This window comes from Channa argus, chromosome 18 (assembly GCF_033026475.1).
Source record: "Channa argus isolate prfri chromosome 18, Channa argus male v1.0, whole genome shotgun sequence".
Taxonomy (NCBI): Eukaryota; Metazoa; Chordata; class Actinopteri; order Anabantiformes; family Channidae; genus Channa; species Channa argus.
The window spans coordinates 5,303,849-5,361,385 of record NC_090214.1 but is presented as its reverse complement, the minus strand read 5'-3'; the positions used below and the strand labels follow the sequence as shown (position 1 = coordinate 5,361,385).

Below are 57,537 nucleotides of genomic sequence, written 5' to 3'. Positions count from 1 at the left end.
TACAAATGACTATTTTATCCATTTAAAATTAAGTTCACAACAAAGTGTGCAGAAAGTGAAGATGTTTGAGTAGTTTCTCGTTTTATTGCTACATATTGTAAAATAATTGTAACCTTTAAACTGGAGAACAATCTTTCGACACAGTGGCACAGTGATAACATACTTATTATAGTCTAGCGCAAAAGCCATTGGTTATGCAATGAGTGAGCAAGGATTGCAGCACTTGAGTGATTGTTCAAGCGGAATGAAACTGCCTCCATAGGATTCTTTTTATGACCAAACAAATATGACCTGACTTTTCCTCTGGTTAATTCCATTACGTGTATCCAAATTATTTTCTCTTGTACCAACAAAGCGTGATAATGTTTAAGCTCATCTAAAACCCCAACCGCAGCTGCTCCATTCAAGCTGGCTGCATGCACATAAAAAAGGTGAGCCTGACCTGTTATCCCAAAGTATTTTGAATTAACAAACAGAGATACCAGATGCTAAAGGTCAGGATAGGGGCATGACCATAGGATCACAATGACCCAGCAGGCAGGGACCGAAAAACAGCTAGTTTTTATCTATCTGGCCTTTAAAGATCAGTCTGAGTGACTGAGCGTTACAGCTCAATACTGGTAGCTCTCCAGCAATGTTAGAAGCCCTTACAGTTTGGAACCTGAGCTCGAGCAATTGTAAGTGAGAAAACTAAGCCACAATCCTTTATCTCTTGTCATGAGATACTGCCTGATAATCATTTCTGGGGCTAGAACCATTCAAAAGTAGCCAGTCACTTTAGTGACAGATACTATGCATCTACTACGCATTCGGGAAAAGTACAATATTACATTGAAGTCTAAGCATGGTTTGTGTACATGTACCAGCTTGTTCTGGCACTGTTTACACAGAAGCACTCCAAGCCATACCTCCATGATTTTGCAGAGGTCTTTGAGACTGTAGCAGGCTAAAATGTCTGATTTCACGACAGCTTTTCTGAAAAACAAATTGTGAAGTTAGGTCGCACAGGGCTTAGTTAAATTAATTGGCGCAATTGGCACATTGCAAATTCTTGGAGGTGCTGTCTAAGTAAACACTAAAGCATGCTGTTAACCTATGAACATTTCTGAACACATTCTGACTGTCTATGACGAACAGCTCTGTCTTGGATGAATCACTAAGCTCATTTTGCCAGGGCTTGCCAGGGTCTGACCCTTATTCAGTTGCTTTGTCATAGTCAACAAGTCCAGATAACCTTTGAGCTAACAGAACAGTATACTGGTGCAACATGACACCACCATCATGGCTAATGTGACTGTGAAACAGTTACTCCTAGGGCACTGAGGCTGTAAGGTGTGCTGGTACAACTGACAGGCCTTCTTCTGTCAGTAGATCCAGGGCCAAGTGAGGCTGAATTGAGAATGGGTCTACTCAGTAACCCTACCATAATCAGGTTGAACCCACCATCTGACATCCGTTTCTTCAAGGTAATTACTGGAATGCAGGTCGATGTGTCCAGCAATCCATCCTCACCAACTACATTTACCCACAACAACAAAAGTCCAAGACCAGTGGATGCTGGAACAATAAGCGTACTACATTTCTGTTCTGATGTTAGTCAGTGTGTGCGTTTGTGTTAAGGATGACACAACTTATTACCTTTATACAATCTGCCCCTAACGTATACATATATACAAGACACTGTTTACCACAATGTAACTAGCACCAACTCTGATCTCAAGAACTGAATCCTTCATTCATGCATTTGGAACAATCACTGAACAGTCAAAGCTTCATAAAGATGTGGTTTGTTCAAAGTGCACTGTGCTGGACTGGACACATGTGACTTACACCAGAACACTGACAACTCAGTTATTAAACACAAGCCTTGACAGTGATTAACCCACGTTACAAATAGTCTTGATCAGTCTTGATTTAAGCACTGAACATGAACGTACATGTTAATGTTAGCTTCTTGTTAACACGTTTCCACTGCCAGTTTGTCAAGGAGGCTAAAGTTAGCCTATAGCCGGGCGTTATGTATTTAAATGTATGTTTTCCGGGAAAAATCGATAGACTACATGCTCGCCAAGGTTGCAGTGATTTTAACACAACTCTTCGCTCCAATAAAGTTGCTAACGCTGCAAACAACCCTTATGTGCAAATTAGCAACGACTGCTGCAGCTAGCCAGCCAAGCTAACGTGGGCTAGCGGTATTTGCAAGCGACATATTTTTACGCAAACTCACCTCATGTTTTCAACATCTCTGCCTCCGCTTTTCAGTATACACAGGGGGATCGTAAACAGGGCCAGGACCATCATCCAAGCGACGTAAAAGAACTTTTTGAAATAAAAAACAAAGGTGCTGCTAGTCCACATCAGGAGTGGAAACAGCAGCAGCGGGATCATCCACAGCACATCCATAACGAGCCCGACAGCAGCAGCTGTGCCACCAAAAACACACGCGGTTTGGACGAGGAACCTGCTAAAACACGGAGCCAGCTACGGTGCAGGAGAAAAGCGATGCACCGAGACCCTGGCAAACATTACACAGTCGGGAGTTTTCCTTTGGGCAAACCCTGACAACAGCAACGCTGCTCGAAATGAACAAGAAACGCTGTTCATCTGTTGCTAAAAAGCCTCACGAGGTGGAGCCAAGGCGCCCGTGGTGCTTTTTTTTTTCTATTTCCGGTTACTGGACCACTGTGTTTGGTTCACATGGTCAAATGATACCAACCAGCCTATTTTGGAGTTTGCATTAAATTAAAAAAAACATCAGAACAAATTGTCCAAACATTACTAGAGTTCTTGCTGGAGGCTTTTTAAAATAGCCTAGGTTAAATTAGACAATTAAAATTAGACAATTTGGACAGACGATTACAGGGCAACACATTGTAATTGGATTAACTAGTGATAATCCACTTGCTAGCCATAGTTAATCTGACACTGTCCAGTAACCTTCACTGTGAAGTTTTAGCATGTTGAAGAGCTTTACTTGACTTGGAAGATTAGGATCGATCAGTCATTAATCCTGGTTTAATATGTGCTGTGATCCTAATTATTGGCTGATCCTAAACTTGGCATCAGCAGTTTGCTCATGCAGAAGCAGTGAGGAGACTAAGATGCAATTTGTAAGATGCAAGTTATGATGTTGGCTGTGAATATTATGTGATGGGGAGAAAAGAAAACCTTAGATTGGTTATAGATTGGTTATTGCCACATGTATACTTGTTTGTCTTTAGAAAGGAATACAGAACGGTGGACATTAGGACTACTTTGTTAATCTGCAGCACAAAATTCTTATTTGGCACCAGCATTATGCTCCTAAGATACAGTTAAAGTTAGAAAATACAGTAAATGAAAAAAATAGTAATACACTCGGGATTGGTAACACCATGCGATGCATTTGTATACATTTGTCAAATGTGATTTTGTTTTACATCTGAAATGTTCATCAAATGTATTATTGTATTAATTCAAGTTTAACATGTTTAATATGGGGTCTCTGGACTCAAAAATTAAATGACTTAACTGAGTTCCCCTCTCATGCAATAACCGTTCTACGGAAATTTGTCCACAGCCTTGACTGCGTCATACCAATAAAAACCCCGCTGCACAAATGCTCCTCCATTAATCAGGAGTAGATCATCATCAAGTTGGGGAAGTTTGCCTTTGAACTGGTATGGCATGATATTGTTCAAGGTGGAGTTTAAGTTAACAAAGCTGAGTCATGGGTGGTGAAATATAACAGCTCCTGGTTTAATTTTTTCTTGACCTGGTACATTTAGTGCTTGTAGCAAATGTATGAGAAGTGTTAATACAAAGTTGTTAAAAAAAAGCTCATCTTTGCATCCTAACACAAGTATGATTTAAAAATGAGCATTATTTAAGAATGATTGTGTTTATTCAATTACAAAAAGTATTTTTAGACACAAAATAAATACATTATGAGATGATAAAGCTATTATTTTGGTTTTAAGTGATTTGCTGTAGTTTTTTCATAGGACTTTGACTTAATTATGCCCAAACAATACTGTTTACTCTATAACTCAAGTGTTATGTCAGGATGTGATGTGATGCACCTCCTTTAACATTTGCATGTTTGTCTTACTGCTAGAGAAAAATGTGATTTTTAAATAGTGATCATGTCTATGGTTGTGGGTTGCGGGGTCCTCTTGACCCTTATGCTGTTTATGTTTATGTGAATTTAAGAGGATTATTGGAATTCTGTTTTTTTTTAAATGAGAATGAGCTTGTCCAAATGAAGCTGATGGATTATTAAAAAAAAAAAAAAAACATTCATGTTTCTTTTCTCTTCCAAAATGCAACTTGTTGTCACACTGTTTTACTTCTGTACAGTACAAAAGTGTACAAAAGCAAAAGTTAAAGACTTCCCCTGGAAACAAGCCTCTCGGGTAATGTTTCCTGTGCAAATTAAGGTGATATTTCTTAGATTACTGTTAACACTACATTTGGTAATGATTATATTAGAGTTAATTAATGAATAATATTAATTAAATTAAACCTGGTTAAACTGAAATCCCTTTCAACTTAAGCTACATCTTTCTGTCATTCATACACTCCTGGGAGCCAGTTAGCAAAACTTAATGTGCCTTGCTTTGTAGATATTTACGTTCTTGCAAGCCCTTGCTTGAATAAGCTACTTGATTTAGGAGAGTAGTTATTAAGCCCCAAACATCAAACAAGGTGAAATGGGTGCACAATGTTTGCTGGGAAACTCTAGTGTAAAAATAAAATGGAGCCACTGGGAGGGTAAGCATTCAGCTCTTGGTTGGGTCTAAACCTAGGCTCTGTTGCCTCTACGATAAAACGCTTCCATCTGGAGGTTTATCGTGATTATCTGTGTGACTCATGAATTGTTCAGACTGAACATCACACTGAAATTGATGTGGATGTGGAAATGCATATGGATTTCAAGCCTGAGAATGAGTTGTATTATCAGACGTGTACATTTGGAGGTGGATGTGTCACCATCAGATCATGTGCTGGATCAGAGATAAAGGGAGGGTAATGATATCATCTTAAAAACTGCAAGCAGGGGGGAAAAGCTGTTGATACGATGCAGTGCATTTCAAGTGGCTACAATCACTCCCTTGTAAAACTGAGCCAGGAAAACTTCAGAATCAAGTGACAGCTCTTAAAACAAGAGGAGTCCCCCAAAAGTGGCTTGTGACCTCAAAGCTGAAGCTTTCATTAGTTATTGATTGTTGTGCATGTGTGCCAAATCAGTATCTGACAGCCACTGGGATGGTCCTTGTGCACCCCCTGTTGGTAAAACTAATGGTTTGAAGGATGTCATCAGTGTTTTATGCTGCCACGAGGTGGCTCTTAAACTTGTAGCTGAACAGCGTACAGCATATGTAAAACCTTTTCTGAATATGTTTATTGAACTAGTTATCTTTTTATAAAAACTGTAAAACATGTTGAGTTCAAACTTTATATCAAGTAAAGAAATGCATCACAAAGATCACTGTCTAGACCACTTTGAAAAGTCGGTTGTGCATCACTACACACCAGTAATGTTCACTGTGATAAATTGCATTAATAGCAAGTTTAAAGTCTCTCCCCGGAAACAAAGGGCTGCCTGGAAGCACGCTACAAGAAATCTCACAATGTATAGGCCACTTTGAGAAGTGGTCAGCAGGAATGTTAAATAACCAGGGTTTGATTTTAATAGGCCGAAATATGTTGAAAAACAGCATCTTTAATAAAGTGTAATAATGTGTAACTTAACAAGGACACCCAGTGGTTTGAGTTACAGCTTGATTTGAAATACATTTCTGTAACATTCCGCTTGCATGTTTATTTTGAATTGTGTAGTAGCTGTCAAATTTTAAAAGTGGTTTATACATACTTTTGTGTACTAAGGTGTGTATGAAAATTCTGACTAACAGCTGACACTTATATTTATCACAGCACGAGTTTTGTGGCTCAGTACACTGTTGAGGATCTGGCCCACCTGAAAAGTACACAGCATTATCAATAAGTAATGTCATTTACCAAACCTGTCTTACGCAAGTAAACATGTTTGCCGTAATAACAGATGATTAAGCAGAGTGCAGCTCATGCAGTTACTCATTGTCACGATGATGCAACATTTTGAGCAATTTTTCATCTCAACGTTTTGTCTGTTTGCAGCCACTAGATGGAAGTGTTGTTGTAGTAATACTGGCCAACTACATTAGCCTTTTTAAGAAAATAGTATGATATAAGTATAATAAGTAAGAAGTATAATAGGATAATAATGAGGATAATAATTGCAGATAGGGAGAATGTTTCATGCTTGGATTACATGTCAGTTATTTAGATGGAGTATATTGAGGTGTCTGACTTAATACACAATATTCATAGCAGACATTTAGGATTGAATAGGCACAAGCGTGACCAATGGCACAAGCGCAGTTCATTTAATTATTATTTCTTATTGATGCTTATTTATAGGACAGCATGTGTGTTTCTGTGACATGCTTAAAAGTCTTGTGTACAAAAAGGCATTTTTGCCATGTTATATGAATCTATTGAATATCTACAGCCCAAATCAATATTTAAATATGCATCACTTGGTCATAACCTGCATTCTCAATCGTTGTGGGATGTTCCTAATGGAAACAAGATGGAGTAACATAAAGAGGTTTGTTATTTAAAAAAATTTAAAATGCAACTACTAGTTTCAATTAAGATTAACTGTGGAAAGGATCTGATTGCAGCTCACATTTGGTGATAACTATCTAAACAACCAGTAGCTCGGTGGGACAAGCGGAAGTCACCAGATGAGTTTCTATTAGAAGTCTTTAACAAACCTAAGCTTGGGTGCAGTGATACTGTGATGCTCTCAGCTCTTGATTCTTGGTGCTTTGAATGTTTCTAAACTCTGCACCTTCAGCGCAACATCCTGTGTGCAAAGTGGAAGCTCGCTGCTAATGTGGGGTAAGTATAAGTGTGCTACCAGTGCCAAGCACGATTGCCTTAGGTATAAAATTAAATGGAAAGAGACTGAAAAAAGAAAGTTAGGGTCAGCTGCCCTGAAGTTGGTGTTAAAGACTTTGGGGTGTTCAATCAAACATCTGCCATGGATGGTGACCTTTTGAACCTCCCATCACTGCCCTGTGTTCCTCTGCCATTCAAATAACATTTCCAAACGCTCAAAGGGGTGTGAATGAGCAGAGAGATATCGGTAAAGGCTTTGCTGCCCTGCAGTGACAGCCCCCCACCCCACCTACCCTGCCCTCGTCGCCAACGCCAACCTTTTCTTTCCTTTTGGCCGTGCGCGCGCAAGAGCAGCTGTCATTGTTGAAGCGGGTGCCCGCGGTGCGCAGCATATAGGGAGTCTATCCTGTGTGAGGATTATGCTGCAGTTTCTGGCCATCTTGTATCAAGACAGGATGAGTCTTTGAAAAAAAAAAAAAAAACTACGAGCGAAGGAGCGTCTTTTTTTTTTTCCAGCTTACGCTCGCTGACAGGCGAACACCACAAAGGCGCAAATCACGTCCGCCGCGGTGTGTGTTGAAAACACCTCGTACGAGTTGTGGATTGTTCCGAGGACATCGTACTGAAACCATGAGCTGGGGGACAGAGCTATGGGTGAGTGTCGGTGCACGTTTACCTCTTTGCGAAAGGGTTTTACGATGCTACGGAGCGTGTGTTGACCTAACGGTTCTCAGATGAAATATACACGCATGTGACGATGCGCTGCGGCTCCATCTTTGCCTGCACAAAACGACGTGTTGTGTACGCAGCTTTAGCCGACGGTGGGGCTAATTCGGAGCGGTGATCACTAAAGCTTATGCGTTTTGGCTGTAATTTTGAGATTTCCACTGAGTATCCGCGCAGCATGCTGCTGTTAGCGAAGAGGAGATCAGTGCAGATCTACATGCATTTTGGTTTATATCGGAGCATTTCACACCACGCTTTGCGCACACCCCCTCACTCTGTCCCACAGATACTACTCCTACGGTGCCAAGTTGTTGAGGTTGTGTGTTCATCTTGGGGGAGACACATAGTCCTCAGTAATTATATATATATATATATATATATGTGTGTGTATATATATACACATATATATATATATGCAATTCACACGCTGATGATCTGTGTCAGTTGAGGAAGTGCAGGACGGTGCAGGTTTAGTTCCCTTATTTCTCTGCACATACAAGGGCACTGGTGCACTGCTGTTAAATTACAAACTGTTGTGAAAGTTATTGGTTAACTCGGTAGTTTTTCATCTGTAGTAATACTTAAACAATGACACTATCGCTAAGAAAAACGAGATGTTTGTGCTGCAAACAGTTCTGTGTTTTTACCCTTATTCACATCCACCAGGTATCGGGGCGAATAAACTGTTTTATAAATCTAAATGTAAATGGCAGCTATGGTGGCTTTGTCATAGATTTGATCACACATTTGAGCAGGAAAGCAGAAGTTCTAGATTTTAGCCAATCTTCCAAAAACCTAGGATGACATTACATCTTTTAATAATTACTTTGGTTCATTGCCTTTGTGAGTAACAATAGTACAAAGTAGAAGCCCACTGAACTTACTCCCAATAAATTCCTGGCTTATGATGTCACTTTTCATCCCACATAACTCCACTTTTAAGGACCTTATTACAACTTGCCAGCCACAGTATCAGTGCTATTTCCCCAAATTAAAAGAAATGCTCACACATTTATGGCCAAGAGTTGTAAGCATGCTAATGACATAGATTACAGCGTTGTGTCAAACTGTTGTTACGACTTGATAATAAGCAAGCTGTGCACAGTGGAATTCCTGTTGTGAGGCCTTTGTATCAGTGTTGTTTTGTTGTGGAAATGATCCACTGGAACAGCAGTCATTCTGCTGTCTGTGCACGGTAGGAGCACTGGCTTGTTGTAATCAGTGTTGGTGTTTGTTTCAGTAGGCTGTGTGTGTGTTTGGGTGTCAGCACAAGCATGCATGAGTGTACGTGTTCTTGCAAGTTACTACATGGACTTGGCGTTGGAACCAGCAGAAAGGTCAAACTTTAATGAGTTAAAACTGTATTGCACCACTTTTACTGTAACTACATGGCAACCGACAACCTTTTTTTTAATTTTGCTTTTATAAACCTTGTTCAATTCAGTGAATATCTTAGTTTTATCAACCGGGTGAGTTGGCAAATGCTTCTGCACACCTGTATTTACAATATATTACACATTTTCTCAGATAAAACTGTGGCCTAAGTCAATATTATGAGATACATTTTTTCCCCTCTCTACCAAGCAGCAAATGGGTCTGGAGCAAATTACATTAGGCATGTGTTTTCTTTCCTAAGAAAAAAATGGAGTTGGGGGGGGGGGTACATGCACTCCCCTGAATTCTCCAGTAATTTACCTGGTCCAAAGTTCACAGAGACAACCACCAGCACAACACATTCTTTGCATTTCCCCAGTGATGTCTGTGTATTTTTGACTTCACTTTTACTTCAATGCTTGACCGACAAGCAGTCATGCTAAGTGAACATAGCCCAAAGGTACTTTACAGGCTTTCATGTGTACCTTAACTCTGAAAAACGTTTCCAAGCTTTTTAAACAGAGACTGAGCTTTTACACAGAATAGTGGATTACAACCAGATGGGTTGAATGAAGTTCAGGCACTTGTTTCTTCTTATTCCCTTCAGCGTTGTATCAGACTGAGAGCAGCAATGCTCTACAGGTGCCTGTTGCCACTGGAGAATGCACAGAGCTTGTTTTATAGTCGCCCCAAAACAGTTGAAACACAGCAAGATTCAGACATAGATGCAGAGCAAGGGCAGGATGTTGTGGGTTGGGTTGGAGTTACGGTAAGTACCTTTAGCACTCACAACCAGCTCCTAAGTTTGTAATTATTTTTAAGACTGCATAATTAGGACAGCGGTTGTAATTATTAGTAGAATTTTTTTTGGTGTCAGTAATCCTACGTTTATTCGTTCTAGAAAAGTGCAACGGGCGTAGTTAGTAGTATACACTAATATAAAACACGGATAAGCAGCCAATCCATAGTCATTGCTAACTGAAATTTCTGCTGATTGTACATCAATTAATCATTGCTGCCAATTCTAAATGACCCTGCAGCTCAATCTTGTATAAGCTATTCTGTATTCCTATAATGGGATGTTGAAGGTGAGATCCTGGACATTTTGGACCAAAAATATCATATTTGAAAAGTGTTTGTGGTCCCTGTCTTCTAGGCTAGTTAAATGGTGCAATGTGACAGGTGAAGGATGAGGCACCACACGCTTCACAGATTTTATCATACTGATCCTGTTCCAACCCCGCATGATATCTCAGGTAGTTAAATATCTCAACCTCAATGAACGTGACTACAACCAGGCCTTGCTGTGATATTCTCCCTGATTACTGGTTCATAAAGTAAACAGCCTTGGATTTGGAACTGTATAACGAGTTACTGTAGGACTGGACTGGCTTAAATTGAGGTGGTCTGAATCCAATTACTTATATTGATCAAGCAGTTAACTCGAATGGATGTTGTGAATTTGGAGCAGAGTGTGGCCAGAAAGAGAACTTTCATGCAACAAGAAATAAATAAATAGAAACGAGTGCGGTGGACCTCTATTGTTTGGGATTGTGAGTCATAATGAGCAGGGTCCGTTGATAGACTCCGAAATGTTGAATGCCTATGGTGCAACATCATAGCACTGATTATAGTCTTTACTGAGCTCTACAAGACAGACTGGGAATGTTTGCTACAATGAAAATTATGAACCTCACTGTCCTTGTCCTTGTATCGTTCCTAACAAGGTGCCGACGGAATTGCTATGAAAACAAAATTTGGGACAGCTGTGCGTTATTAAATCCAGACAGGGTCCACCTCACATTGACCTGCTAATGCTGAGACAGAGCTGTGTCTCGACAGAGCTGAAGTGTTCTGGAGTTTCAGTCAGATTCTTAGAATGCCTCCTGTTGTCATTTTTGTGCTCGCAGAAACTGCAAAGGACCACATGCATTCACAGCACAGACCCCAGGCTTCTTTCAAAACAGGCATAAAGCATGAATTCAATCAAGGAAGTAGGAAGTCAAATGTAATAAAACAAATGAGGGTTTGAAAAAACAACAACTCAAAAACGACTTTTTATAGAGACACGGCACTCTCAGCAATATAACCATTCTAAATCAGGTTACGTGTGCTTGATGTGTTGTAAGTAGGCTAAAAAAAGGAAGGCCACAGCACCTGTGTTTCTGCGCTAGAACCGGCACCCTGAGCAGCGGCGGTGCCAATAACCAAGCCAAATTTAATTTGTGGAGGAAAGGCGACGGCCATTTTCCATCTACCTACAATGAAATAAGAAGTAAAAAGGTCATCCTCTGGATTTCCGTTAAACAAAGTGACCATTACACCACTACTTTTCACTATGATGCACCCTGCATGTTTCACTTCTATTGTGTGGTTTACTTGGTAACTGGATGTGAGCAGCTTTTTTCACACTTCCAGTGAATAGTATAGTGAGTGGAAGGTGAAAGGGTCTCCTCTTTCCACAACCTGTTTTTATAATGAGATAACATGGACAAGATTGAAAATCATTTTAAAGAACAGCAGCTAAAGGTGAGTTGAACTGCACATGGTCCATTTGTGTACCATCTCATTAGGAGCAACTTTCCAGACAAGATCCCTTTTTTAATGGTAGGCACATACCTGTCGGTTGCCTATCCGCCTCAGTGTAATTGAGAAGGACTTGCATTATTGTGGTAGGAGGCCTTTTAAGCGTCGCTTGTTTTCTTTTATGCTGTTAAGTGGTGCTCCAGACTTTGCCCGGAGAAGCACAGAGCGAAAAGGTCCAATCAAAACTTCATGCTCCTGTTTGTGTGGAGTTCAATCAGGCATTCATGGCAGTGAGATTTCAAGTGATTTCTGCCGATGTATCCCCCCCTCCCCCGGGAACAAGCCTTGTCCCCCTGCTGCTCACTTAACATTCAGGGAACTTCCAGGGCTAGTTTGTTGCCTCGTGTCTCAGTGTGGAGTCAGTGGGGGTCAGAGACCGAAACCTTTATCTGAGAAGACAAATATTCCTGCACCCACTACGTTAAATCTTATACTCATTGCCACCCACCTGCTTGACTCAGTGATACCACCCCAAGACTACTTTTCTCTTCAACCCCTGTGAGGGCATAGTGATGAACAGATCCACATCTGACCTGAAGGCCCCAAACTGCACCCCAGGGAGTGAAAGCTGAAATGAAGGAGGAAGAGGGGGCAGGTGAAGGGATATTCTAACTGAGTAGCAGTAGAGTTTGTTTTGTCTGGGTAGTTGCTATTTGGCAACACTTTTATATTAATCCCTTAATCGTTAAAATCATCTGTAAAAATGGCAAAAAATGTCAGTTATAGCTTCTTAAATGTGAAGAGTGATGATTTTTATTGTCTCGACATTTTAGTACATTGAATATAATTGAGTCTTTTGGGCAACACAAGATATGTGAAGATGCCTCTTTGGGTTTGAAAGGTATTTGTCACATTTTTTTTTTAAACTTTATGTAGCAAATTATTAATTTGTATGTTCTGTCCTGGGCGTTTTCTGACCACAAGCATCGTCTTTCTACTTCCTGAAAATTGAAAGGAAGAGGTTTAAGCCATTTTAAAAAATCTTGTCACAATGAAAAGATGACTTAATCCTTCCTCTGATCTTTAATCCCTGCCTCTTCTGGTATTTTGTGAAGTCAGCGTCTAATCGTTGCCGCAAAAGTGAAAATTATTGCCCTATAGGGCCATAGTCACATGTCCTCTTACATTGTGTCACCTTAGCCTCACAGTCGACCTAATTACTGCTGTATTGTCCTACATACTGTAAGTGTCACGTGTTCCTCAGGATGGGACAGTTTGGACTTTTACTTAGCAGATCAACACTAATAAGTTACACTAATAAAAAGTTTGTCATGTTACTATATGCTTGGCTGTTTTATGGCTATTAAAGGCAGAGGATGGTGATAAAAGGGGCTCCACTGAAATTAGTATTACTGTAAAGCAACAACAGACAATATCTGTCTACCGTCTAGCCATTAAAAAATGTGTAGTATTTTAAATATTCTTCATGGCTCAGGCTCTGCATAATATACATTGCAACCAGCACAAATTTCAAATTTTCTGCATGAGCATGTTCATCTCTACAGGTAGCAAATGACAAATAAGCAGGAAACATCGCGGTGTGATTAAGGACATGACACAATCTCTAACTTAGCGTTCAGACTGAAAGAAAAGAGAAGTTGTCCTTTTCTCTTGCTGATTGTTATGGAGGGTTTTTGCAGCCTGTGTTTATTATCCTCAAAGAGCAATTGGATGTGGCAGCACAGATCAAACACAACTATTGGCTGCTTGTGTCCTACAGTGCTAAAGATGCTAGTGTAAATTTTGATTGGCGCCGTTATCTCAGTTCTCCATCTGTCCTCTTCTGTGATCATAAAGTCAGGGATGTTTCTGAGCCCTGTGAACAGTCGGTTTGCAGCTTGTGCGACAGTGATGGTTGGTCGTTTTGCTTCCTGAAAAAGGATACCAGATGTGGTCAGTGGACACGGTCAGTATCACGGGAACCTTTTGAAGTAGTTAGTTCATGGGTGCTTAGTTTGAAATGATTCAAAGCCATAATGAAAACCGGTTCGTGCAGCAATGCAGTTTCCACACATTTGTCTCCCACTGGTATGAAAATATAACACCCCGTGTCTCCTTCAGCCAGTGCACGATTTTCTGATTTTCTTTTCTTCTCGCTTCATTGTGTAGGTTTACTACCTTGTTTGTGCTGGTGAAAATTAAACTGAAGCTTTTTTTTGCATAAAGATGGTTGTTTTATGCTTCTGCCCTTAGGATTTTCCTGAACAGTTGAAGAATTGTTCTCATTTTTGTCATTATTGAGAGACTCCTGGCAGAACACTACATGTTGCAGTTTGGAGGCATATGGAAATGTATCAATGGGGCAGGTGCCAGGCAGAAAGGGTGGAGGTTCTTAATTGTATTAAGAAATAATTTTGACAGTTAATGCCACTGAAATTATATCCATCAGTTCCTCTTCTGTGCTCCGGCTTTATTCCATTTCAAATGCAGCTTTGCTTGCCTCCCCTGAGTTGGAGTGAACCCTCAGCAGAAAAAAGACTGCATTGCTTACCAGTGGGGCTGGACGGATATAAAATTAATTAAATCAATTTGAATTTTAGATTTGCCCGTTGCCCTACACAACATTAAAGTGCACTAAACACATTAAGATCCAAGTCTCTCCAAGGTGAGTAACTTGTCATGTCAGGCTGCCTCTTAAAAAGCAGCATCTTTACTCACATCCTGAAATGAGACGTGCAGGGTGGAGTGAGAGCGCTGCCACACAATTCAGAGACTGAAAAACTGTTAATGCTGCCAGCATAAAACCACCACCCAAGGACTTCGAGCTCATTTTCATGAGACAGTAAAAGTATTTGTGCTTTCCCAGTGCTTTGAGGCCTTAAATGCGCCCCCCCCCTCCCCCTTCTCCACCAAAAAAGAATATAAATGTAGCAACATCAGCATAAAGCTTTTGTTGTTTGCAAGAGAGAATAGAGCTTTTCTCTCAAAGTGCTTGTGGGCTGTTAGCAGGTTAAAGTGTCGACTTTTCATCCATTACAATAACAGCGTCTAAGGAGTTGCGAAGCCAACTCAAAATGTGTGTGGTGTAAGTAGAGGAGACTTGTTTGAGATGTCTAGTCTCTTGAGCATCTCTGTACCTTTGTGTACTGTAAAAGCTAAATGAGCTAAATGAACGCAAAGAGCACCACACTCTCGCAATGCAATAAAGGGTGTCCCACTATGGCACGACTCAAGAGAGTGTTTTGACTCTGTTCGTCTGAAGCTAAGTTACATATTAAGCTGTAGCAGTAGTGAGTAAAGAGGCAATGCAAGAAGAGAAGCCTAACATGACACCGGCAGGAAAAGCATCAGACTGATCTATTTATGAACTGCAACTCGAAGCAAGTCACACAGCTCGGTGCAAGTGTGAAACACTTTAAATACAAATATGTTTAATCTAGTCTCTCATTTGCTACCAACATGATTGCCAGCAGACTTAATTATAAGCTACGCTGTATGTTTATGTTGTTTTTCTCACATTCCACTAGATCCGTGGCAGCCATCATTAAATTTCCGGACTGACACCTATTGGCAAGGTACATTTTATTGACCTACTGTCATGTCAGCACATAGATTGAGCTGCACCTTGTACATTGTAGCATCTGTACGAGCAGACAACTGAGGACAGGTGTCACCGTCCGTTGAGTTTGTTAAGTAGTTACATAATTAAGTGTATAATGTGTCACTGTGGTTCTTATATTTGGCTTCCAATTAGGCTCCAAATGCCCCTTAAGTCCAGAGAATGTGTTATATAAGAATTACAGAACTTTATCCTCCAAGGAGCATGAAAACAGCTCAACAGGAACAATAGCTAATGTGTCTGCTGGCCTAGTAGGATTAATCCACAGAACAGCTTATTGGGGCGGTGAGGGCATTTGCAAGGGAGCTATAGTAATCAGATTAATAACAATATAATTTAACCAAGGTTGCAACATTTCTGTTGCCTGTCGTTGTACGTTATGCTCTTTGTGGGTTCGGATATGTTTTTGGTTTAGGCATTATGAGCATATAGGATGTGTGTGGACCCAGTCCTAAAACCAAAACCTATTCCTCCAGCGTGTTTTGTCGATCTCCAACGGATTAACTTCATTCCCCGGCCCTTTTTTCTACTTTCCTGTTTCAAGAACAACCATGACCACGTTGCGCAGGAAAAGTGAGTTTTTGTTTTTCCTGGACGGCATTCGTTCTGTGAAAGCAGAAAAGGAACAGCACCAGCTCAGCCCTTGTGAAGAGTGTATGCAGGTGCTGCTGCAGATGAAGATGACCAGTGCTGTAAGTGAGCAGTGAGGGGGAATAGACGCGGTGTGTAAAGAAAAGAGTTTCCATTATTTTGAGGGCAGGGTCCAAAAATGCAGCCGTGACAGCCGTGACAGTTTCTCAATATCCATGTAAAGAAAAGAGTTTCCATTGTTTTGAGGGCAGGGTCTGAAAATGCAGCCGTGACAGTTTCTCAATATCCATGAATGAGTTGACCAGCCTTCCAGTGAATGTGACTCACAACTGAGAGGCAGCTATTTCCTGTTGCTTAACCACTGTAAAGAAGCGGTGGTGGAGTATTGTCTTATTGAGTGAATTGCGACCATTAAGTGACATGAACAAAGTGAGAGTGACCAGTATTGGGCAGAGGCAGGGACAAGACAAGAAACCCAGAAGCATGACACGTGTGTGCAGACAGCGACACACATTCTGAAATTTCAGACTGGCTGAAGTGTTGTTTCTATAAATATCTACATGGCATGCAAACAAGAGCTACTACTGATAAGGTCAACTATTGGCTCAAACCGCTGCTCATAACTTGCAAAAATGTGTTTGTGTGTGAGAGTCTGTGTGAGTATTTGGTTTTTTCATAGAAATGTTTTGCATATACTGAAACTATAACCGATTCTACACAGTGATAGTGAAAAGACGTGGGGCCAATAAGTCCATCTCGACATTTAATACCCAGTAGCGAAATGGTTCTGTTCAGCGGGCCAGCACATGATCATCCGTCTTCATTTATGTGTGATCACGTGGACTTTTTTGTGTGGGATGCTACTGTCCTTTTGCCTGTGGATTGTCTATGGCAGCCAGCCCACACTTTGCTATGGCGGCATTGTTCCGCCTCGCTTCCTTGGACAAAGCTCAGTGTGTGTTCGATCGAGGGTTTGGCATCCCCACCCCAAATATTTGTTCTTGCCGCTGGACGCCCACTGTCGTGAGACACTTTGGTATGATGCACGACTCATGGACAACCATGGATTTCAGTAGTCCTGCTTCACAGTAGTTCGGAGTCGTGTCTCTGGTGAGTCCTACTAATCACCTAGAGAACAACTTCAAAACATTTTCCAGTTTAACATGAGCCCTTTCATTTATTCAGTGAGACGTGGCTGCGGTTTTGCTTGAACAGTCAGGGTGTCTGTCTGTTATCTGACCCTCACAGCTTAACAAATAGCACCTTATAAATTCATTCTTGGCCTTGTTCTTTTTAAAATGCCTGAAGTGATTTATTCATCTTTGCTATAAAGATTCTAATAGACAAGAACTTAAAAACCACACTGACACCACCTTCTCTCAGATTAAAGAGAAGAGATTGAACTGAAGAGGCGTAGCCCTGGGTGTGACGGTACTTTCATCATAGTTTATGACACATCTCTCTCTTTTTTTTTTTTTTCATTTTACAGTTTATGGACCAGAAGAATTGAAAGTGAGCTTATTCAGGAGCTAAATGTTTTTAGCACAAGCTTGAACCATCCCCCCTTAAACAAATCTACTTTCTTTGCTAAAATAAAAGCAACTATCAGTCCCTTGTCCCATTGTCCTTCCTCCAGCAGAACAAGTGTCTCTTCAGCCTCCGTCTATAATCCCCCTACTCTTCTGTTTCTTTAACTTGGCCTGAAACTGATTTTAGTGTGTATGAAACTTGGTTACGAGGGCTTGAAGACAAGTTTGTTTAAGATTAAAGGTACATCTTCATTGTTAGAAGACATTTACAGCCGCAATGAAACACATAATATTTACTTGTAGGTTCAAAATGTCGTTGTGGCTGATTTCTCTTGGATATTGTGAATCCCATTTCTTTTTTCAGGCAACGCAGAATCATTATGTCTCCATTGGTTTGGTGGGACTCTTGGTGAATTTCATCTGAAATCTGTTCACTGTTGCACAACCAGTTAAATCAATTGGAAACTCTACTTTTTTTAAAAAAAAAGGAAACGAAGGAAATCACATGTTCTTGTAATATTGTTGCAGTCACTTGTGTTGGCATATTGGTTAATTACATCTGCATCTAACATCTTTTTAGCACATTAGTCAGCTTTGTACTTTCCCCGGTGTCTGTTCTTGTCATTCAGTCGACAGAGAAATTGCTCAAGTCTTCTCTTGTTTCTTTAATGAGCTATTAATTTTTGTGTTAGGACTCTAATAAAACCAGAAATGCCCCCTGGAGCGCTTGTTCAGAGGTTTTAAAAACAGTATTAGCGACCTTATCTTCGAGTTGCTCTGCCCACTGAATCTTTGAATCTTTGTCAGGAAAACCTAACAATTGATCTCTTTGAACGTTCTTCATAATCTTAATTTCTTGCCCTTATCTTGTTCGAAAATATATTTTTGTCTACAATACATAATTTTCTTAAATCCAAATAATAATTATATCCTCTTATTGAAAAAAATCCGGCATTTAGTATTTAATATTTTACTAGTTTCTATTTAATTTCCAATATCTCCGTTTTTTAATAAAGACTAAAAGCTGAACACAGAAACCTGTACAGTAATTTATATTTATACTTAATAATAGGAATAAAAGAATTTTAAACATTGGATAATCTTCCTACTGCAATACAAAAAAAAAGCCTTAATGCATATTAAATGAATTTGCTTTTGTGAACGTGACACACATAGATATGTAGAAATATCCATAAATGTAGACTTGTCATAAAGAGAATGTGGAATTTCTCCGCTCTTAAATCAAACTAATACCGCAGAATCACAGTTAATCATTTTAAAAGTGTACTGGCATAATTCTCTTACTCCCTTTGCAACAATTAAAAATGATCTGCCGAAGAAAAAGAATGTCTTGTATTGATATACAGTCCCATTTGGCAGTAACCACAGTCACAAACAAACACATTTTTTAGGGCTGCTTCACAATAAAAGCCATAATGCTTTTATTGTGAAGCAGTGGCATCAGGATACAGGATATTGTGATGGCATTAGCAGTAACTTTACACAGCTCTGATAGTGTAAAGAGAGTGATTTTCAGTTTGGAACATTTGATTTTAATGTGATTAAAGATGGATTTATGAAATTTTTTGTCGTATGCTCACTGCAGAATTTTCAGATGCCCTACACTTTTATTGTTCTCAGTGATCAGGAAGTGTTTTTAGATCCAAGCAGCAGCTCAGTTGGATAGTGAATGGGAGAACCCTTATCCAGGTCATTAACTGTAATTGAAAGGGGGCAGAAATGACCCCAACAAGGAATTAATATGAGGCAATGTCTGCCTGCACCAGGCTCACCTCTGCCCTCTAACTGTCCAACCTTGTGTCTCTCCAATGCTGATCAAAGAGTAAAGAGGACAAACCAATATTGTTGAAATCAAAAGACCTGATCTGGCAAAGTAGCTAAATAATGCGCATTATTTCCAATCCACTAAACTGCAGCCTAATCCCCCTCTGCAGTTGGGAAGGGTTGGAGGTCAGGGGGCTGATCCTTAAACAATCATAAATCTGTTTTCTTACAGCACATAGGCACAACTTACAGGAATCGTAGTTTTTGTTCTATTTTTGAAACAGTTTCCCAGTTCCTGGATAATAAAAACAATATTTAGCTATGCAGTTCTATTTCTTTTGATTCAAGTACTACCACAATAGTACATGCATCACAGTGAGTTGGATGGGGTCCTGAAATAACAAGCAGAGTAGGGCTGGTTCGTTCCTGAAGGGATCCTCCTCTGTTCCCTCCTGTGGGAACGAGGTCAGGTGTCAGAGGCCACAGATGACAGAATGGAAGTCCAGAGCAGGAGCTGGAGTTATACACAAAGAAATCCTGTGCATGGACAGAACACCTGAAACTGTATAATTTGCATGCAGTGCACATACTGTAGACTTAGCAGTTGCAAAGTGGAGTCATTTTACACTGTTGCTAAATGACCATTTTCTTGCTGTGAATATTTTCTGTGAATATCAAGCATCGTGCCTGTTTATAATTTTCATTACAGAGGGAAAAAAAAAGGTAGGGGCCTAGAATAAAAGGAAGAAAAAAAATCTTTATCTTGCTCTTTGGATTTAGAAACAATTGTAAGAGAAGCAGAAATAAAAATCTTAAAAATGTAAGAGTATCTTCGCGTCTGACACACTTTCCCGCAATGTGTTGTTTTTCTTGATATTTCTCCTCCTCTGGATCATAAATTATAAATCTGTGCTCTCTCTTAATGCTGGGGAATTGTGTTGTCAATGAATTTTCCATTTCACCCGAGCAGCTGTTTCTTCTATCTGATGTTAGCAGAGATTCAATAGCTGACAGTGACTCATCCTATTTGTTATCATAGTCTTTATGCTATTGTGTTATTACAGATAGATTTTTACAGTAGACCAAAGTGAGGTGGGGGGACAGGAAAGCCCCTGCAGCATAAACTAGCCCCCCCCTCCCCAATTTAATCCCCACCCATGTAATCCTGCACTTTTTTCAAACTCCCTCCCTCTGTTTTTCCTCTCTCTCTCTCTCTCTCTCTCTCTCTCCCTCTACTACCCTCCCCTCCCATCCCACTTATTCCACCTTACGCCTGATGGAGCATTAAGCCTGAATGCTGTGAGCAGCCTTGACCCCAGATTCACAGTGAGGGTTTAGATGAGCGAGTGCTGCATCGGTTCCTCCCCTGCTCTATGGGACTCTTGCTGCTTCCAGACAATCTGGAATTACTTGCTACAGTCCTGCACTTTCTTTGTTAATTGTGCTCGACAGGGGTCAGCGGATATTGTTTCCAACCCAGAGACATCTTCTGCTTATTTCGCTTTGAACACCTGGGAAATGGTCTTGTGGGTGGCTTCTCTAACCTAATATCAGCCTTTCTGTTGTGCTGTTTGGATGGACGTTTTCTGGATTTGGCGTCTCATTACTGGCTAAGATGCTGCCCTTGCAGAGAAAGGTAATCTTGAGTTATGTGTGTGGAGGAGTGAGCGCTAGAATGAGGAGGGTTTAATCCGTGTGATGTGGCTGCAGTGACGTGTGCCGATTCTTCTGTGTGTCTGGTTAGAATGAGATAAAAGCTGTCACTTTAGCAACTTTAATAGGTGCCTGGTTCTAGGAGTGCTTTTGGACATTAGAAGGAAAGGGAAGCTTGTTGGTGCAACAAGAAAAACAACAAAGAGGTGTCTGAAATCAAAGACAAATAAAGATGAGAAGTGACGAGGTTGAGTAATTATGTCATTATAGCAGGAAAACATCTAATTGTTTGGTTTTATCTTGTCATTCTTTTGTTGAGTGGGTTGTTGATGAGTGATTCCTCATTGAAACTGACTAACAATGCACAGTGGAACCCCCTCCCCCCACCCCCCAACACCCACTCTAAACTCTATTGTTTTACTGAAGCGTTTAATTAGTGAATGCTGTTTGTTGGTGTCCAAAAGATTTAGGTTATGAAATAATGTGGTTTCAGTAAAGCTGCAGCACAATTTTATTCTATGATTAAGCTACACTTACCTTTAGGTGCTGCAGTGACTATGTAAGGTTAGTTTCAGTTTCAAGCTTTTCCTCACCACAACCATTTCCTGTGCCGTCGATGTAAAAATGTTTTTTTGCAAAGGTGCTTAAAGCAGCCGTAGTGTATGTTGCATGGTTTGCTCAGACAATAGCTAGAACCGTTTTGCTTTGACACCTCACATGCTCAAGCGTGTCGTGCCAGAGAGGAGCTGTACTCAGGAACAATCCAGACATGATAGAGGAGAGAATGGGAGACTGTTGGAGCCACACCAAGGTTGTTGTTGTTGTTGTTGTTTTGGTTTTTTTTGTACTTCATCTTAAAGATTATACCAACACTGTTGCAGGATGCTCATTTGGATTCTATTAGCTGTGGTATGTCTGTGAGTTAATTGATATTTCAGATGAAGTGCTCTCTTTTCTCAGCTGATATTTTTCAACATGTGACCTCAGCCAACTAAAGGCTCAGTTTTTCCTCACAAGTCATGAACAAATGAATAATGAGTTCAGTGGAACAGCTGTGGTTGGTTATCAGTAGTGCAGGCTGCCGGAGTCTCTGTGTTGGACCTCACTTTACAAGGATATTAAGAATATGTCGAGAAAGCTCCTCACAGCTTGTGATGGCCATGTCTTAGGGCCAACCTTTGTAATATGTACATTGTAAGGTGGACCTGGAAACACTGACTGACATGTATATCACTTGAGTACAGGGTTGTTTAGGTGCTCAATATTCCCATAGAAAATGAAGTACAAGGCTGAGTAGGGGCTGAACTTTTAATAAGTGATCAGGAAAAGTATGAATTAGATGTAATAGATGTAATATGTGATGTCAGTTTGCGTAAGCTGTTCTTTCTGTGTTGCTAATGATGATTGACTACTGTCTTCCTTCAGTGATTTAATCATTACTTATTTTTCTTCATCTGCAGGATCAGTTTGAAAACTTGGAGAAGCATACACAGTGGGGGATCGAATACGTGGAGAAGTACTCCAAATTTGTCAAAGAGAGATCGGAGATTGAAATTAACTATGCAAAACAAATTAGGTGAGTACTCAAGCTGACTTGCTTGACTGCTGGGCTCCTTTGCATCCAGATGAATTAGGAAAAGAAACCCCCACCCCCTCTCTTTGCAGCAGGATTTGACCGACTGAATTGTCCTTGAAAGAAGAGACTGACCCTGACCTCTGACCTTCCTGTGGAGGGAGGAAACAGAAACATGAATTCTCATATGACAAGCAGTAAATTAGCAGTGATACTGTACATTGCTCTGCCAAAAACAAACAAACAAAAACCACCATTATTTTGTCCGTGTTGCTTCTCTGCAAGAAATCAGAATTGCTTCATGCATGTGCAACTCTACAAAAACCACTCAAAGAGGATGTCTCTTCACTCTCCATCCTTTTCATTTTTTTGTCTGTCTACCTCTCTCTCACTGTCTCTCCCACATGCATGCTTTCTGTTGATGGTGCTGGCTTCACCTTTAGGCAAGAGGAAGTCAGAGTGTGTGTGTGCCTGCATGTGTGTGTGTGGAGGGGGGAGGGGGGGGGATCTTGTGTTTCCATGGAGACCAGGAGGTATCAGCCTTATCAACCCTAGGTCTGACCTAGATTTTTTTTTCCCCCCTCCACTCACTATTGTTGGCCCCGCCCCCTCCAGTTCACTCCACACACACTGTTTTGGTGCAGCCAGGGATTTTTAAAGATAGTGATGAGAGCATGAGCAGTCCTGTAGGGAGATGACCTATCTCCTGAGGCCTCCTGCATCCCAACAGAGTGGGATATACTCAACAAATCCATAAGCCTCATCTTTAAAGAGGTCCAGCATTATGGCTAATGCTCTAAGTATTGACGTAACCCCCCCCCATTTCATAGGGACTAGCCAATACCAATTCAGAATTCACCTAGCAACCCCCTGAAGTAGATCCTCCACAGACCATACCACTCCTCTTTCCGAGAATTAAATCAGCTTGAGATAATAGGACTAGCTGTCTGTGTTTACATGCATGCATTACTCACACACCCCTACACACACATGAACTTTTCACTCTTTAACACAAACTCATAGAAAACTGACCTATGCATTTTTTTCCCACTCAGACGTTAAATTTAGAATTTAGAATCGTATCTGCTCTTTCTCTTTTTAAGCACTGGAGTCAGGAGAAACACTATCAGGTTTATTAAAAGCAAATTAACTGTCAACAGAAAGAATTTAAAAGCAGTCGAAACTCTTTTACCACAGCAGTTTTCATTTGTTTATGTGTGCAACTTCTGGATTTTCTTCAACAAATATTATGGGGAAGACTCTTCTTGAAATTTAGGCTCCCACAGATAGTGCGGATGTTTTATCTAGTCTACACACACACACACACAGACACCCACACACACACACACACACTCATAGGTCTACATTGTTTCTCTTGTCAGAAGAGGCTAAAAATACAAAATGAGGATGCACAGACTGGATTGCTTGAGTCATACAGTTTTCCCGTGTTTTCCAACACACCCTGCCCCTCTATTGTGGTTCTCCTGGGCCATACCTAAGCACTAATTATCCTATTTAATCAACTTAGGTCATGCAGGTTTAATCTAACAAGTGAACCAAAAGGAACGCGTGGCAGTTAGATCTAATACACTAATGGAATTGACCCTTTGGTCTCTCGTCTGTGTTGCTGTGGAGGTTTTTCCCTTCTTTTCTTCTTCTTCTCTTGTCCTGTTTTAACCTGTCATAACAAGTAAAGCAAAGGTGTAATTAATATCATTAATGATGGGTGTTGCTTACCCGTTTAAGTTCCCTCGTGCGAAAATGCCATGTATGGCTATTATACTACCATTTCTGTCACCATACCAGCCACACTCCCCACTAATCTAATCCACGAATAATCCTCTTCCATTGCATTGGTGTAAACATGCACAATGCCTCAGTCTAGTCATTGCAGGGCAATATATTAATACCTATGCGTCCTCCTCCTCCCCTACGTTTCAGTCTGCCATAATCCATAACAAGCAGCAGTAACATCCTGGTAGACTATTTTATCAAATAGTGTGTAAAGACATGTTCATCCAGTAAGCATCCAGTCAGACTGGGAGTCATTACCTGGACGTGTACACAAACATGCGCTTACAGTAACAGCACTTTATTGCGCAGCGTAGCATTTAATCCTGCACTAGTTTTGACACGTTCCCTAAATATGTTATTAAGGTGAGCGGGTGCATAAAGTGACACATGACGACTGGAAAACTCAGGCAAGGAGAGAGAGAGAGAGAGAGAGAGAGAGAAAGAGATCTGCCTAGCAACAGAGCAAGTGCATCACCAGGGAGGAGAAGACAAGCGTGGGGGATGTGGGCAGAGTGCTGGATGGAGTGCAGACACATATGTCTATGTTTTTTTTTTTTTTTTTACACAAATTACATTATTAATTTCGACAGGAATTAAGTATAAGGTTTTACAAGATGTATAACAAAATCATTTAGATTCTGTCAGTGAGTAAAGTGCCCCTGACTGTTATCAGCCATTCCAAAGCAGTTCACTGTTATTATTACAATCATCATTTTGGTGCAGATTTGACATGTGGAGAGGGGTAGTGTTTTTTTTTTTTAATATGAACTAATATTTGTTTCAAGATGTCATGACATTTATTGTAGCATTTATCAGTGGACTGGACATTTACAGTATGACTCACTATTAGTCACAGTCTCAGTATATTATTTTCCCATTTCCTCTAAATCAAGTGAACCAAACATGGCTCTTAATTTTTGTGCCAATCTGTTTATTGGGCCACTTGGTTTTTCAGCTTTAACTTGACAACAGTGCTCTTTAATTAGACAAAGTCCACAATGTTTCCCCCCCAAATTCATCCGAGCACAGCCCGTGTTATTATGTTTTGCTGACAGACGGACATTTGGGTGGTGAGTGTGTCACACCGTAGTGTTGAAACAAATGTGAGAAGATGTCCTGTAGCTTGTGAACAACAGCACAGGTCCTAGGGGGAAAGAAGGGGATTAAAAGCCTGTTGTAACCACAAAGATGGTTGACATATTTTTATTCATCCTATGTCTTACGTTTTCCTTCTCCTCCTGTCCTTTCTCCGGCTCTCATCTTGTGCCACTAGCATTCAGTCAGTGTCAAAGAAAGGCCAATGGTAGCATAAGAAAAGCATGCGTGTGTCTCTATGACTGGCTCTGCATGCATACTCCTGGGGGCAATGATTTATGACCTAAAGAGAAAGGAAGGGGATGTAGTAGCAGCAGGAGAAAGCACTCTGCTGAATTGAATGGTGTACTGGATGATCCTCTGGCAGCTCCATCAGGGCAGTGTCAGAGAGATATAATGGGAATGGTGCACTTCTCGTCTGAAGACTGGGCTCTTTGTAAAGATGCAGTAAGAAATGTCTGACAATGCTTAACTATTTGTCCTCACAGGAATTTATCAAAGAAGTATCAACCCAAGAAGAACTCACGAGAAGAGGAGGAGAGCAAGTGAGTTAAAGGACCCTAACACATAAAATTTAAAGAAGTCATGATATAACACCTATATGATTGATGTATTTCCTGGATCTGAGCAGCCACGTAAAACACAAATGATGTAACAACATAGTAAGCCATTTTGAATCTGCTGGTGCAGATGAGGTATTGATTTCCTCGTGTACGCCTCAGCCAGAACTCCCACAGCAGTTCCCCTCTGACATCGCTTCCCGTGTTTCGTCAGGTACACCTTCTGTCGAGCCTTCGTGACGGCGCTTAACGAGTTAAACGACTACGCGGGTCAGCACGAAGTTATAGCGGAGAACTTGACATCTCAAATCATCACTGAGCTTTCACGCTTCCTGCAGGACCTCAAGGGCGAGAGAAAATCGGTGAGACAAGTTTTTATATTCACGCTGACTTTTTTTTTTTAGCTATTTATTTAAAATGTGTCCACATAATCCTGTCAGTAGTCCTATGCCTGGTCCTTGGACACTAGCACATAGACTCTTTAAAGGGAAACAGCCATACTGGTGTAGAAGAAAGGAAGCAGCCCATTCCTCAGCATTCTCTGTTCTCTGTGAACTGATACTGAATATATATATGCATCCAAAGGCTCATCAGAACTGCAGAACGTGACTGAGGGCTTTTAATTGAACAAAGTCATCTCAGTAAACTACATTACATCATTATAAATGTAATTGTCTTTCTTTAAAACCCCATAGTAAAAGTTGGTGCACTAAAAAGCTTTCTAGTATGCCATTGGGGACGTCAGTGTTGCTGCACCCTACCTAAATACGGGAAGTCCTGCTTCCCATTATTATTGGTTTTCAACTCTGTTTTAGCGGCAGCAAATGCAGAAGGGACGGGAATTTCCACCAGTTCCCAAAAGCAAATTCAGCAGACCCTCAAGGCCTGGTTTGATTTGGCAAACATCTCTAATGTCCAGATTTGTCTCTGAACCCCTGCTTCCCTGAGACTGCACGATGTCACTCCTCTTCCTTATCGCGTCGCTGCACTTTTCCTTTTATTTATCCAAATCTCACTTCTTTACCCTTCTCTCCATCCCTTTATCTCCCCGACCATGTCGCCCTCACAAACTTTGCATCCGATCTTTTCCTTTGTTTTCTCATGTTTTTTTGCAGCTGACATTATGAAAAGCTTGTCATGTGCCTGTGAATCCCACAGAAGTGTTGCTGCAGTTAACAGTGCAGGGGGGTTTCCCTTCACAGCATGACCCCATAACTTGGAGTTTATTTTGTGAACAGAGGATCATTTCATTTGAAGGCGCTGAGCGAATAGTATTCAGCACAGTGTACTCACTAAGAAAAGACTTTTATTTTCAGCCAGTTTCAATTCAATAGGACACAACATACTCATGATCGATGTAGGCTGACTCTGTTCAAAGGTTGAAAAGACTACTTAGAATAAGCCAAACTGCTAAAATAACCTTTCACCTTTTGTTTTGTATATCAGAAAAACATTTGCGTTGTCAGTATATTTAGTCATTACTACTATATTCTGAGAAAGTGTTGTGTGATGTGTGAGGGAAGCAGTCGTGCCTTGTGACTTCACCTGTATTTTTCTCTGGTTTGATATACATGAATTTTTAAGCACCACCAGAAGGTTTTCTCTTTGTTGTAGCTCATTGTATTTGTGCCCGCGTGAGACAGGGCAGTGCAGGTAAAACCAGACAGTGGGATTAGAGGAGGGTCAGAACCTTCTGGATTTATCCTGGGGATCTTAATGGAGCAGGTCCAAACCAGACTACAAACCCACCAGGAGAACATATTATTAACAATAGCCATTAGGTTTCCATGTGGGGTTGATTTGCAACTCTCCTCCCCTCCCTTTGCTACTTCACTGAGTGGACCTCTTCTAAGCTCGGCTTGGGGTGGCACAGGTTTCATTGGTTTTAATTTGTATTTTCATAAAAGTAAAACCTGACTCATTTAATGCAACCTAATTAATTGATTACCCTATAATTATGAAGGCACGTGTGGAAGTGGCATGAATTCAAACTAAAAAGGGCTTTATTGTGAGGGATTGGGAGAAAATTTAATTTAAAACTGTAACTCAGAACATAAGCCAAAATGCAGAAGTGGGAGAAGATAACTAAACTAAAACTGTGCCGGGAACAGGGAAATGGGATGGATACATACATACAGACATACACACGGTGTGAATGTCAGATAAAACAGCAACTAACCAAAAAGGGGTCCGCACATACTAAACAACCAGGATCAGGACTAGACAAAAACTAAACGTTGTGCACACTCACAGGGATAAGACAGAACTAATATCAATCAAGACTCACTATGCAAAAGTAAAATAACATAGATAAATAAGCAGAGGTCTAAACCGAAGCTGACAGACATGGATAAATAAATAATCAGGCTTCAGACCAAACAGACGAGTACAAATAAAGGGAACAGGCGGAACAGAGAAACAGGAGTCCAAACAGGGAAAAGATCCGGGGGCTTGCTGTCCAGAGGCATGCAACACAATGTTAACAACAAAGGACGAACGGGCAGGGCACAGAGGGGAAAGCAAGGTTTAAAAGGACGGGGAGCAGGTGAAAATAATCAGGGGCTTACACTAAAGACAAGAGGGGCTACACAATAAAAGCTGGAGACAGGAAGTGGAGCTGGGGAAAACAGGGACAAACCAAACACAGGGAACAGGATCGTGACAGGCAGGGTTAATATGAGATAAAGAGCCTCACTAAACTCTCACTGGTCTTTGATTGTGCTGAGGGATCATAATAAGGCGTCCTCACCAGGGCTTAGGTGTCCTCTCTAGCGAGGACTGATAAAGACGGTTAAACACTTTGCAAGACCTCCCAAGAATGCCCATGCATCTTTTATAAATGCCACTATAAAAGATTTAGTGTATGTATCGACATTACTTGTTTGAGGAATGCATTCAGAGGTTGGTTCTTGGGATGATGGTTTGCCCTGATCACACTCACACCTGTGCAACCAGTCTGACCTGAGGGCACTGAGGGTGCTGTTGATGAGGGAGGAGACAAGTGTCCAGATTTTGATTGAACTGGTGACCTTCCGGCTCACTTCTCTAACTTCTACTTGTGTTTTGTGCTTGTTACCCACTTTCACGTGCAACACAGCACATAATTCTGTGTTGTAGTTGTGGGGGAAGTGCTATCTGTCTTATCTTAGTGCAATCCAGCATGTTCAGCCAGCCCGAAAAAGTGCAAAGCAAAAAGAATACATCTTATTTATCTGCCAAAGCCAGGAATACGGGCGTTGCATTTACTGAAAATTCAGCTGGAAGCCACAATGCCTGAGAAAACCTCTTTAGGTGAGCTTGGCAGAGGATGCTGCCCTCATTTTACTCTTAGAGGCAGAGAGGAGAGAGGCAACCACAGTGTTAAAACAATGTGTCTCTCTGGCCTCATGTGCCTTCTTGCTTTGAGCGAAAAGACAAATAGGAAGCTGAGTGGGAGAATTGATCGTTGGGGGTTCCCATAGCTGCTGCACTCACATGCACATTATGAATAACCTCTGCAATATCACTCTGATTTGTCTGTTTGTCTCCTCAAACATGAGGAGAAAACTCTCAGTGGAGCTTTCACAAGCTTTAATTGTCTCTCTTGTGTATAGATCTTGTGTGACTTCTGGCTGTTTCTTGTACTTAATGATTATAGAGGTGTTGACACAAACTGTGCAGGACTTCAGGTGCACATGTCTGTGAACTGAGTCATGTTAATGTGTGACTAACGTATCACTTAGAAGCTGTGTGTGTGTGTGTACAGAAGTACACAGTCTCCTCTTGACAACAGTTAAAGTTCAAATGTGGTGCTCAATTGAGATTTTTAGTCCTCTCATATTTGTCAGAAGGCATCATGTATTTGTTTTGTTAAGGACAAATTAATTCATCTATTCATGGAGAGAGGAACTTGTGAGTCACACAGTGTTTGTGCCGTACTTGGCCTCATCAGCATATCTGTGTTACCTTAGCTCACTCTGTCACGGGGGTGAAAGCGGAAAGAGGCTACAGGAAACGCCAGAATACACTCAAATTTATTAATGGCAATGTTTGTGCACACAGAGAAGAATGCTACAATATCACTGATTGAAATGATGAGCACACCAGCTTCCCATTATTAAGTAAATATTAAAACTATGCTGATGTAGTCGATGTTTGCTGAAGAATTTGCTGGTGTGTTACTGCAAGCTTTTTCCTCCCTCTTGCTGTCTTTCAAATGCCTGGGTAATGGAGAGTGGCACCATCAGGTCACTGACCTGTTGAAGTCCCCCAGATGTCCTGACATTGTAAGCAGTCACATGCTGTTACTGAGAGGGATGAGCCGACTGAAGACGTGTCTACTGTTTCCTGTACCACAAGTCTGAGGTGCACAACATCTGATTAAATGGCTGCAGCATTTAATGTATACCTGCATCCCATGGTTGATAGGTTAATGCATTTATATGTCTTGGTTTTGTTTTGCTCAATGCAATCACAATGCATTTGGAAGACAGTCGTCTTCCTGCTGGATTTAATAATCTGATGGAGGTGTTTGGGCAAGAGTGTCACTTTGTTTATCCTCACAGTGAAGGAAGATTTGCTGATGCAGACAGCATCCGACGTTGGCTGTTTGTCAGAAATGTTGTTATGGAGACAAATATTTGGTTGAAAGAACGAGTCACGGTAACAATGATGTCACCGGATCTGATAGCGAGTGCTCTGAAAAAAGCTTTGTGGTGTCCAAGCTTTATATAGCCGGACATATTTGCAGAATTCATCGCTGCTAAGAGTTGTTCTAATCTAAGAGGAATTTAAAGGTCTTCTCAGATAAGGAAGAAACAAAATGCTTGATTATTAGTCCAACATTAGTCGGACTGGACTTACACTAATGGCTCCACGGTGTCTTGTTTTCTGTTAGAGATCAAATACTTCCTCTGAAACACTGGAGCACTTCCTTATTTTATTGAGCTTCCCTCAAAACTTTGGGAAATGAGAAGTGCGACTACCTGAGGTTAACCGGGGCACATTTTCACTAACTGCTTCCATGTCCAGTGTTATTCAGGTGAAATGTACATCAAAGTCTCCTGCATCTGTCCTAATATCACATCTCTTGCTTGTGTGTTAGCTAATACGCAAAAATACTCAGGACTTCCTAGTGATGTCCAAGCACGGAAATTCCAGAGAAGTATAAGCAGCAGCTCTCTATTCTTTATAATGGCAGCATCGTTATTCTGCTCAGCCGCTCAGTCCTGCTTCCGCAGGCTGAGTAACCAGGGGATACCGCATTGATAGTGAACTCTTTATGTCGTCTTCATTTTAAAGAGATTCTCTTTGGATTTTTTTGCCAGATTAATGTGACCACATGCAATGGAGGAATCGATTGTATGCTTTATAAGCAATCACAAACTAATTTAGAGGCAATAAAGGTTTAGAATTGCTGCTCTGTGTTTTCACTTCCTGGGGGTCTGGCTGGGATCCGATGGGCTCCGCTTCAGGCCAAGTTCTCTGGTCCCCTGGTGTGAGGTAGGCCAAGAAAGGCCTTTCACAGAAACACACAGCGTATGCGTTGTGTGAGTTTAGATCAGCAGCTGCCACTGCCTTGTCCAATATGCCACACATGTCCAAATCCATTGTGGCACGTCTCACTCCTCCTACATCACAAAGTCTGGCTCCTCGTGGACTTATCTCATAGTATGACTACTGTAAGCTTCACAAAGCAAGGCATCAGGGCATTTCAAGCAAAAGTTACTAACTAACCAATTTCTAAATTATAACTTTAATTATTAGAATTATGTATATGCTCCACCCTCAACCCCCTATTTTTGCCACAGCAGGAAGGGGAAGTCCAACAGGTAACTGAAGGGACAAAGAGGAATACATTTACATAACAGACAAAATTATGCCATTACAGAAAAGGGTTAATTAATTGTGCAACATCTCATGTAGAAAACAGTCCTGAAAAAGAAAGTCCCTGCAAATTAATATAACTGAACATGTGATACAGTGCATGAGTGTGTGAAACTTGGGATTGTTAGTTGTTTTCCTACAGAGAAGTAAAATTCTAAATTGATTTCATAGGAAAAGTTAGGGGATCACCAACACCGTTACAACACTCTTCAAACCACAGATGTGAACCTCACTGTAGCTCCGAAGGAAAAGTTAGGGGATCACCCAGATTGCCCTCAGCAGAGCTGTGCCACTCTTCAGGTCTCTGCAGAGAAATTCGTTGGAGTGGTTTATTACCTGTTGGACTGAACAGAGGTGTTCCTTGTCAAAGGCATTGCTCAGATATTAGATTTCACTGGACTTCCGAAAATCATTGTGGCTTGAATGTCTGCATGGGGACCAAAGGGAAAACAAAGAAGACTTTCTAAATTTACCAACACAAACCGTGCCTTTGGGGCTCTGCTCTGTACAGGACATGTGACTTTGCAGCTCTGTAATACAGCATCTGTTTGACATTATCACACTGTTATTGGTCCCTGCGTTGTCACAGTTTCTTGATTTAAAATATGTTTGCCCTTCTTGTTTTAATGGTATTTCAACATAAATGTAAAGCCGCTATTAAGTTTACTTTTAGTATCAGTCTTTTATAGAAATTGCATCACTGATTCAGTAGCGTTGTAGAACATACCCATTTTAAACTGGTGGCATTTCAGTTGCTCCTCAGTCGACTAGACATATTGCCATCTGCTCATGCTTGCACAAATTTAGGCCTTTGGGTTATGAGGTCCTGTTTATTAATGTGTTTTTTAATGTAAACACTCTGTCATACATATTTGAGTATGTCCCACTTTCTAAACTGACACCTTTTTCCTCTCACAGTGTGAGTAATACTTAGGATGTTTATGGTTAAGTGTTAAACCTCTTTTTCTAATTTAAGGTCAGATTGACCTGCTTTTTAAATAAACTTATGTATAACATGATAATATTTCTGTGGTTTTTCTTACACCCTCACAGTACTTCCATGATGGGCGCAAAGCACAGCAGCACATTGAGAGCTCATGGAAACAGCTGGAAGCGGTAAGTGACCCCCACCTGATGCATTATACATCTTACAAAGGGCTGTAATTAATATCTTTTCAATCTATATCAGTATTAAACCTGCTAAGTTGAGAAATACAAAAAAATAGTGACACATATATTTTACAATGTGGATAAATCGGATTTTATGAAATTGGAATCCAGTATCATTTGTACCTGTTGAATTAGATTCCTTTTGAAATTTGAAGTTATTCTAATATTCCCCTCTCAAGAAATATATGCGTGTGTATAAAAATAATGTTCCTGCATTTGATTTGATGCAATCAAATCTTTCAATTCGAAAGTCAACTGGTGGAAAAGAGTGACACCAAAATGTTGCAAATGTTTGATTTCACGCAGGGTGACCTTTGGCAGGGTGACCTTTGGCAGGGTGACCCTGGTAGTGCAGGGATCAGTAAGTGTTTTCTACAATAGGCTATTTAGCAATAGAAAAGAGAGATGGGAAGATCTGATAAGATCTAATATTGAGGAATGCAGATATTTTCAATGTTTCCAAATTGAAATGACTATTAAAATCCAACATTTATTCTGATATAAAACATAGTATTCCAGCTTTTTTATAAAAAACCTAATAGAAAAAAATAAAACAAATCAATTGCATACATCAAAGTCCAAGTCTGGAGAATAAAAACATAAACAACGGAAAGCATATCCAAGATGGCGCCAGCGTGTGGTAGAAGTGGTACATCAGTAAAGAATCGGTGGGTGATTTTTCACTGTGACCTAAGATTTGATTAAACAGATTAATTCTGTTGTAAAAGCTTTTTTCAGCTTCTCCTCCTGACAAAACTTAAGCCGTTCTTATCTCAAAAAGGTCTTGAAAAGGCGATCCATGCCTTTGTCAGCTCAAGATTGGATTATTGCAATGCACTTTATGTCGGAGTCAACCAGTCTTCACTCTCTCGCCTCCAACGGATCAAAATCAAAATGCTGCTGCTCGACTTTTGACCAAGACCCCCAAACGTGAAGTAATAACTGTTGCTGTTGGTTTTTAAAGCACTTCATGGTCAACTCCAAACATGACGCACATCTGGTCAACGTTTTTTAAAAGTTCCAAAATCCAGGCGTAAAAATTGCCATGTTTTAGATATTCTGTTCATTTGTTTGAAAGCACTTTGGTGCAACTCCTGGTTGCTTTTGAAGCGCTACATAAATAAAGATTGATTGTGCAGTTTTATTTCAATCAGTCAGAGAGTCTCTGTTGACCTTAACATGCTCATGTTCTTATCCTTTTGTCAGCAAGCTTTCAGTCAGTCATCAGCATCACGTGATACTAAAACACACTTAGGGTGAAACCATATTGCCTGATCATTAACAAGTGGGGAACAAGTAGAAGAGGTGGCAAACTGTCTGTAACCGAAACAAGAGGACACGCGAACCTTATAACCTAATAGCAGGGCAAGCTCCTAAATTAACTACATTATGCACTATTCATAAGGTTATGTTGGAGCCACAGCTGCCTTTTAATAAATGTGTTATTGCATATGTGCCTATGGCGACTGCACAGGCTAAGAATGTATGAGGATGCAGGTTCTCAGCTAACTAGCAAACAAAAAAATGCTGCCTCAGAACGTTCAATTCTCCGTTGGATTGTAGTTGTGTGTTGTAGTCGTAGCCGTGTGCGGTTTTATGTCCCTCTTTAGTGTAGTTCTGCTTAAAAACAAGATAGCAGCAGGTCCAGGAGTGTCTTTTATATTTATTTTAGTGAAAGAGATACTGCACAGAACACCATTTCTTATCTCTGCCTGGCCCCTTCGACGGGGGAAGAGCGTGTGAGAGACATTCATAACTGCCTTGTCCTCCTCAAACTTCTCAGCGTGCTCAATGATTTCATTGTGTGTGAGGCAGATAGGCATAGTTCAGAGTGCACGCCGGCCCAACAAACACTAATTGTTCGGTTAACGGGGTCAGAAGAGGGTTGGATGAATGGTTGTTTTTCTGGACACAAATAACCACTATGAACATTTGTTTAATCTGCAGGCTGCAGGCTTTGTCAGTGCCCATTGCTGTGTCAGTGACATAAAATGACCTCTGTTGCACACAATGCTGCACATGATATTTATATGACGTATATGGAGACATAATGACGTCCACTATTATGCTTATTTCAAGGTCAAGTTGATGTCTGTAATTATTAAAATGTGTTGTTTTTTTTTTTTTAGAGTAAAAGAAGATTTGAGAGGGACTGTAAAGAAGCAGACAAAGCCCAGCAGTACTTTGAGAGGATGGATGCCGATATTAACGTGACCAAGGCTGACGTGGAAAAGGTATGCGTCGCCTCTCCCCTGTGCCTCGCTCACCGACCACGCGAGCTTGTCCCACACCCTCAATGCTTAAATCACAGAGTCCCTCACGATTGCCTGGCCTTCCTCCCTCTTCTCAGCGCGCACCAGTCTCCTTTCTGTTGTTCTTTTCCCCTTTCGTGTCCCCCAGCCCTGAATCCTCATTCCACCGAGCTCAAAAGACGCCAAAGATTGAGTGACCGTGGATTTAATGCCAGGGACTGTGTGTAAAAGCTGGCATTGTCTCAGCAGCGTAGCGATCGGGCTGCTAAACAAAGCTGATAGGAGCACTGAGTCCTCATTATTATTGTAGAACAGCCACCAAACTCTATTGTGCTGAACGGACCTTAGCAACACAACGGGCACGTGCTTGTGTATTGTGAATCATACGTCTCAACTGGATTTCCTTTTACTTTTTAACAGCGAAGAATTTAAATGTGGTTTGTTTCCTTGCGATACATCCTCTTCATTAAATAACATTTGCCGATCATCGGATTCTCATGATTCGTAGACCAAAGCCCTCAGGGCCGACGGCTGATGTCATTTCCTGTTGTCATAACCAATTAGACAAACCCTCAAAATCTCAGCCTTTAACCCACGGCCGCGAGGAATCATGGGTCAGCAGCGCGTGCTCATGCTGCTTCATCAGCTGTTGGAGAACAGCTCAAGCTCAGAGTCGACACAGTTCAGACCCGATTATTATGCAAATACTGGCGGGAATAAAGAGCCTTTCTGCACTCTGGACACACAGCCAAAGAGCTACAATAGGCTTAGGTTAACACTGAAGTCAACTGGAAAGACCCGGCATAGCAGCTCGAGAAAAAAACCCCATCTTCAAACAACACTTGTGTTGTCTCTGAATACAGTTATTCCATTTATTGTGGCATGAAGAAAAAGAATTCTGTATAAGGAAGTGAAATAATTCTTTATCTTTGCTTCTCATTTAGTTAGTTTCACTTTGCACAAAGTCAAAATGCAAATAGACCTTTAATAACGCAGATTCTTCAAAACCGCCCCCAGTGGATCCAACTTCTAAGGGACCATACGAGTGGTGGCGCTTACGTTAGTGCAAGTTCGCATTTCTGCTCACCAGTTTCTATTAATGTTTTCTGTTCTTAACCTCTAACCCCTGTTGGTGCTTTTAGGATGTTCAGAAATGCTTAGTAAGTTTCATGAACAACAGCTACAGGACTTTGTATTGGGAGAAACTGCCACATTTTACATTCAATGGAAAGTTGAGTGATTACATAGACCCTCTTAAGGCAATGCTCCTAAATTGTTTTTCAAGCTGTAGCATAATGAATGAAAACTAATGACTGTAGGAAATGAATCTAAAAGCCGTAGCTATGGATTTGGGAAATGAAGAGAATTTGCAGTTAATGGGCCAAAACAAACAAAACCTCTCTGGTCCTTTACAAGTTAATTAAATCAAGGCGTGCATGAGTCCTTTTTCGATGCATACATACCAACATTACCGCGTTGCTTTATATTCATGATGGACACACGTGCTTAGATAATGGCTAAAATATGAGCTCTATCATTTGCAATGCGTTTCTCTGTGGCTCTTTTCACCTTTTTCTTTTCCACGGGTGTGAAATTAATAACACATGATTTATTTATAGTAGTTGCTCTGAGTGTTGGTTGCGATGTGAGAATTTATAAAAAAAACATACCTCTGTGTTTTATTGGTATGTTATGTGTCTGTGGTTTAGACACTTGAGTTGTGTTGCTGCATATCATTTGGTGTTCAAAAAAGCTCTTAATCTCAGAAGCATGTAAATCCCATTGCCGTCATTGCTACACCGTGTTAAAATTGCACAGTCAACAGTAATTTTCGAATGTAATGTAATGTATCACATGTCACCACCTCAGCCCGTTTGGGTTGTAGTCAGGACCAAAGCCTTTGGGTGTAAATAGGTCTGGTGCAGCCACAACCAGAGGAAGAAGTGTGTATATTTGCATTGTGCACATTAGTATTCTGCAGCTGCTGGCCACCTTCAGGTTTGATAGGTTACTAACCAAGAAATGACATTGTTTAACTTGTCACTAAGACTAACACAGAAACTGAGCATCTGACAAGTTATATGCTTCTCTAAACGGATGTCTCCCTCAAAAAAGAGGTGCTGTGCTCTAAGCTGAGGTATTGTGGTTTTATGTGCAGCTGTAGCAAACCTCTAACTGTTCCCTCTTCTCCTTTGGCAAACAAATCCCTCAATTTTAGGGTTTGGATCTACAGCCCAGATTCTCACAGTGCCGATCCTCAGTCATAAAAAATCAGAAAAGACAAAAACCAAAACAGACAAAAAAAATGAGATGTCATCCCCTGTGCAGGTTACGTTACCCGTACCATTGTTTACCCTGATACCACCTTCCTCTTTTGATTGACGATTGAGCTGGTGGTCCGGGAAGTGCAACCATGCAGCCTTTCGTTTAGCTGTAAACGGCTAACAAACCTTTTTTTCTCGTTTGTGTGTGTTTGTATATTTATCTTATGCTATGCCTTGAAGCGAAGTTCCCACAAGGTAGGTCCAGCGGACAGAGAGCCTGTTGTATCTGTGGGAACACACACACACACACACTGTCTCGACTTGTGTCTTTAAACACACAAACACACACACACACACACACACAGACCCTTCTGTCTAGTCTGACACACAGGCCTCGACCAGGTCACTGTTAACACGCCCTGTCCTGTCTGAACGTGATCAGTGGCTTGCCTCGCTGTCTTCTGCTAAACACTTCCTCACCCCGAGGTTTCTACGTGTGATGTAAGGACAATTGAAGGAAAGAACGGCTTGAATATGTTGCGCAAGACTAATGCTTATTGTCCCTCATTGTCATTTTGGTTTGTAAACCCCATAACGATGCACAGTCAGATACATATTGATTTAACGCTTCATACACTGCAAAAGAAGCAGAAAGATGGGTAATTTCCAGAGAATGACAACAGGATGTGATGCGGCTGCAGGCACAGCCACATGCGTCGGGCTTTCGTTATCTGGCAGGTCACCATGGTGATGTTGTTTGCCCTCGTCATTTCTCAGCACATTCAGCGTTGCACTTGGCCAGAAATGCATGCTCACAGGCCTACACTTAGATTTTAAATAGCAGGACTTTCACATGTGCTCTTTCTTTTGCTTTCCTCTGGATTTCACTTTTTTTTTTTTTAGCAACTTTTTTTCCATTGAGGTATTGTCACCCCTCATGTGCTGGAAATAATGTACCTTTGTGTCAGACGAGTGTCTCGGCTCTGATCTCCTCCTTTTCCTGCTATTATGTCATCTATTGCTTACCCATATGTGTGTTAGTGGGACTGTGAGAGACTCTGCGCTTGCTTCTGATTGATGTGTGGGTGAGAACTGGATGAATCCTTCCCTTGCAGACTATGACAGGCCAGTGTTGTTTTCCCTCTGCAGTTACTGTATATGGCTGCAGTTTCTTTTTTCTCTTTCCCTTCTGCATTCATCCAAGCAAAGGCTCATTGCAGTCACAGGTTCATAAGGTGACTCTTTGTTATAGATGGACAAATGAAAGGGCTACTTGTGTGTGGACAGGCCCCAGATCTCAATAAAAGGAAACATATATGAGTACAGTACTTAGCTGCACAAATACGCAAACAACACACACACATGCTGTCTGGCTGAGATAATCTCATCTCCATCTGTTTGCTGAGGCTCTGTAATAGGCTGTTCCTGCTGTGTTTCTGACTGCCTGCCTTCGCTCCCTGTGACTGAACTAGCTTATAATAATCAACATTACTGATAGACCAGACTTGGTGGGCCACCAAGATCCAAATCCCCCCATTCTGCAGCCAGTGCAGGCGGTTGTCACCCATGTTATGTTTGTTGTAGCCTACATCTAGTCTAATGCCAAAGGCTGCTGCTGATGCCTAACTTGGTCGTGCACCTGTGACCATGCGTCCATGTTTGTGTGTGTACATGTGCACGCATGAACACAAATGTGTAGATCTTTATTCCCTGGCTGTACGTGTGAGTGTTTGTGCGCGTGTGTGTAACCCATATGTCCATGTTAAAAGGGGACACTGAGGTTTATTGAGAAGAGCATGTCTGACGCGCACGTTTGTGCACGTTTTTTTCTCCTTCAGGCAAGACAGCAAGCTCAGATGAGGCACCAGATGGCTGCTGACAGTAAGGCCGAATATGCCTCCTACCTTCAGAAGTTCAACCAGGAGCAGAGTGAACATTACTATACAATAATTCCCAACATATTCCAGGTAATTAAAAGCACGTGTGACCTTTTTTGTTTGACTTGTTGCTTCACTTTCCCATACATTGCATTTATTTAGAGATCCCCCCCCTCCCCAAAAATAAGTTTGCCCTCACCCCAAAGTGTTTTCTTTTTCATTTCTGTCTATCAGATGTAACCAAAAGTGTCAACGTATTGAAAAGTCAGCCAGAATGGTGCATTCATGTGCAATCATTACCAGGCTCAAGAATTCAATGCTGTGTGCAGCCCACCACCCCCACTCCCCCCCTCTGGGTCAACTACTAAAAATAACTTCTCGACATGTGGGAAACACTGAGGATAAAAAGACATCATTATAAAGAGTGCCGTTAATTTGCACAAGCTATTTTGTGCCTTACTGAGAGATTGTGAGTTTTTAATGACGGTGTTGTGAGTCTGAATTACAAAAACTGTATCGTGTTTGAGTTTTCGCCTCTGGAGCGCTTTTAAAAAAGACATTCAAATAAATGAAAACGCACGCAGGAGATTAACCAGATGGGTTCCCAATGTCTGATGATCAATATCAAGGACTGTTCAATTCCAAACTCACTGTATCATTTTTCAAAGCAAACCCTAACACTGCTCAGCCCCCGCTCCGTAACGAGGGCCAGTAAAAACTTACGTGACACCATGAATGCATTTTCCTTCAGAAACTTCAAGACATGGAAGAGAGAAGAATTGATAGGCTGGGAGTGTGCATGAAGACGTTTGCAGATGTGGACCGCCAAGTGCTGCCCATTGTGGGGAAGTGTTTAGACGGCATGACGAAGGCTGCCGAGTGCATCGACCCCAAGACTGTGAGTATACAGATACAGATTAAGATCTGCACACGCGCCACCATATGGGGGCATGTTAGTCACTCAGCCAGGGTGTCAGTTACGGTGTTTGGTAATCAGGAGGGGGCTTTAAAAAACAAATAATAGAGACAACAAAGGGCTGTGGGAGGGCTGTGTCCTATAGTGAGAGCAACTGAGCAAAATGATTCAGTTCGTGTGTTGACCTCCCCCTTCATAGTTAGAAAGATCGACGAGCTCACGATGTATTTCCCCCCTGCACTGCTTGCTACGTTTTGTGTTGGCTAGAAATAGACAACGTAGTCTCTTTATAAAGGGACGTTCCAAAGGCAACGATGATGTAATGAGGGTTTTTTTCGCACATAAAGGCAGGGATATTAAGCCAGGGCTGTCTTATTAAAGATACTGCTGAAATGTATTATGGGAAATGCAGGATCAATGTTTTAGAAATGTGGTCTTTGATATGTTTGATTTATGAATTTGTATCTCGTTTTCTTTAAACTATTCTTTTTTTTAAAAAAAAAAAAAGGCTGTGGATTAATAATCAGTACTAAATGTTTGGATTCCCCCTGTATTTCCATGTGACTAATTCAGTGAGAACAAACACACCCAGAGAAACCCCAAGGTGCCTCCCCTGGGGTATTAAAGAAGTCATAGCAACAACAGCCATAGAAAACTGAAAAAGCAGAAAAGACAAAGCTCAGTTATTGTAACCGCTGGCAGCCTTATATTAGATGGATACATGTGAAAGTGATATCAATGTTCATATTTTACCCTCCACTGGAAAGCAAATAAAATTATGTCCAAAAAGGTCTTTTATTCGATTTTGGAAAAAAGAAGTTGAGCCCATGTATATGGCATAGGATAGGAAACTAGGGGTTCAGTGTCTCACCCAAAGACACTTTAAACAGGCAGAGTCGGGAGGATCCAGGGTTCAAACCACTGACTCTATGATTAGCGGACAACCTGCTTTCATCTCCTGATCGGCAGCTAAGACTTTTTTTAATGTCAGCTCTCCTTCAAAGCTGATGAAATAATCATGAAAGGCCTGATTTGCCTGTGTGATATATTGAGATGTCACATGTTGGCTGCCTGCCTTATGACAAAAAAAAAAAAACAACAAACGAGCATCCCCAGGGATTGAATAGTGCGCGTATGTGTCTGGTTGTGTGCGTGGCCCAGCTCCAGCCAGTGACTCTCTGCAGCAGTAAACAACAGCAGGGAATAACATATCCCATGTCTCTTATTCTCCTCCCATGTATACAGTGCGACCCCTGATCCTAACTGCAAACAGACCTTGTGGCCTTATCAGTGCAGATATGCAGCACACTTGATTAATGGGCTTCTTCCGTTGTCTGGCAGGCCTGGCTGTGTCCCCAACCTGAGACTTTTGTCATAACTCCTGCCTGACAGATTTAGGTCTTTGGCTCTTTCGAACTGCAAAACGACAGCACAAACTGCCATGAAGTGTTATCAGGCAGAACCTACTGTAAACAGCAGAGTCACCAGGCCTCTATTGTGTTGCATCTTATCTCCAGACTTGCTGACTAGCTGCCCAATCTAAATCGAGGACCCCCTTTTCCTTTAAGCCCTGGTTTTTTGTTTTTAAAAAAAAAAACAAAAAAAAAACGAATTTTAAAATGTAACGAATGAACCTGTTACTGATGGCTGCAACTACCCTTCGCACAATAGGACTCGAAGCAAGTGGTGGAATCCTATAAGTCTGGGTTCGAGCCCCCGGGGGATGTGGAGTTCGAGGACTATGGCCAGGCCATGAAGAGATCGCCATCTGACACCAGCCTGTCGAACTCCAGAGAGAGCAAGGAAAAACCTTCCAGCAAGACCAAAGGGAAACTGTGGCCTTTCATTAAGAACAAGAACAAGGTAACGCATGAAACTCTGATTTTAGTGCAATTTGTTTCTCTACTCCAGGGAAGGGACCGACATTATAGGCTGTATTGTGTTATGTTGGTTTTGTCTCATAATACAGTCTTTGGAATATAGTGTGCGTTCAGTGTTGCAAGTAAATGTATGTGTTGCAAGTAAATATACATTTCTAGTACTGGTTATGTTTAATTTAGTTTTCATTTATGTAGGTCCTTTGACTTTTGTTGACTTCAGTTAAGCTCAAGAAATGTGTTGCTAGTTCTCTGTTAGCATTGCCATTTCTGTTGTTATTATTTGCCACCCGATTCCTCCTCCCTGGCAATCACGTTCATTGATTTTCCTTTGGGAGCCTCCTCCTCTGTAACACCCACTAATGCATTTCTACCGTGGACAGACTCATCTGGCAGATATTAACTTGTTATGAAATAACCGTCGCCCTTCACCACTGACTGTCTATGGGCCTCGAGCGGGCCCCCTTTCGGTTTCCTGCTTGGGAAAAACAAAAACTGATCTCTGACTGACTTATGGGCTGGTGGCACTGTTGGTTCTGATTTAAAGCCAAGCATGAGTGAGTAATTGGGTGTGTGTCTGTGGGAGGGAAAGACTAGAAGCAAGTGTGTGCAGTGCTAGATGAGAAAGCCCCAGCGCACCCACTGTATTTGTGTAGTAGGTGAATTCCCTGTGTTGTTGGGAGCCCAGCCACACAGACAGGTACTTATAGTGCACATTCACGTCCATGCATGCAAGCAGAAAAGGAACACAAATTACTTTGGTACTTTTAGTGTAAAATCACCTTCAGAACTTGGGCTTTTGGGGATTTCTCTGTTTGGGATCACTTGCCCGTGCATGCGCATTGTGCGATATCTAAGAACCTGCCACTGCTTCACTGATGAACTGTGCAGCCTGGTGTTTTAGGAGAGCGATAAGCATTCCGATTTCTCTGATGCCCACCTCAAATTCAGCTGCCGGTGTCCATGGGGATGTGGTGAATTTCTCAGTCTGTCGAGCGAGGCGATGAGGCTGGGAAGGGAAGAACAAACTAGAAGGAAAAGGGTTTCTAGAATGGAAGCTTGCATGCGCTTTGACCGGAGCTCTTTTGCTGTTTGCTTCCTTGCGGCCGCTTGCTTTAACAGCCTTTTACGTTTCCTACTCACTCTGGTTGTTTTCTTTCTTTTTACTGTTTTTCTATTTTGTGTTCATTTTTTCAAACCTCTGATACACTAGTTTTGACCTTCTTTCAGTTGTCCTTCGCGTTCTGTTCAGGTTTTCTGTTTTGTGTTTGTTTTTCGATATTTGTAGGAGGCTTATTTATTTCGTTTTGTGTTCCCTTTTCCTCCTTTGTCTTTTTTGTTGGATTCTTCTTCTTCTTCTTCATGGTTTTCCTCCTCCTCCTCCTCCTCTCCGTCACGGCTCCCTCTCTTACTTGTAGCTTATGTCCCTGTTAACATCCCCCCACCAGCCCCCACCTGCCCCCCCAGCCTCATCCCCACCCTCACCCTCTGCTGTTCCCAACGACCCCCAGTCTCCCAAGCAGCACAAGGAGCCCCTCTCCCACCGCCTCAACGACTTCATGACCTCCAAACCCAAAATGCACTGCCTCCGGAGCCTGAGGCGAGGGGTAAGTGTGTGTCCAGCAAGCTTTGTGCATGTGTGTGTGTGTGTGTGTGTGAGTGTGTGTGTTGACACCTGTATCTGAGCTCTGTACCTGCTGCACTGTATGGGTGAAGTGATAGAATCCTCATAACATCATGGCTTCACCTAGAAACCAATCAAACGCCGCGGTTGTTAATATTAAAGGACGCGTTCACATTTTTTCAAATGTGTCAGGTGAACAGTGAAACTGTTTTTACCTGCTGCTACTATTCCTGATGTTAATACGGGCCTTTAAGAGATCTCTCAAAAAGATCCTTCCAATGTAAGTGACAGGGACCAAAAACCATAGTCCTTTATCTGAAGGGCTTAACTTTCCAAGTCACATTAAGTGGTTGTCTTCCAATGTTTCAACATTTTTACTTTCCCACTTTTTGTTACTTTCCTTCCGTTGCTCTGAGCCACTGTCAAAGGAAACACACAGGGATTTTAATATAGTTTACTCTAAAACACTCCGCTCGATATATGAACTCCTAGTGTCATTTTAACTTTAGATACACGTTTTAATACATTTTTTGCAGAGAACAAGGAATCTGGATTTTGGCCACCAATCACTTCCATTGTAAAGCATTTACAAAGAGGTCTTTTTCAATATTAACAGGCCTGATGACTCCAGAAAGTAAAACCTGTTTCAGTGCCGGGATGGTCACCTGAATCTGGTTTTAAGACAAAAAAAAAAAAAAAAAAAACGTGAACCAGTCCTTTAACTAAATGCAAACGTAGGCAATGTGACCTTGATTAGAAAAAAGAGCTGGCACTTTCCCAGCTCTCTGATACGCAGAACTGCATTCACAATTTAAGCAATTTTAAATGCCTTAAACATTCTAATCCGTGAACTCCCAATGGGCCACAAGGCCCCACACCTTCACTCATACAGTGCTCATGTTTTTTGCTTCTCTAGCATGCTTTTGTAGTGCATAACTATGAATCCATGGTACTTGTCTGACTCACCATCTTGTCCCTCCATTCTTCATATTAACTGTGCTCACAGTGACAGTCCCTCTCACCCACCTTCCCTCTTTGACGGAAATTACTGTAGCAAGATGCCTGAGCGGTCTTGGCATTGGCATGGGGACTGCAGTCGCTCCCTGCGCACTTGCTCTGCAGTCCATGCTGGAGGCAGATTTTTGTTTTTGTTTTTTGTGCATTAAACATGGATCAGAACCAAAAGAGGAGGAATATGGATCAAGTCAGGGGTTAGGGATACAAAAACAGGCCAGCTGAGTCAGTCTGCGAGTGCCAGAGTAATTTTAGAAGCCTTCCTGCCGGGTGGCTTCATCAGCACCAGCTCAGGGTCTTGGTGGGCGTCATCACCAGTTTCCGTTCATCACCAGATTGTTGGTTGTAATGGAGTCAGGCCGTAGCATACTGGGACAGGTCAAAGCTTGCCTTTCCGTTTGTAACTCAAGCTCTCTCTCCCCCTCGCTTGCCCTGAGGATTGGGCGGTAGCTCACGTGTTCCTTCCGGACGCCACAAATATAGTTTTTGTCGATGCTAATATTTTGAAAGGGCAGCACTTTCTCAAAGTAAAAACCCCACTGATGTATGATGGTGCTAACGTGATGTCTGATATAGCCACGAAACAATATGGTGTAGAGTGCGTGTATGTGTAAGCATATCTTAGAGGAAATGAATGAAGGTCAGCAGAAAAAAAGGAAGTGTGATTGTGTGTGTGTTTTTGTGCTTGTGCCAGACAGGAAGTACACGTTTGTCAAAGCGGAAGTGCTGCAAAAGCACTCAAGAAGAGCAATCGAAAAAATACACTGAGTTAAATCAGACGCATTATTTTTACACAGATTCAAAAGATTGATTACATTTCAAAGCACAGGGACACAGTTAAGGGAAGGTTTCAAGGCAATGAGAAGTTCGAAACTAGAATAAAACGTTCTACTATCGAAAGACAATGTATTGAAATAATTTGCACTCCTTTTCATTTCTCATGACACCTGTTTGTGTTTTTCATGTATATAGCTGTTTAGGATTACATCCCGCACAAATAAACCACCTGTCATAAATACCAACAGAGGAATAAGTCCTTTAGAGAAACCAGCCCCGGTGCTTCACTGGCACACACACTTTGGGCTAATGATTCTGAACAGTCAAACCAAAGCTAACCAGTCCTCTTATTTCTCCTGCCTAGATGTAGGCAGTGATGTTAGTTACAATGTGCTTTTGTATCTGATGAAACTCATGGATTGTTAGTACGGTGGATTGTGTGTGCAGAAAAGTGTTCGGCCAGCACCATGAGACCTTAAAAGCTGATATCATAATGGGCAAGTTTGGGATTTTGTTAAAGTCTTTAATTGACTTTAAACAATAATTTTAATGGGTTAATCCATCCACCATCTTTCTGCCTCTTATCCAGGTCCAGTTAATGTAGGTAATGAAATAAAAGGATAGAATAGTACAAAAACAAATTCTTGTCAATATTACACTGACCCATCATACTTTTCTAACATTTCTGCTGGAATAATCCAAAAATATGTCTAGATCTGATTTCATGCGATTCTTAATAAAATGTGTCATATTAGTGATAAGAATAGTGGAGGTGAGGCGTTGAGTCATCAGCTGTGTACTCCATCCACACTCACTGTGTACACTATTTGTGTGTGTCTGCGTGTTGTTTGGGAGGGAAAAAAAAGAGAAAGCGTGTGTATTTTAGGAGTCATATTAAGACCCCATAGAGTATAAGATCTTTATGACTTCAGTGCTGTTCTCTCCTTGACAAAGCTGTGTCCTCTCTGACAACCACTACAGCAACAATCGCCGCGATCGCTCATTTATCACAAAGAGCTTATGAAGAGGACTCTGGGTCGACCCACATACGCGTTCGAAGCCAGGCAATATGTTGTAAGTGTGTGCGTGATGGGTGCCAGTGCTTACCAGTGGTGTGTGCACGTTTCTGTGAGCAGGTGATGGCAGGTGACTGGGTAAAACAAAGCCTTAGTGAATGTGCCGTTGTGTGTGATTAGTAGGAGCGGTGTGCAACACAGGCAGTAGCCTCATTAAAAATCAGTTGCCTTGTGACACACGCGGTCTCTAATGGGAGATTGGCTCGTCTCAATGAGGGAGAATTTCCATAGAAAGGAGGCTAGTGTCTGTGTCCACCTGTGGAACTGGGAGAAATGACAGCATGTCGCTCATCAGCTTTAAGGTTTATTGTTGCTGTTTCAGGCCTTCGTCACTGAGCATCCACTGGGGGTCAATTCCCAAAGTGTCACAAACACTGGACGATGCGGGTTATTATGGGTGAGGAGACGCTTTTCCTCCCACCCAGAAGTAACTTGCACCTCGCCGATAAAATCTCCCAGTCCAGGTGACTGTGTCGTGAGGGGAAGTGTTGGTCACACTTTGTATCTGGGCTCAGCCTACAGTGGACCAGAATTCACCCCTCCAGCGCTTTCTGTGTGCTGGTGTACCATACTGCAGCAATGTTATCTGTGTGTACATATGTGTGTCTGGGTGGTGGGAAAGGGTTCGAGTAGTAAATCACCATTATCAAGTAACGTTATCTCTACAGCAGTTGCAGCTCTTGATTACACGACTTAGAATACTATATGTGTTCTCCCAGCGGAAATGGGGAATCAGATACAGGTTTTAGCCAATGAAAATGTAGTCTGCAAATTAGAGCAAGAGAGACATTGTGCTGCTGACAGATGAGGTACATCAGAGAAATCATGGAAAAAATGGCATTTATTTGGTCAAGTGACGACAACGTAGATGCATGGAAAGTGATTTAAAAAATGCTACTTTTGTGGTTGCTGCTAAAAAAAAAAATCTATCCAGTTCTTTATATCCAACATAACTTGAGCAAATATTTTTTGTACAATCACCCCAAAGATGTCACAGAAGGTGTGTGCACACATCTAAGAGCTACTTATGACCTTAGAAGCTATCAAACACTTTCAGACACCAAAAACTTCATTTCAATGCCAAGACAAATGAGCTACTTCTCCTGGTTATTGGAGCCCAAATTTAAACCCGCTACAAAAGGTCGTAAGTAAAGCTTCGCATGTAGGAAATGTGGGAGTAATTCAGCGGTGCGGGAAGTGTTGGGGAGGCCCATGAGGCGTCTTAGCGAGGACTGTAACAGGCTAAGGCAGGTGCTTGAGTTGATTACTGCTTCTGAGGAGAGTTCCTCAGTGCACCAGCCTGCGAGCCTCTAACAGGATTACAAGTCATCTGCTCCAGCTCCATAGACCATGGTTGCTCTCTCCTCTGCTCTTTGTATTCCAGACTTAACATGCTCTAAAGAATCACTCAGCAAATGTTTTTTTAATAAACACCTACACAACTTTTTACTCTACTTGTTTTTTTTGTTTTTTTTTTCACTTTTTTTCTAAATGTATTCAGCCAATTTAATTTAACCTGGATTATTGACCTGGTTTCCTCGATATTTATTGGTAGCAAGTGACAAGTGACAGCCTGGTTTTAAAGTCTCTCTCCAGCTTGTCTGTGCATAGTATCTGCCTCCATGTCAACATATGGACCTGCTAATGTGACACATGCTTTTAGCGCCCCCTGCTGTCCCGTGTGACTCATTGTAATGGCAGCAGAGTGGGTTCAAGAAGTAAAGGGAACATCTGTTCCTGTCACAGTCTCTCCCCCTCTACTTCTTCCTCTGCATTTATCCTCATCTGTCTTCCCTTGATTTTTTTTTTCATTCTTTACTTCATGCTTGTGCAGTGGGGTTTGGTGGCTTTTCACCAACCCGTTTCTCATTTTTCACGAATTCATATTTGCAATGTTAAACTTCACCACATTAGGAAAGAGTCGGGGCTTTGTAGCTGATACACCCAAAATAGAAATTCTTTCAGCATACCCTCTTTTCCTGAAATGGTGAATTTTGACAAACAAACCCCCAAAAGTACATGTGAGTAATTTTTGAGAATGAAACCAATGGCCGTAATATTCTCCTGATGTTGACTTTTGTGTGTTGTTTCTTTTCTCTCCCGCTCCTCGCCATTTCTCTCTCCTCTCCCCCCACATGAAGCTTTCTCTCAAGCTGGTAAGCATGACCGTGTAACCACACAAGTGTAGCGGCATGATCATAGTATGCATGTCACGTCCTCCCAGTAACACATTGTTCTGTATGGCGTCTTTTTATTTTGTTGATTTTTTTTTTTTTTTTTTTTGGTTTATGTTAATTATTCAGTTTTTTGCTGTGACACAGTGATGGACCTCAAACTCATGTCCATGTCCCATTTGAATGTTATTTGGTTTGTTTTTATGTTGTGTTTGTGTTGCTGTTATGTCTCTCCCAACCTGTGTCTGTGGTCTCTGTGGTGCAGATCACACTCAATTCCCAAGTCCGGAATCTCATTGAGGTGATCAAATTTACGCTGTGTTTTATCTGTCCATTTTGTAGTCCGTCCAGTAGTCCCTGCTGTCTACGCAAATCGTGTAGCATAACAAATACTAATCTGATCTTATGTAGTAAGTTACTCACTCATGTCCTCACACTGCATGGCGATTTGATTTCTTTTCTACAGTGGTATAAATTCAATACGTTATGATGCCGGCCTTTAGTAAGAGTGAGAAAGAAGCCATTTTTGTGACATTTTGTAAAATATGCTTGGCTGGAAATGGGTTGACCCAGCTGGCCTGCTGCAGTTTAAAGGTACTCTATATCCAATCCACCTACTGCACCACCCAGAAGCTCCAAAGCTCAGCACCAAAACATTATATCCTTGTATTTAGTCTGTAGAAGAAAAACAACAAAAGTTGAGGAAGATGGGGAATGTGGGAACAGACTTTGACCCCAAAGACCTTTTGGCATAACCAGGCAATACGCTTCCTCCTCTTTCAGTCTTTATGCTGAGCTAAGCTAATTACCTGCCAGCTCTGGCTTCATTTGTGGTGAATAGAGATATGAGAAACTAGAAGCACATTTTCCAAAATGTCCAACTCTTACATAAAGCAGGTTTTGTAATGAACATGTTTCAGTACTTTATACTTGTTGTGGTTTGTTTTATATTCTTTCTGCCAGATCAATTTCTGAACTCATATCCAGCATAAATTGTTCATTTAACACATAACTTGATTGTATGTAGTTTTAGTTTGGATGATGAAATATATCACATAGAAGGAATTTACATTGAGATAATAGACGTTTCCTTTGACTCTGGGTAGATAGAGAATTTACAAAACTAATACGTGACTGCTGTAGTGTAGCATGTGTGACAGAAAGAAGCATGTGCCTGCATGACGGGTGGCCGATGCTTATGTTGCATGTTCTGAAAGTGTTGCACGCTGACACAGGGAGAAGGGGTAAGGTTGCCATGGTCTCCTAGCTGCTATGTTGCACGAGTCAGTCCTGACTTCATGCCTGTAGCTCCAGCAGAAGTATTCTGTGATGCATCTCAATGAGATCCATTTGCAGCCCTTCACCTATTCAGTCCACACAACCTTTAGGTTTTTAGAAGAATATAAACCTCAACAAGACATAAAAGTCTACATACGTACTCATGAATAGAGTAACTTTTAGAATAAATCCAACAATAATTATAAAGAATCTTATGACTCAAGTCATTATTTTGAAAGGTGTCATCATTAGAACAACAGGATTGGAGTTGTCACTAATTGCCACCCACCAACTTCATCCAGTCAACAGGCTTGTTTCTGGATGTGGATTGATCTTCATTGATTGGTAGGCACCATGTGTAAGTTAAAGGAGAGGCCAGTTACTCTGTCTGTACATGGTGTTTATGTGCAGGAGCAACCAGTTGGCTTAAATTATACAATGCAAAACTTAAATATAGCTCATATGTATAAAGTCTGTATAAAGTCTGAGAAACTACACAGCAGTGTGACTCATCAGTTCAGTGTTACAGACTGGAAACTTCTCATCAGGAAATATGACCCAGCCAATATAGCTAGAAAAAAAAAAGGAAAAAGAAAAAACAAATAAGATAAATGCTCTCAATAACACCTCCATTATAAGAACACACAGTCCTGTCAGAGGACACTCAGACAGCTTCACACACATTAGCCAGCTTACAGTGTAACACTATATGGCCAATGAAAGCATGCAGCTAGTACATTACATTACATTTCTAATGCGTTCGCACAGAGCAAGAGATTAGGTGTGAAGAGTGAATAGGTGAAAGGCCTCAAGTATATACAGAGACTATCTGTGTGTGTTAGAGGGGGGCTGCAGTATCTCCTTCAGGTCCATCTATATGGTTATTACATAATAGGACTTCAATATGTGGAGCTGATATTTATTTATCCATGAGTCACGGTTCAAAGCAGCTGGAGATACTTCACCTAGCTAGACAGGATCCTTGATGCAACACAATAAAACATGAATTATAAACGTTACTTTTCTTTTTCTTACTAGCATTTTTTCTTACTCCTTTTCGCTCTCAGGGTTCTGGGCCGGAGGACTTCAGTCACCTACCACCAGAGCAGAGGAGGAAGAAGCTGCAGGGCAAGATAGATGAATTGCATAAAGACATTCAAAAAGAGATGGACCAGAGGTATTTTTTTTTTTTTTTAATTTGGAAAAGAGAATAAAGAGCAACTCCTTTCTAAATATTGAAAAGCAACATTTGTCTCACACACTGATGATTTGCTCTTCTAGGGATGCTCTAACAAAGATGAAAGACGTGTACATAAAGAACCCGCAGATGGGAGACCCAAGCAGCGTAGACCCCCGGCTAATAGAAATAGCTCAGAACATCGAGAAGCTCCAGTTTGAAGTGCAGAAATTTGAGGTTAGTTGAGTGAGAGTCTGAAAGCTCGGTTCTGAATGTTAGTGTTGGCAAAGCTGCGATGTTTGGTTTATGTGGGACAGTAAATAATGAGGAGTTCAAACACGCATCTCCTAGTTCCAAAGAAGCCTGACGCTGGGCCATATTAGGAGAAGATGTGATGCAGCTGGCGGGGGCCGGCTGCATGTTCCAGCTCTGAGCAGGGACAACAATGGTCCAGTTTAAGCATCATAAATGGCAAACAAAGTGGAAAAAGCAGAACGGTTCCTGCCGTGAAGGTCATTGCCCAGCGTAAAGGCCATCTGATATAAATGTCATGTCATTGTGTAAGGAAAAATCTAAGCTCTAAGCTGCAGCCTACACACGCGGTACATAACGATTGCATGTGTCTCAGGGTTGGTTGGCCGAGGTGGAGGAGAAGATGCCATCCAGGAGCGATACACACAGGAGAAGTGGAATCTACGAGACCCAAAACAGCACAACAGTGAGCAACAACTGTGCACAGGACAGAGAGAGGTATGGTATAGTCTGACAAATGACCAAACATCAGCCTCAGACCCCAGAGTTGCTGCACACGTTGCTTTTTCGAAGAAACACTATATATGTTTTCACAGTATATTTACTGTGTGTGTGTTGGCCCTTGAGCAGCCCGGATGGCAGCTACACAGAGGAGCAGAATTCAGAGTCTCAGGTCAAAGAGATCCCCAGCACAAACCCCAACCCTATCCCCAACCCCACTTCCACCGCGCCGGAGTTTGACGATGAGTTCGACGACGAGGAGACCCTGCCCACTATCGGCACCTGCAAAGCCTTGTACCCCTTCGAAGGTAACGGCGTCCACGTGACGGAAATAAACCATTTAAGCACAAGATGCTCGTCTCTCATATTTGAAAATGTTAAGCTGCTGGTAAGATTTGAACAAGCTCTTTGCTTCTCTTGCTGCAGGATGGAAGGATTTTATTAGATTATATTATAATTTTTTTTTTCTGAATGAAGAGGAGTAGAGGAGTGACCTTTTACAGGAAATGCGTGGAGGAGGAGAGTAGACAGAAGTACTGCAAGCTATATTTCTCTGGTGCACTATTTATAAAATTTAGAAAGTTTCAGTGGTGATTGGGTGGAAGGCCACGGTATTTTACGTGCAGCAACTAACATTTGTTTGTGAGCAATTTGTATCAAGTACAGTGATATTCATTGCTACAAACCTGTCCATGTTCTAAATACATTTTATAGACCTTCACCAGACTGACCAGTGTATAACAACAATTACAAAAAATTTCCTAGCAGATGTTTTTCTTTATCACTTATGTTATCATGTCACCTCCTACATTTATTTTGGGACCCTGACTCAGTTTTGTGTTGGAACCCTGCAGTTTGTGGTCAGTTGCTAATGCTAAATGTGAAGTAAGTGCAGAGGGTTTGGCTCTAACTGCAAGTCGCTCTCTGGCCAGATAAACTATACACGACTTTTTCCATTGAAGTAAACACTTGTCATTAAGCGTAAAGTCTGAGTTTGAGCATGGTATTATTTTCCACATGAGGACGACAGCACGACAGTTGTGCAGACCTTTGTTTAGCTTTGCTGATATCCAAACTACTGTGGCTTATTTCTCCAGCGGCTGGACGCCATGGTAGGCGTGCAGTGGTTTTTGTCTTGCACAGTCGTGTCAGTGTAGAGTTTAGATTTCTCGCTCTGCAGGCTCATACAGCTTTCTCAGGAGCGTAATAACTCGTTAACATGAAGTAGAATGATGGAAGCCAGTGTGGAGTATTTAGTCTTCGCCTTGTTGAGGGAGTAAAAGCAGCTTTAAAGCATGTTTGGTCAGTTGGAAGAGATTGTATCACAAGGTTAGAGAGTGGTGTCACCTGTGGCCTAGTAGATTTGAGCGGGCAGCTCACGTCCACTGAAGGCCGCAGGAGATATGTCCGAACACTAACACAACACACTGGGCTTCTATACAAAGTGTCCCCCCCCCCCCCCCCCAACTTTTAGCACATTGTATTGACAACTGTCACTTGTGTTTCCGCCCAAGGCACCAGTGGTTTTTGCTTCCTCTTTGCTTTTGAGAGAATCACACTAACAAACTAAGCTGGACTCTATGCGATTGCCTGTTCCTCTAAAACCACAGAGGGGAAAATTCCGCTGCGGCCTTGTCGGTCTTGTCGGTCTCACATTTCCCTTTTTTTTCCCCTATTCTCGCAGGTCATAATGAGGGCACCATCTCTGTGGCCGAGGGGGAGCTGTTGTACGTCATAGAAGAAGACAAAGGAGACGGCTGGACACGAGTGCGCAGGAACGAGGACGAGGAGGGATACGTTCCCACATCCTACGTTGAGGTCTTTTTGGAAACAAATGCCAAAGGTGCTATGACATACATTTAACTCAACAAGTGTGTTTCTCTTACTGTGAGTCAGTAGGGCCAGTTATGGAAATTAGAGAGTGTTACTGGTAGTTCAGATAAAAGTAGACCTCCCACCTACAAACACACACACACACACACACACATGCTTCATGTTTTTTCCACAGAGGAAGGACTTATCAGATTAGTCCATAGTGCCTCATGACAGTTGGGGCAGTTGTGGCAGATAGTGTGTGCACCGTTTGTGAGCTCTGAACAAAAGAAGTGTGTGGAAAGAAGCCCCTCACCTCATATTCACGGGCAAACAGAAAAAAAAACACTCCCTGTCAAAGCTAAAAAAACAAATCAAAACCAAACAGGACAAATCTTTCGCAGCGATCACATGTACATTTCACACAACACTTGATTGTCTTTTGTGTCTCAGCGGTGAAATGTCCGATTACCGCATTCCACTCCAATCACCAGGCTCCAAATCAAAGGTCTGATCCACTTCTGTCCAATCTTTGATCCAGTGTTTAAAGAAAAATCTAAACAAAAACAGCTGAGTGAATGAATGCACCCAACGCAGCGACGATGATGATCAAGTGAAAGTTTCATCATCCCGCAAGTTGTTTGTGTTCTGGGTCACTTCTTGTTCCGTACAGGAAAGCATGCTCGATGTGCAATCATGCAAATATAATTTAAATATGCTGTAAAATGTGAATATATATCATACAAAAGATATTTTTATAGGTTAATCAGAAACACTTTTAAATGAAAGTTGCCCCCTCCCCACAAGTGTTGCATGTTGCACATTAATTATAGTGTTGTTAGAACCTTAAAAGAAGTCATTAGTAATTAGGGTTATTTTGTAACTTATTGATAAAATGCGGAACTAATAGTGCCCTTATTTTCTTTTTAATAAACCTTTTGATAATGATAGTGTTGTTTTTCCAGGCCAGTGGTAAAGGACTCAAGGATGGAGAATTAGCTGTTCTAAGTTATTTAGTAGGACTGGGTTGCGAAAAAGGAGCTGGTCATGACTTTAAAGCTTTGTGGTTTCTAGCATGGGTCTCTGAGCAGCGCTACTGTGATGAGTGCATTTACTAAAAGCATGGTGTGTACGGCCTCTGTGTCTTTTCACTTCACTGCTACAACAAAACATTCTGTGCAAACTTTCAAGAAATCACCTTCTTTCACAAGTCGTTACACAAGGGCTTTGTTTAACTTCCCGTCACGGGCTTTGAGGAATTGCTACTGGCACAACGTTGGGGCTCTGATGTGCAGGATGTCATTTTACGTCAGTAAATACACACTTCGTGTCTTCTGCAGTTGTGGCTGCAAATGTGGCACTAACTGCGTTTTTTTTTTTTTTTTTTTGTCATGAGATGATTTCAGCAAGTTTAACAAAATGGCTGCATTTTTAACAAACACTGAAGTCAGATGACAAGTGGAAAAGGCTAAACATCCTTAGAAAACTACTACGTTACATATGCAGTATGAGCGGATGACATTCACAGTGACAGCACAGTATTGTCCTGTCAGTTTTAATTAGTTTGACACACAGCATGCAATGACTCTATCTTCCTCCTCTCCACATCTGAAATTTGGGGTTGCTGTCTTTTTAGTTTTTTTTTTTTAAAGCCATCTAACTTTGCGTTTTGTCATTTTTTCTTTTTATTTCCTTTTTTTTTTCTTTTATTTTTTTTTTATTTCAGATTCCTAAACTTGAGAGGCTGGCTGAGGAATGGCAGGGCAAGCAGCCTCGGAGAAACCACCATGTTCCTCACACACTCACAGAATCAGAGACGGAAAGAGAAAGATGACCTGAATCTAAAAGAGAGAGACGGCCTATTAGAATGCATCTCAATTTCCAAACTGTCACAAAAAATAAAATAAAAGCGCAGCATTGTGCAGAGCTCTGCTATGTGAAACATTGAATAGAGGAATCCATCTAAATTTTAGCGTATACAACCTTTTCCATTCTTAACACTCATTCAGCACCAACAACCATAGTATACAATTTGCTTTTTGTTGTTTTCAGCAAAGCTTTGCTGCCTAATGGGACTAATTCTGCTTGCACCACGCGCAGTCAACAACACAGCTGTCGCCGTCTCCCCCCCCCCCCCCCCCCGGCTCTGCCACTGCTCTTACTTTTGCCCCATTGCAAAACACATACACACACATATGCATGGCAGAGGGTGTGGTCAGAGACAGGAAGGACACCAGCAGGAAGCTATGGACAAAAGGCCTACGGGAAGAGCCATGACCGTCCTCGTGCAGTTTGTGTGTGTGTGTGTGTGTGTGTGTGTGTGTTAGAGAGAGATTCCTAATTCCTAACTCATTCATTATTCAAAAGAGACTCATCCTGAGATCATCTGGCTTCATGTGAGTCTGTAACTCCCTCATCTTCATCCGTCCTACTAATATCAGCTTAATCTTTGCAGGTTCTGGAACAGAATAAGTGAAGGTGCTGATTGTATCTGTATAGGTGCTCTGAATGCATGTGTGTTTTTCTACCACACCTCCCTTTCACCCACACATTCAGGGCCAACTGGTGAGAAAACAAAGATAGATGATGGGTCATCCTCATCCTCTCTCTGACCCCACCCCCACCCCCCACACCTCTACGGCCCCTTCCCTTCTCCGGCGGCTCAGGCTATCCCTTGGCTGCTTTTTTTTGCCACAGCTCAGGGGCAGGGGCCTCTCAGTGTTGCGGTGTGCTGCATGCTTGCCCTGTCTTCCTCCTCGCCCCTCGGCTGGCAGTTCGGAGCAGGTAGCTGAAGGGGTTGAGTCAGCTTGCACACACCCCCCCCCGTCTCCAGCCTTTCTATTCAGTTAACCTTCATTTCCTGGTCATACTGTATGAATTAACCGGAATGCCCGAATACTGGGTGCCTCTGGTTCTATTTTTAATCCACTTCTATTTTGTGTTGTCGATTCAAAAAGCATGTCTCCCTGTTTCTAACAGCGAGTAAGTGATCTCCTCCTCCCAGTGTTCCCAGTTCAATCTGACAGAAAAGGGCAATAGGGACCGAAAGTGTTGTTTTCTGAGTGATACTTTTGCATAGATACGTCATGAATGTCTTGTGATTTTCTTTTACTGTAAGTTCACAGTATGCTTGTAAAAAATGTTAGTATTGTATGTCTTGATCAGAGTGTCTAATGCAAGTTGTTAGTTTACAGATAATCACCTCGTGGAAATGTTTCCAGTTGGCCTAAGCAATAGCCTGCCCCCCCCAAAATAAAACCTATGAAGAAATGTTTTAATTCCGGCCCAACAGCTTTCTACTGTACATGAAAATATGCTGTGATTTACATTTCCTGTTACACAGCCACCTGTTACTGAAAGAATGATGCTGATGTTGCTGTCGTATGCTGAAAGAATTAAGACGTGATTATTTCAGACGTTTAGGGGCAAAAGAAACAGTTTTTATAACCGTAACGGTCAGACAAGAAGAAATCACGTACATCTTCCCTTTTCCTTTCTCAACAGCACATAATGTACATGATTTTAATTTGAGTTGAGATTCTGCTTTCTGCTTTTATTTCGAGCTGGAAACTTGTAGCTTATTCTGCCTGAATAGGACTAAAATCCCATAACTGCAAATAATAACAACAGTTACATTGTTTTGTTTTTTTGTTTTTTGTCGAATGAAGACATTGGAGAAAATGGTGAACATTTATTGACGGACACAATAATGATCTGGACTCTTGGTGTGAGATTCAGATCCCTATTGAATCAAGCTTTTCGCTACTATCTGTTTGTTAGTTTATGTTATAAATGACAGAATAAATATGATGAAACGCAGATCACTGATTCAAGGGCAGCAGTGGCTTCACAGTTGCCAGTTTTCCACAACAAGATCAC

At 41.5% G+C, this 57,537-nt stretch overlaps 2 protein-coding genes across 33 annotated transcripts in view; one reads left to right on the top strand and one right to left on the bottom strand.

Moving 5' to 3' along the window:
• Positions 1–2,737, bottom strand: part of agpat2 (1-acylglycerol-3-phosphate O-acyltransferase 2 (lysophosphatidic acid acyltransferase, beta)) — a 13,487-nt gene extending 10,750 nt beyond the window's left edge. For 2 of the 3 annotated variants that reach the window (XR_010911475.1, XM_067483637.1), the window contains exon 1: positions 2,228–2,737. Coding sequence is in view for 2 of the 3 variants with exons in the window: in XM_067483637.1 (XP_067339738.1) it covers positions 2,228–2,403 (176 nt within the window). In the remaining variant the exon portion in view is untranslated. The remainder of the gene's footprint in view (positions 1–2,227) is intronic. The other variant, XM_067483636.1, reaches the window with a different exon arrangement.
• Positions 2,738–7,271: 4,534 nt separating this feature from the next.
• On the top strand, positions 7,272–56,904 carry fnbp1b (formin binding protein 1b). 30 transcript variants are annotated; one of them, XM_067483509.1, is made up of 20 exons: positions 21,398–21,541; positions 22,191–22,306; positions 25,681–25,737; positions 25,967–26,114; positions 32,671–32,733; positions 34,917–35,021; positions 37,544–37,558; positions 39,142–39,270; positions 39,932–40,078; positions 41,768–41,959; positions 43,392–43,580; positions 46,370–46,462; positions 48,606–48,620; positions 48,904–48,939; positions 50,984–51,093; positions 51,198–51,330; positions 51,722–51,843; positions 51,976–52,154; positions 53,531–53,689; positions 55,385–56,904. In XM_067483509.1, exons 1-20 carry the CDS (start codon positions 21,500–21,502, stop codon positions 55,390–55,392), a joined length of 2,058 nt encoding a protein of 685 aa, XP_067339610.1. In that variant the 5' UTR covers positions 21,398–21,499; the 3' UTR covers positions 55,393–56,904. The 30 variants fall into 30 exon arrangements, 29 of the variants coding, with proteins under 29 accessions (XP_067339612.1, XP_067339609.1, XP_067339613.1 ...); XM_067483511.1 differs by lacking the exon at positions 21,398–21,541 and adding an exon at positions 7,272–7,581 and having other exon boundaries at positions 53,531–55,408; XM_067483508.1 differs by lacking the exon at positions 21,398–21,541 and adding an exon at positions 11,500–11,556 and having other exon boundaries at positions 53,531–55,408.
• The last annotated feature ends 633 nt before the right edge of the window (positions 56,905–57,537 follow it).

What these genes read in the sequence shown, in the direction of transcription:
- fnbp1b (XM_067483508.1), top strand. Translation starts at nt 11,515, where the DNA reads ATGGACAAGATTGAAAATCATTTTAAAGAACAGCAGCTAAAG. An exon ending in AACTATGCAAAACAAATTAG is followed by an intron (nt 22,307 to 25,680) that starts GTGAGTACTCAA and finishes TTGTCCTCACAG; the next exon opens with GAATTTATCAAAGAAGTATC. An exon ending in TCAAGGGCGAGAGAAAATCG is followed by an intron (nt 26,115 to 32,670) that starts GTGAGACAAGTT and finishes ACACCCTCACAG; the next exon opens with TACTTCCATGATGGGCGCAA.